The 68,646-nt window shown below is 41.3% G+C and overlaps 2 protein-coding genes across 2 annotated transcripts; both read right to left on the bottom strand.

The window, feature by feature from the left end:
- Positions 1–18,849: 18,849 nt before the first annotated feature.
- On the bottom strand, positions 18,850–30,821 carry LOC139327478 (pepsin A-like). Its single transcript, XM_070957316.1, has 8 exons — positions 30,651–30,821; positions 30,227–30,344; positions 29,684–29,802; positions 23,777–23,976; positions 21,596–21,712; positions 21,084–21,225; positions 20,082–20,180; positions 18,850–18,996 (listed from the first exon to the last, which is right to left on the bottom strand). The coding sequence occupies exons 1-8, from the start codon at positions 30,819–30,821 to the stop codon at positions 18,850–18,852; spliced, it is 1,113 nt and encodes a 370-aa protein (XP_070813417.1).
- An 18,440-nt stretch (positions 30,822–49,261) lies between these two features.
- LOC139327479 (pepsin A-like) lies at positions 49,262–62,172 on the bottom strand. The gene is made up of 8 exons (XM_070957317.1): positions 62,002–62,172; positions 61,534–61,651; positions 60,746–60,864; positions 55,548–55,747; positions 52,521–52,637; positions 52,009–52,150; positions 50,571–50,669; positions 49,262–49,405 (listed from the first exon to the last, which is right to left on the bottom strand). Exons 1-8 carry the CDS (start codon positions 62,170–62,172, stop codon positions 49,262–49,264), a joined length of 1,110 nt encoding a protein of 369 aa, XP_070813418.1.
- Positions 62,173–68,646: the final 6,474 nt, after the last annotated feature.

Below are 68,646 nucleotides of genomic sequence, written 5' to 3'. Positions count from 1 at the left end.
ATGGACAACTGCAAAACAAGTAGCTTGATTGTTTCCAAACCCAAAGTTATCACTAGTATCCTATTAAGTTTAGACCAGAGAATTTACTTTCCATTTAGGACAATTGGGAACTTGCTAAGACCCAGCAAATGCTAAGTAATGTTGATTTCTGTGTGACTCCTTGTAGTGGAAACTTCCAACATCTGAAAACAACCTTTATTAAAAGTCCTTTTGCAGTGTTATCTTCACAATCTTGTGCTGGCCATGGAAGCATATCTGCCCTCCTTTATCCTATTGTATGAATATAGCATTTCAAATAACACTCATCAGTTGCTGCTTGGCACTCTGTATTTGCTATTGGGTGGAATCCAATTTTAACTTTTTTTTCCCCCAGAGAACTTTTTTTTAACAGAGAGCCTGAATTACCAAGCACAAAAGGGCAAATCTGGGTCAGGGCTAATTTGTGCTTTTGATAGTGTTCTGAAGTGACAACTATTAACCTTCCCCTACAAAACAGCAGCATAATTTGTACATCTCACAAGTATTCAAAGACACAGAAAATTATGCACCTGATCAATTCCATCTTAGACTGCCAAAGGTTCCTGCACATACTCCTGGATTCTTCAAAAAAGACTTTTGCAAAAGAAAATGTTCATAATGTAGTCACCTTTATGATAATGCCATTTTTAAAGATGATTATATTTTAAATTTGCAATGAAGGGCAAATGATGCAGACGTTTCTCTTAATGTCAGTTGGAATGTATTAGCATACTTGTTTTTATTAACTACTCACTGTAAGTTTATGTACGTAAATTCTTACACCTCGTCAGAAAGAAATATCTTTTACTTTTGTTTATGTAATCTCTCTCAGAAGATTACCTGGAGAAATGATATTAGGAAAAATATATTTTTCTGTAATAAATGTGGCAGCTTTTCTCTTAATATCTCAAGACACCCCCTAAATGTTTGGAACCAATTTATCTTTATAGGTTATTTGAATGACTTTGCAGAACGAAAACGGTTACTATTGACCTTTGTTGTTGTTGTTCCTTCAATTTGAACAATTAATCAGTGAAACCACCTGCCTCCAGAAGTCGTGGGTGCTCCAACACTAAAGGGAGAAGTAATAAAATAATAAAAGTTGTTATAACTTTTAAGTTTATATGTTGCCTTTCTGTTTATGCATTTAGAAAAGTAAAATATATAACATCACCAATAACATCAGTGCATTTAAATCGAATTTAAAGACTAAAAAACTAAACTCATTATAACTGAAATCATGAAAAGTGAAATCATTCACTTTTTTGTCCCCAAATGGGAAACAAGTCACCAGAAAGTCCAAAATTTTCAGTTCTAACCATTCTCTTAACATCATATGTCCAGTGGTGGGTTGCCCCTGGTTCGGACTGGTTCGCAAGAACTGGTAGTAAAACCGGCGGAAGGCTCCGCCCACTGACCTGGACGTCATCATCGGTGATCTGTGTATGCGCAGAAGTGCGCACGCGCACACACGATGCGAACCAGTAGTAAAGGTAAGTAAAACCCACCCCTGCATATGTCATATGAGTCTTACATATTTCAGAGCACTCCCTAAGGGTTGGGGGTGGGGAGGAAAGGAGAGGAGAGGAGAGGGGAGGAGAGGAGAGGAGAGGAGAGGAAAAGGGGTCACCCTCATACAAAAGATTGCCTGCACCTTCATTGAAAGCTGGGTCAATAATTGTAATATATGTCAGCTGGTCCAGCATTTCAGTATCCTGAAATATATTTTTGAGCATATATGACTTGAGGGAAAGATAATGGATTTGGCATTTGCTCAATGGCATGTTTTCATTGAAAGACTTTCTCTGTACCCAGGCATACAAATACATCAGCAACAATGCTAAACCTGCAGTGTAATAATAATAATAATAATAATAATAATAATAATAATAATAATAATAATAATAATAATAATAATATAATCAAAATAATAATAATAATAATAATAATAATAATAATAATAATAATAATAATAATAATAATAATAATAATAATAATAAAAAGATCTTGAGAAACTCAAGATCTTGTGGGACTTTAGGATTCAGACTGACAGGCACTTGGTCCACAACACACCTGACATAACAATAGTTGAAAAGAAAAAAGTATGGTTCATTGACATTGCAATACCTGGTGATGCACGAATTGAAGATAAGCAGCAAGAAAAAATCATAAAGTACCGGGACTTACAAATTGAAGTTGAGCGACTGTGGAAAAAGAAATCGTGTGTTGTCCCGATTGTAATTGGAGCCCTCGGAGCAATACCCAAAGGGCTACCCCGCTATTTAGAAATTCTAAATTTGCCGGACTTGAACATTTTGACTCTACAAAAAACCACCTTACTCGGAACAGCTTACATCCTCCGACGATACCTTAACAGTTCCTAGGTCCTTGGTTAGGACTCGAGCTGCTGAGCTATTAACCAGCCTCAAAGGCTGTGAATCTCACTAAAGATTAACCAATAAATAATAATAATAATAATAATAATAATAATAATAATAATAATAATAATAATAATAATAATATCAAAATAATAATATTGAGGTTATGTTAAGGGGAAATGTGTGGTACCCTGTTTTCCCCAAAATAAGACATCCCCTGATAATAAGCCCAATTGGGCTTTTGAGCGCATGCCAATAAGGCCAAGCGCTTATTTCAGGGTTCAAAATATATAAGACAGGCTCTTATTTTCGGGGAAACATGGTAATAGGTTCAGTGTTCTAAAATGATTCAAAATGAAATCAAAAAGTAAAATGGAACTCTTCTTCAAGTCAAGCTCAACTGCTGACATCACAGACATCACAGAAGGAAAGTGATTTGTGCTGCCTTCTTCTGAAATGTTTTTTCAAGTTCTCCATCCCACCTACTACCCTGATATACCTAGCCCACCTTCTGATCACTCAGTAGTGTCCTCCTTGGGCACTTTGACTTGTGCTATCGGAGAGACTGGATGCCTGATTTCCACAGGCTACAGCACTGGCCAATCACTACATAGGTGACTTGTATGCCTGACTTTAACACTTTTTCAAAGAGAATTAAATCTATCTTTTAAAAGAATGGTTTGGCATTCTTTGCAAAAAAAAACCCCTCTAGCCCTATGTCTAATCAGCAGAACTAGTATTCTTTTTTTCTACAGGGCACAGAAGTTTGGTTTACACCAGATGGTATCCTGCCAGCTCTAAGTTGTTGGTTCTGTCCCATATGAATGCATAATAGGTTTTCCACTGATTCTGGAAAATTCCGGGGAATATACCGGGGAAGGAATGGGGGGAATGTCTTTAAATGCATTGCTGTCGTATTACCTAAGAGATGTCAACTATGATCATTTAGCCCTCCATTTTTGTCTTTTGGTGCAGATGATCTCTTCTCCTGTCTTCATATTTGATGATCCACAATATTTTTTCTGCAGATATTGATGAGTGCCTGAGTGCTTCCTGTGAGGGGCTTTGTGTGAACACAGAAGGGGGCTTTGTGTGTGAATGTGGCCTAGGGATGCAACTTGCCACTGACCGGCACAGTTGTCAAGGTGGGTCAGACTGGAATTGCAAGAAGGGAGGTCTGGATGAAGTTTAAAAAAAAAAATTGCAGAAGGAACGTTGGTAGGATAGATTGTCATGGGCCAAATGATGTTAATCATCTTTTTTTTTTTAATTCTTTTTTTTTATTATTTAAAAAGTTTTTTTATTTTATAAACAAACAAACAAACAATACATAATCAATAATTCAGTATATCTTCTAAATACATCTTTTTTCAAATACAAATTTCCCCCCCCTTTTTTCCCCCCTCTCCCTCCCCCTCCCTAACCCCCCCTCTCCACCCATCCCCCCTGTGACTTCTTCATAACAAGAAAAAAAAACCTAATTCATAACAGATTACTTACTCCCTCCTCTAAATATTGACCTTTACTTGCTAAAAATATTATTAATATTATAACATCCCCCTTTATCCATACATTTCAGAAAAGAAAAAAGAAAAAAAAAAGACATTATACTATAACATTATAGAATAACTTCTAATTTAGCATAATAGTATTATAACTCCCAATTTGGCAATAATCTGCCCTTTTTCTCCTCTCCCAAACTGTATCCATATGTTATTACAACAATTCATGACCACCTTCCACTTTAAAACTATACGATAAATCCTACTTCAGCATTTAATCTTCTGTATATATTACTATAACATTTCAAAGCGATCTTCCCCATAAAATCTAGTTTAACATTTATTCCACTCTATCCATTTCCTCCACTCCCCTAAATATATCACCTAAAAATCCCTTTTCTAAGACTAATCAATCTACTAACTAGCTTATTCACCCACTATCATACAAAATTACCATACACAACAATTCTTGATATCTTTGATTCACTGCCCACACTACTTAAGAATATATGTCTATATATTCCATTATATCTAAATAAAAAAAAAGAAAAGACAATAACTTTAAATTTATAGTCCATATAATATCTTCTTTGAGGTCTTTCCACTGGATTGGTAGAACCAACATCCATAATAGGGTAACATAGCTTGCGATGTTAATCATCTTGATAAGTGCCTAACAACACCTTGCCAGCAGCACTGCCAAAACAGTATTGTCAGCTATCAATGTTCCTGCCATCCTGGATTCCACCTTCATGGCAACCGACATTCGTGTGTGGGTGAGTGATTCTGCTTTTGTTGATGAATCCAGCAGATACCTTTCTTCTAAAACAAGTGGTTTATCCTAGCCTAAAAGTTCTGTGGCAGCTATAGCTTTCTGGAGAACAAATTGGAACTGAATCATTTGAAGGAGTTATTTTCTTTCGTTTAAAAAATGAGTTCCAGGTAGGTATGTTATCATCACTGCTTTAGTTTGGGGGAACAGCCTGTTCTGACTGAGACTCCAGGAGGCTGCAGTGTGACGCAAACTGCTCCAAATCAGAGTGACAACACTATTTGGGCTCCTAAAACTGCACATTTAAAAAGGGGATGATTAGTTTCTTTGAGTTCTTTGTTTTTTGTATCATACCTGACAGTGTCACATATTGTTCAGCAGATCTATTTTCCCAAATTGAGAAATAATGATGGAAAAGTTTTCTTGTTCAATATTGTGGTGCTGCAAGGTACATAAGCTGCATTTAGTGTCAGAGCTATGAGATGTTCCCTCATCCATATGAACTGCTTAAACAGCAACTGGACTTTCTTGATTTTTCTTGAAGATGTTCAAAAAACTCCAGTTGCTGCTTGAAAAAAGCACTTTTTGGGATAAGCATGACACTGGATGAGTGAGAACCTCTATGACATTTTCTCTAAGGATGAGTGAGAACCTCTATGACATTTTCTCTAAGGTGTCCTTATAAGAAAATCTTGATAGCAAGCTGAATTGGCCCTGAGTGATGACAAGGGAAATAATCAGTCAAGAACTTGTTTCTATTCACTGATCATATCTCTGAAATAGTACAGCTAGCATTCTGACCTAGTAGCAGGGGTGAAATGCTCCCAGTTCGGACCAGCTCAGGCAAGTAGGTAGTGGAGATTGAGGCTAGTTCGCCAAACTGGGAGCAATGGGTGGCTGGCCATGCCCCCGAACTGGTCCACGGTGAGCAGAAGCCCACGTGGAAGGCAGGCAAGCATGGCAGGGCTGCGGGGAAGGAGCTAGCACCTTACTCGCGCCCCCCTCAAGCAGCAGCTTCCCTACTCAGCCCTGACAAGCTATGCATCCATAGCAATGGGGTTGTTTTGTTCGCCACAGTGGTGCTTCGGGAGGGCAGGTGGACATATTCATTATAGTTGTCAGCTGCAGACGTCTGCCTGCCCTCCCGAAGTACCACCTTGGTGAACAAAACAACCCCATTGTGCTGTGCCTCCTTCTGCAGCAAAATGCGCCCAGCCGTGCATGCCTTTTCCTCAAATGGGCCGTGCATGGGGCACTTGGAGAAAGAGCGAGCAAGAGAGCTCTCCAACCTCTCTCTCTCTCTCTCTCTCTGTGTGTGTGTGTGTGTGTGTGTGTGTGTGTGTGAGGGAGGGAGGGAGGGAGCGATCTGAAGCCGAGGCATCCAAACTTCTGGCAGCGACGCGGGTGGCTTCTGAGCAGCCCTGAGTCAGCCAGCTCCACCTGACCTACTCCCTGAGAAGCCGCCCGTGCCGCTGCCAGAAGTTTGGGTGCCTCAGCTTCATATCACTCCTTCCCTCCCTCCCTCCCACACACACACACACACACACACAAACAGAGGTTGGACAGCTGTCTTGCTCTCTCTCTCTCCAAGTGCCCCATGCACAGCCCGTTTGAGGAAAGGGCAGAGGCAGCTGGGCACGTTTGGCTGCAGGAGGAGGCCCAGGTGGAAGGTGGCTTTTTCAGCAGCATCCCCCTCCCCTCTTTGGATCGCCCTGCAAGGGGGAGGCTCTGCCTTTTCAGAAACGGGATGGGCAGTTTGAACGGAGGATTGGTGGGGGGGAGATGCGCAGCCCTCCGGGATGGAGAGCAGAACAAGAGAAAGCTCCGAGGTTCACCTGGGCAATCAAGCCATAGGGAAATTCAAAGCGTTGGGGGCTTCAGAAAGGCAGAATGTGCTTTTGTGCAGCTCCTGCCTTCTGTGACATTCTGTGAAAGACAGAATGTGCTTCTGTGTCAGAATGTGGAGCTCCTGGCTCTTACAGTGAGTGACATGAGTGACGTCAAACTGGCCACGCCCACCCAGTCACATGACCACCAAGCCATGCCCATAGAACCGGTAGCAAAAGAATTTAGATTTCACCCCTGCCTAGTTGGAAGGGATATATAGAGACTTAGGTGACATGGCCAGTATACAAATTTGATAAAATAATAAACAAACAAATACTAAATAATAAAGTCACTCAGATGGGTTTATAAAAATATTTATCAATGTCATGCTGCAATTTCTACTGTGTCTGACTTTTATTTGCAATGTAGTAGGCCTACAGTATATACCATATTTTTCGGAGTATAAGACACACTTTCCCCCCCATAAAAGAGAGTGAAAATTTGGGGGTGTTTTATACATTGAATGTAGCCCCACCCACCTGCCAGCCCCCACCCTTTGGCCTCTCAAACAGCCACCAAGCTGTAGCAGCAGCTATCCACAATTTTTTTAACATTATTTCATCCCGACCCACGTGGCCCAGTATGGTGTTAAAAGTTAACATTTCAAAAACGTTACTGTAGCTGCGAATGTCTTCGTGTGCAATGCTCTGCCGCAGCTGCGGGAGAAACCTCTCCCTTCCCTGCATAGGATTGCAAGACATGGAGGGAGCGTTTTTGGCTGTCCATTTGTGCAAGGCTCCTCTTTGAAAGAACGATCAGCAGGTGGTGGTAGTGGTGGTGGGAGATTTTCCTGCATAGTCCTTTCCTCCGCAGCTATGGTAACATTTCTGAAAGGTTAACACCATACTGGGCCACATGGGTCATGACGAAATAACAGCAAAAAAAATCTGGATACCAGTAGCTGCTGCTACAGTACCCTTCGGAAGGCCAGCATGGGGCAGGAGTCACGAGGGGCACATCTCCTGCTGCAGAAGTGACCATGCCTGAGGAGAGGTTTTGGGAGAGAAAGCAAAAGGGAAGTGATCAGCTTCACCTCGCCCCTTGCCCTCAGCCCCCCTTCAGCTCTCCAAGGGTCTCTCCCAGAACCAAGCTCTTGCAGAGCTCAACCAGAGAAGTGGCCCGCAGGCTTTCAAGAGCAAAATTGAGGCTGAGAGTAGCCAGGGTGGGGGGAAAATCCAGCACCGCCCCAGCACTCTCCTTTCTTTGGAAATGGAGTCTTGGGAGGGGAAAACTGCAGCCACAGGCAGGGTGGGTATGTCTGTATGTATATAAAAAGCACAAAGCGAAGGAGCCAGAAGCCACGGATTAAGGAGCTTTGTGAAACTTCATGCCTCCATGCCAAGTTTGGCAAGGGGGGGGGAAGAGATACTTGCCTCTCTCCGCAGTGTTTTGCTTGAAAATATTTGAGAATCTGACCAGAGAGAAGGTGTACAGATTTCTATGCCTTCTTTACGGGAGGTCACTTTACACCTGCAACATCGGAAGGAGTCCTGTGAGGAGATGGATTCTCAAATATTTCACAAGAAGCAGCAGAGATCCTGGTCTTTCTTTCTCTCCCCCAAACTCTGCCAGAAATGAGTCTTTGTGAGACTCGTCGTGCAGGATGCCACCAGCACCAGTGTGATGAAGCTTGTGGTGGTGCTGCCGTTCATGGGTGTAATGCCACAACAAGCTTTGTGGGGTTCTGCGCCAAGAAGCTGTGCAAGTATGACAAACCTCACAGTGGTGTCGTCACTCCCACATGGAATTTGTGGGAGAGAAGCAAGTCAGAGTTTCTGCTGCTTCTGCTTTCCTTGCATGCAGCCAAAAGTTCACAAAAGGCAGGAAGGTGAAATGCCAAGCTCAACCCGTACCCACACTTCATGTATGGGCTGCGCCAGGTCTGGAGAGGCCATTGGAAGAGCCCCACATGGCCCCTGCCTGATTCCGCTTTGCCTTTGTCAGGGCAGTGGGTGCTAGAAGGGCAGTATCATGAAGCCTCTCAGCCACTTGGTTTGGGGAGGAAGGTGCCCGGCAGTGGCTGCATAGCTCGCTCGAGTTGCGAACAACCCGGGGATTTGGGCAACATTTACATGGCTGGGATGCCTACAGGATCCCTGGCTTCTGAGGCAGGTGAAGCCCAGAGAGGAGGTGCTGTGAGGGAGCCCATTTCTCATGTTGGCCTTGGCTGCAAGGTTGCCTGGTGCCGTGGGCAGGACTGGGGCTAGTAAGAGTGCACTGGAATCATCTCCAGGCACCCGGGAAGACAGAACTTACCAGCCCTTGCTGGATAAGCTGATCCGCGGGCCGCGGTTAAGGGGGCAAGTAACCGTGAGGTGACAGGGAAGGGAAGGGGTGCCTCCTGTGCTGGCCACACCCGACCCATTCACTAGGGCTTATTTTGGGGTAGAGCGTATATTAGGCCCACCCCAAAAATCAGGATAGGATTTATTTTTGGAGTAGTTCGTATTTTCAGGGAAACATGGTAGTGCTTTGCTGGAAGCCTGTTTTATTGTTTGCATGCTAATAAAATGATCTTGTACCTTCAGAGTGACTTTGGTTGCTTTAGGTAACCCAGGTTTTGGCTACCACAATGTGGTTGAGCAGTTTTGCCTGGCAGCCTATTTTTTTCCCTTCTCTTATGCTGTTCCTGGCTATGTCTGAAGCTGATTTTAAATATTCCGGGTTGGATTTCAGTGGGTGGGCCATAGGGCTGCCTTACTGCTGGGCTAAGGTTAATGCAGGAGCAGTTTGGTTCTTTGTGGGCCAGCTTTCCAATGGCTGCCTTTTCCTTTTAGAATTTGCTCCCCCCTCTTATCCCTGATCTTTTCCTTTTCTTTCCAAGCATTTGCACAAATGCATGTCTTCAGTCCACGCTCTCTCCTTTGATATCAACACAGACCTTTTCTCTCTCCTCCCCCTACCACATTTATTGAACCTTTTTTTGTTCTGCCTCTACAGTGATTTAAGCAAATTTATTGTAAGTTCACAGAAGATTAACTTCCCATTCCTGAGGAAGAATTAAGAAAATTAAAAGAGAGCCACAGTTATTCCTTATGCATATGCTATCTGTTGCATAGTTTGTATGTATATACTATACTTTCTGGCCCTTTATGGCTAAGCAACAAAATCTACACAGCTACAAGCTTGAGCTGACCTAGCTGTGCTGTAAGCCTCTAGCGCCCTGTCTGTCTGGTGCAGATATGAATGAATGCCACCGACCCAGTGAGAAGCGAGCCTGCCAGCACTCCTGTCACAATACACTGGGGAGTTTTATGTGCAGCTGTCATCCAGGCTACCGACTTAGTGTGGACAGATTGTCTTGTGAAGGTAAGGACTGTGATATAGTTCATCCTACAAGAAAGCCTTCTTGATCCTTTGCATTGCATCAATTATTTGTTTATTGTGATAAAAACTGATCAACTAGAAAAGTCCTGAGACTATGGGAATATGTATGTGAGCAGTGGGAGAACAAGGAGATGTTGGAAAATGTGTAAATCTAGTCCACATCTGTTTAGTAAGCCAAAGTGATTCAGCCCAGCAGAGACCGGCTTGCTGCTGTAAACTGCCTAGGATGGTGACTACATTTGTTCCTCTAGAAATCTCAGTTAGCCTGCTGTTTCCACTTTCTTGCTCATCTCATCTATGTTGGTAAATGTTCTGTCATGTTTCACCAACGATAGTGCTTTTGCCAAATGTATTGTTCCTATGGAACAGAACTATGACAACTATCAATCAAAATCCCTCTCATTTCGTTACTGAGATCCCCAATGGTCGTAGTTATGCCTACTGGTTTTTGCCGAACTTAAAAAATCAAAATCAATTCAAAGAGGCTATTGAAACAGCGATCTCAGTCTGTTGGATTAAGTTATCTCCCCTCAGTATGTGGAGCTCACCCGATCAACTTTTTGGGGCAGAGATTTATTTCTCTAAATAGGCAGGTTTTTTTCTAAATTTTTCTAAATTAACAAGGTTTTCATCTTCCAGGATTTTTAAATGTGCTTTAAAAGATCTGTAAAATAACATGCAGCAGTTTTAAACAGTATATTTTGTCATGTAGAGTGTTGTATGCAATCACCCTTGGTTCATATTACATTGATAATCATTTCCAAGAAACATTTTAGTACAAATGACCTTGTTTCTTACATAATTTTCCCTGAAGCATAATTTTGCAATACATATTTTTCACTCTATGTGCTTGATTTTTTAAAATAAAAATAAACTTTTTTGTTTGCATCTTTCAAAAACACCTTTTTCCTTGAGTGTCTCTTAAATGATGTTTTTTAATGTGAACCTTTTAGCAGATAAACAGAAATTAGTAATCTCTACTCAAAATTCTACCTGCCCCATAATCAGTTTGTTTTGACAGATGCTCTCAATTTTTTCAAAATGGGATTTTGTTTACTGTAGAGATACAGAATTTAGCAACCCTTTTGGGTTCCTTTAACAAGGTTTTTCAAAAGTCTCTGTTATTGTAATCAGATAAGACTGGAATCAAAAGCTGGGTAAAAGGCACAATTGAGAGCACAGTGTAAAAGCTCTTATTGATGGAGTAGAAATATCTTCCCAACAGTGATTTGGAAGCTGTGCATTTTGAGCAAAGTGGGTGGGGGAGGTGAGGTGGGGAGGATTTCTGAATATAATTGGCCTTTTCTGTAATGGAGTGTGTGAATGACCTTGGGGAATGAAGGGAAAAGATGCTGCTTAGAAGCAATCAGACAAGTGAGGAAGGATCCCGCTATGGATTAACAGTCAGAAGAAGTAATTTAGGAAGGAATCTAGTGGATTAACTTGGATTTGGATTATTAATGTTATCCAACAGAACATTCTGCGAGACAAAAGAAGAAAGGTGATAGAAGAAAAGACAAAAGAAGGAAAGTTAAATAAGACTAAAATTTGGACAATTGAGAAGATATATAATTGAAAAACTATAAAAATATACTGAGTAATTTTTATTAAATTGTTATAAAATGGATTTACAGGGGATAATAGAGATAATTTGGCTTTATTAGTAATTCTACACATTTGGAATATGGGAGTTATGGTGGAATAATGAGTAATTCTTAAAATATTAAATATTAGTAATTTAGTAGGGGATAACAAATACATGGTGCAAAGAAATGTTATCTATGTTGAAATGAATTAATGGGGAAAATGATAAAGAATTATGAAGAGAGAATAGTATTGTTGAAGTTGGAAGACTAGGAGTACACATACTTAATTGTATTATTATTGTTAGCGCTGTTTAAAAAAGATTTGACCCAGTCAATACACTGTCCACAAAATATGTATGGTATGAATAGAAAACTGTAAATAAAACATGTTTAAAAAAACAAAAAGAAGTAATTTATGAAGGATCTGCCCTAATTCTTTGAGCAGTTAAAAGTGGTGGCAAGAAGTCTGTACTTCAGAATCAGCAAGATTCTGTTTATGTAGCCTTACAATAAAGTAGAATTAGTATATCTAGTTGTGTTTCCTGTCTGGTTTAGCAGCAAGAGCTGACAATTTCTCTCTCTGACTGACTCTCTTCCCTGTTCCTCCCTCCTACCTCACAGGTTTCTCAATGTCCAGCCTGACCCCTTCTCCCATTTTGCAGTCTCTTCAGCAGCTGCAGACTCTGCTACGCCTTTCTCCAGAATCCATAGGGCCTGTCTTGCCCCCCAGGAGTTCCCCAGCACTTGCTCCCTTGAGTGTACTTGAAACCCCATTTCCTTTTCTGCTCATTTCCATTCTCTCTGTGCTTCAATCAACAGCTTCTCCCCCCTCCTCATCTCCTCCCCGTAGCTCATCTTTTGGCACCTCTTGGAGGGGTTCTTCATGCTCCTGGACAGAGCCACCATGTCTGAATTGCTCCTGTGAGGTATATGACATATTTTGAGTTCTTATCATACTCTCCAACTTCAAGTGTTACGTTGGTACTATCAGTATTGTCTTATTTCTGGGTGGACAAGATTTGCCATGTCAAAATAAATAAAGGCTTGTTTTTTTTTTTTTTTTTTTTATTGCAAAAGTTTTACAATTACATTTTCACCCCTTTTTTCACCCCCCCACCACCCTCCCCAAACTTCCCATCCTCCCTAACCCTCCCTAACCCTCCCCCCCCAGACTTCCCTATTACATACTCATAACTAATAACACTAATAAATAAACCTGAACCCATCCCTCCCCCTATATAATTTTTCCTCTTTGTCTCTTTACATTAAAATATTTCTAATACATTATTTTCAAATAAAAGCTATTTGATACTTTCTAGTTTGGTATTTGTTCTGAACATATTCTATCCACCTTTTCCATTCCCATTCATAAGTCTCTTGTGAGCAATCTTTTAAATACGCTGAAATCTTCGCCATCTCTGCAAAACTGGCCATCTTCAAAGTCCATTCCTCGATAGTAGGCAAAGCTTCATTCTTCCAGTATTTACCTATCAACAATCTTGCTGCTGTTATCATATACAATATTAGTTTTATTTCACCCCGTGTAAAACCCTTAACTATACCCAATAAAAACAATTGTGGAGAAAATTGAATTTTTTTCTTCAAAACATTCTGCATGACCCACCAAATTTTTATCCAAAAAGCCTTAACTTTCCTACAGGTCCACCATACATGATAATACGTAGCATCCAAACATTCGCATCTCCAACATTTTGGCTGAACATTAGGGTACATACATGACAACTTTTTAGGATCTAAATGCCATCTATAAAACATTTTATAAAAATTTTCTCTCAGGTTTTGCGACTGTGTAAATTTAACATTCTGAACCCAAATTTTTTCCCAAGTTTCCAGCATCACTGATTCTTCAAAATTCTGTGCCCACTTAATCATACAATCTTTAACTAATTCCGTTTCTGAATCTCTTTCTAACAAAACATTATAAAGCCTTTTAATATGCATTGGACCTTTCTCTCTTATATGTCTAACCAATTCTTCCTCATGCAACATAATACCAGTTTTTTGGTCCTCTTTCCATCTCATTTGTAATTGATTATATTGTAACCAGGTTAAATTAATCCCTTCGTCCAACAGTGTCTGCAATGTCTTCAGCTGCCATCTGCCCGCATCTGTAAAAAGAACCTCTTTATATAAAAACCCCCCGAGTGACATTATATTTGTATTCCACAAGGTATGACCAAGATCCAGCCATAGCGGTATTTTATAATCCCATTTGAGTCGGTGCTTCTTCCAAACTTTCATCAAGGAGTCTCTAAGTATATGACTTTTAAATACTTTATCCACTTTATTTTCATAGAATAAGTAAGCATGCCATCCAAATTCAAGATCAAAACTTTCTGCATTCAATATTCCAGCCTTTTTATTTCCAAACCAGTCACTTGTTAAAGTTAAAGCTGCTGCATCATAATATAACTGTAGGTTTGGGAGTTTAAGGCCTCCTCTTTCTGGAACATCTTGCATAATTTTCAATTTCACTCTCGGCTTTTTCTCGTTCCAGACAAACTTATTCACACCAGACTGCCAGACTTTCAGTTGTTTGTCACTTTTAAGCACCGGAATCATTTGGAACAAAAACAGAAATCTTGGCAAAATATTCATCTTAACTGCTGCTATTCTTCCAAGTAAAGACAGTTGCAGCTTTTTCCAAGTCTCCATGTCTTTCTGAACCTCTCGCCACAACACCTCATAATTATTTTGAAACAATTTCATATTTGATTCTGCAACCTGAATTCCAAGATATTTTACCTTAGGTACAATTTCAAAACCTGCCCTCCTTTCAAGCTCGTGTTTACGATCTTGTGTCATATTCTTAACTATCATTTTAGTCTTTTTTGAGTTCAGTTTAAAACCTGAAACTCTACCATAGTCTTGTATAATGTCGTTCATCAGGATTATTGATTCCATTGGTTGTGATAGGGTAACAACCAGATCATCTGCAAATGCCTTTATTCTATAATCCTCTTGCCTTATCACTATACCTTTCAAAATTTTTGAGTCCCGTATTGTATTTAGCAAGACTTCCAATGTTAATATAAATAAAAGTGGGGACAACGGACATCCCTGTCTTGTTCCTTTTTCAATTTTAAACTCTGTCGTCAAACTTCCATTAATAATAATCTGTGCTTTTTGCTCTTGATAAATTGCTGAGATCGACTGTATAAATTGGTCCCCAAAGCCCATCTTTTTTAAAGTCTTTAGTAGAAAGTTCCAATCCACTCTATCAAAGGCTTTCTCCGCATCCAAAAAAACCAGCACTGCAGAAATCTGTTTATTCTTATCAAGATATTCCAATAAGTCTATTACTTGCCTTACATTATCCTTCATATATCTGCCCTCAATAAATCCCGCTTGGTCCTCATGAATTACTTTTTGGATTACTGGCATCAACCTGTTGGCTAATACCTTCGCATAAATTTTGTAGTCTGTGTTCAAAAGAGATATTGGTCTGTAGTTCTCTGGTTTTTTAGGACCAACTTGTTCCTTTGGTATCAGAGATATATAAGCAGTTGTCCAAGATGGGGGTATTTTACCCCCTTGTTGAATATTGCAAAATAAGTCTCTAAGTTGTTCCACCATTTCAGCTTGTAAAGTTTTGTAATACACTGCAGTCAAACCATCCGTGCCAGGAGCTTTGGCTGTTTTTAGCTGCTTAATTGCTGCTATTATCTCCTCCTCTGTTATAGGATAATTCATTCTTTCCTTTTGTTGATCAGTAATTTTTGTAACTCTCTTATCCTTTAAATATTTTTCTATAAGTCCATTCTGCACCTCTTCTTTGGCATATAATTTAGTATAATAATCCACAAAAGCTTCTTTAATTAATTTTTGTTGAAAAATTTCTTTCCCTCCAATGTTAATACTATCAATAGTCCGTATACTTTGTTTTTTCCTCAGTGTGTAAGCCAACCATCTGCCCGGTTTATTGGCATTGCAAAATGTATTATGCTTCGCGTATTGTAAACTTGTTGCAACTTGTTCCGCCATAAGCATTTGAAATTGGTCTTTCAAAAGTTTTATAGCACTTCGTATTCTTTCATCTGTTGGGTTTTTAATAAGTAATTGTTCCTTATTCTTTATTTCCATTTCCAACTCAGATCTTTTCTTTTGTCGGAACAGTCTATGTTTAGAATTCATGTAGATAAGTACCCCTCTCATATAAGCTTTACTAGCGTCCCAAACAATTTCAATTGGGGTACCTTTATTCAAATTTATCTCAAAAAATTCTTTCAAATGCTTTTTAAGTTCTATTGTATTTTTTTCATATCTAAACAAATTCTCATTTAATCTCCAAGAACGTCTCTCAACCTTATCCATCTCAATTTCTATCCATACAGGGCTATGGTCAGTCAAAGTTCTTGGAAAAATCTTTGTTCTTTTTGTCTTAATAAGTAGATCATTTGACAACAGGATAAAATCAATCCTAGAAAAGGATCTATGTCTATCGGAAAAGAAAGTGTAATCCAATTCATTTGGATTATGTATTCTCCAAACATCTTTTAGTTCCATATCTTCTTTCAAATCAAAAAAAGTCTGCGGTAGTCTAATTCTAGACTTTGCCAAGCTCTTTTTGTCTAATTTAGAATCAATTACTCCATTCCAATCTCCCATAAATAAAATAGATCTATAGTCCCATTGCACTATTTTAGTATGTAACATCTTGTAAAAACAATCCTGTTGTTGGTTGGGAGCATAAATTCCAATCAAAAGAATTTGACCATTTGCTGTAAGCAATTCAATTGCTACAAACCTACCATCTTGATCTACTTCTATAACTTTTGCTGTTAATTTTTTATTTACATAAATAACCACACCATTCTTTTTCTGCGAAGTTGAAGATATATAATGTACTCCTAATTTTGAATTTATCAGATATTTCTGATCTTGAGTTGTAATATGCGTTTCTTGTAAACATATTATATCATTATTAAATTGTTTCAAATATGTAAATAGTTTCTTCCTTTTCTGTGCTGAATTCAACCCATTAACATTCCAAGATAAACACTTAAGGGTCATCGGCCTGTTTCTGGAGCGCAGAGCAAAATATTTGAAGTTCATCCAAGAGCTTCGATCTTGCTCCTCCCATAGCTCCACTCTCTTGTGGGGTACTCTTTGCTGCCTTCTTGTCTTGTCTTTCCTGTTGTTGTTGTTGCTTTTGTTTAAGTAATTTGGATTGAGCTCTAGTTATACGTTGATCTTTAACTTCAGTCAACTGAATCAAATCCAAAATTGGAGAAGAATCCAGCAAGGGCTCACTCAGAAAACCTCCTTCTGCACCTTGCACATTTTCTAATTCCTGCTTAGGCTGTTCTTCCAATTGCCTCTCTTCACTCTCCTTAATCTCCAAAACTGTAGATGTACGTGGAGATGGTGTTCTTTCCTTAAGAATAGTACTATAAAAATGTTGTGCCTTCTCCACAGTATTCAATCGATATCCTTCTCCCTTATATCTAAAAATTATCCCAGCTGGCGCGTCCCACCGGAAGGGTATCTGTAAGTCTTTCAATTCCTTAACAAGAAAACCAAATTCTTTTCTAGCTTTCAGCATTTTAGGAGGTAATTCTTTAAAAATTACAAGTCGTGAGCCCCCCACTTGTACAGAGGTGTGAAAAGATTTTTGGAGGATTTCATTTCTAATTTCTCTCTCAGTAAAATATATGACCACATCTCTAGGCAGTTGTCTTTGTCTGGCCACCCAAGAGTTCACTCTGTAAATTTTATCTATTTTGTGAAATACCAGATCAGGGTTAACTTGTAAGATCTTAGCCAAGGCTTCAGAGCAAACTTGTCTCAAGTCCTGTCTCTCCTCCTCTCGAATTCCCCGAAGCCGTATGGCAAATTCCATCGCCCGGAATTGTATCATGACAATCTCATCTTCAATTCTCTGCATTTTATTATCAGCTTCTTCAATTTTATAGTCATTATCTTTCATCCTAACATTAACTTCTAGTTTGAGTTCTTCAACTTTAAAATCAACTTTCCCAATAAAATTTGCCAGGCCAGACGCCACTTCTGATATTTTTTTGGTCACCATATTTTGATTCTGCTTCACCATATCTTTAACTTCATTAATTTCCTGCAGAAATTCCTCATGTGATTTTTGAAGTTTATGATCTATTTCCTGTTGAGATTCTTGAAATTTTTCATCCAAAGTTTTAGAAATAAAATCTTTTAAATCTCCCACATCTATTTCTTTTTTCTGAGTTTGTAACTGTTGAGCAGGGGGAAGTTGCGTTTGATGTTTATGTGTGGGGGATCCCCCCCCTGATGCCTTCCCTTCCTGCTTCTTTGAAGCCATTGTGCCACGTAAGCTAATTTTTCTAAAGAGGGAAGTTCTTTTTCCTTTCCCTCTTCCACAAAAGCTTCTAAAAAAGTCCCCCAGATTTAATCAAGTGAAGCTGAAGTAAAACAAAGTCAAATTTTAGAAAAAGAAATTTTTTCTTTAGATAAAGCAACTTTGTAGCAGCTTTATAACTTTGTAACAAAGCAGGAAGGCTTCACAAATCCACTTTCATTAGCTCGTTAACTCAAATGCTGGGCGCCATTTTTTTTCAAATCACTTTCACTCACTCACTTTCTCTTTTAAATTAGAAAGTCAACAAAGCACTGATACTTGCAGTTTTCAAGTTTCTGGATTCAAGTTGATATTTCCGTTGTTTGTTAAAATTAGTTCCTTTCGCTTTAAGAGTTTGCTGCTGCCGGCTTGTTCTGCTAATTAGCAGAAACGTCCCACGCCGCCCGGAGTTTCAGCAGGTTGGAAGGGAGCCACGCCTGTTTCCTCCCCAGAAACAGTTCCCTGGGGGGTTACAGGGGCTCAACCTGTACCCTGCTATCTCTTCTCCTTCAATCTTCAAGATTTTGGAGTTTTCGAGCCGCTCCTCGATCGCGGGGCGGCTCTACAGGCGGCGGGGCTGGCGGTCTTTAAAGAAACACCGCCGTCGCCGAGGCTCGCAAACCGGAAGCCCAATAAAGGCTTGTTTTGTATATAGACAAATATAAACCTTGGAAAATATATTTATTGACGTCTTCTTTACTAATTGCAGGAAAGTTAAATGTTTGTTGAATGCTGGAAAAAACTTCCTAAAATTAAGAATAGTTTGACAGTGATATCCATTATTCACAAAGTTGGTGGGTTCCCCTTGGTTGGATGTATTCACTTGGGAAATTTCACTTGGAGTGAATTAACTTCAGTTCGTTAGTTGACATGCATTCAGCGTGCAGTGAATACAAAGCCATTTATTTTTATATTTATTTATTGTTGCTGACATAGAAGCATGGGGATCAGGAGCATAATTACCACACTTAATTCCAAAGAGTCAAGACCATCCTTAGGCTATAATATGACCAATAAGATGTTGCTATTACTTTGCCACAGGAGCCAGGCCAATCTGGTTGTTTGCTCGGTCAAAGACAGAATAGTATTGACGAAGGAAGATATCACCAAGGGTCCAAAGATCAGAATGGAAGAACATATTCTCGAAGCCACTCGCACAATAACTGGAACTGAACTGAAAGAGAAGTTCAAATATATGATGAATTTGAATGGCGTAACTAGAGGGCCTTTGCAAAGCATCAGGAAGCTGACGTTCCCCTCCCCTTCCTGTTGAGTTTTCCTTATCCATGTTGGAGTAGCAGAAAATCATATTTGCATTGAATAGGCTATCTCCATTGTCTACCTCTAACTTCCTCTAACTCTAACCTCCTTTTTAAATCTGGAGTCATCTGATTTCCCTCGAAGGTGATGGGTGACATACCTTAAGCCTGCTGTTGGGTTATATTGAAGTAAGGGAAAATGCTATGTTCATCCCAGTACAGCTACTGTAACACTGACTAAAACATGGCCTGGGGAGAAAATGAAGGCAATGCCATGGAAGAAAGACCAGGTTGTTGAGAACCATGTTCGGACCCTGTATGAAACTTTCTGAAGAGCCCCATGGATAATATATAGCAGTGAATCATACATGTTTAACAGTGCTTGCTCTTTAACCGTGTTTTCCTAGAACATTTGTATAATCCAAGAATTTGGATTATGGCATAATGAAATAATAATGCCATAAGGAAAGAATCACTTTACGTGTATCTTCCATACTATGAATATTAGGTTAATATTGCAATATTTGTGATTAAACATAGTGGTTATTCTTGAGTCCAAAATGATAAGCTGATAGAATGCTCTTTCTTTCAAATAATCTCCTATAGTTTTCCTCCTTCTGTGTTGGATTTTTATTCTGATAATCCCCCAGATAGCCCAAACACTGGGAATTGAAGTCTAAAATATTAAGGATGGTCTATTATGGAGAAATGAGATTTACTAGAAATGAATATGATCTACATGAGAATAATCTTATCACTAAATGTGTTGAATTTCATGTTCAGAGTTGCAGAGTTCAATTCTTAATACATAATGAAAATACTGCTATGCTAAAAATTATCAAAAACATTTCAAATGTTAGAAATTTCTCCCACTTGAATATAAGTGACTGAGATTGTCTTGCTATAATTCTTTCATGGGTCAGGTTTTTTCTCTCTCTCAGGGTTTATTGTATGACCTAAATTATTTGAGACAATTTTTTGGATAAACCACAGATCTTACCTGGCGAATGTAGGCACTGGCGGGCACAGGGTATTGAATGCCATTGATGGTGAAGACAATGTCAGGCAGTTTGTTGATAGCATTGCAGTTGACTATATACTGATGTGAAGTAGGATGAACAGAAAACATATATTAGCAGCCCCATAAGATTTGAGAAACAAACAAACAAACAAAAAAAGCTGGGCTAGAAATTGTCCAGAAAAAAATGCATTAGAAAACCTGGGCATTTTACACACACACACGGGCAAAAGCCACCTCTGACCCTTTGGCCCTCCCTATCTAGGCCAAACCAAGAATCTTGCATAAGAATTGGAATAGAGGGAGAAAATGGATTGTACATAACAATAGCAAAAAAACTAGAAATTAACCTGAAAAACCTCTTAAGCTTCACAAAATCATTGAACCATAGATCTCTAAAGATCTCCTAGCACAATGTGCTTGGTCTGTTTTCCTGTCTCAACCTTTAAGAAGAATTATATACACAATAATGTGGAAATCACAGCTGCCAGTTCCTTAGCTGGTATTGGCTTTCATGCGCATTGACTTCTTCTCAAGAACCTAGGCTGCCATAATGAATCAGTGTAACATATGGGTGGATCCAAGTAGTGTGGCCTTTTGACAAATTTTATCAATGAACAAATTTTCTAAATGTCATCCAAGATTTTTTGGTATAGCATCCAGTGTTCTGATAACCACTGGAAACACCACAGCTGCTTTATGCTATAACCTTTCCATTTTGATTTTCAGATCTTCTTTGTCTTCTCCTATCTCCTGATACTACTGCATATACAGTATTATCTATGCTTTCTTTTTTTCAACAACAGTTAAATCTGGTGGGTTGTGAGTCAAGACTTTATCAGTTTGTATTTGGAAATCCAAGATTTTAACCTACTCACTTTTTTACTACTTTTTCAATACACTACCAGCAATTTTTCATTACTGGTAATGATTACTTATTTATGTATATTAATTATAATCGCATATTGTTATTATCAAGCTCACCTGACCATTGGAATATTGTCCACCAATGAAGTTCTGAATGTTAGCAATGGCATTGGGGGGACCTGCCAGGAGGGAGGTACCAGTGTCCACAATAGCTTGGCAGCCACCGGAACAAGCAATGGCTTGACCATTGAAGGTGATACTGAAAGGAAATATTTAGGTAAAGATGAGAGAAAGAAAACTACTATAACCTTTTGCCCGCAGGTCTTTTGAAATTATAAAACAACTTGGGCCATGGGGAAGGAAGAAGAATGAGAAAGGTTCAAAATAATCCACCTTGACTTTTTTTCCCCTATAAGAGGAAGCAGAAGGAAATTTTGGCAAGTTTTCAAGAGTCTATTTTATCACAATGCTAAACTATATTCCTATAGTTGTTAAAGTGTCTATTTCCTAATCTGTCCTACTTCGTAGAATTGATGGGCATCTTCTTTTGCCATTATTCTGCATTTGGTTTTTGATTGCATCTTTGTGAAGTAGAGATGTGAAGGCTGAAGGTGTAGGAGTTGGGTTACCTGTCCACAGTGATCTGCCAATAGTATTCAACAGAAACAGGCACCCAGTTGAGACTTCCAGTATAGTAGGAGTCGTCAATGCCACCAAACATAATAAAACTTCCTCTCTGGCCATCTCTGAAAAATGAACATACAAGAACATGACAATTAGAGGAATTGCAAATATTTTTTCATTTCCTTTTTGTTTCTTATTATATTGTTGACCCATTGCAAACTTTTAAAAATAATACCCTTAAAACAATGGGTTAATTAGTTGATTGTTTCACTTATAAGCTACTGGTAGTAGCAAAGAGTTAGAGAGTTGTGTCTCTTGGCTGCTATCTAGTGATTATATGGACAAAGGGTAAATGCCGTTGAAGAAATGGAATTTAGCTCTGGGAATTAGTGTATGAACGGTTTCAGTCCCTTCCCTTCCCTATATATTCAGCATATACCCTAACCTTTTAATAAATAAGAGGGTGTACTGTTTATCTGAATCACTCACTGATCTGGCACCAATCTGTTCCACTATGTTCCCTCTGGACTACTGATTTCTGTCCCACGTATAAGTTTCATGTAAGGAGTTAAGATGCTCTGTGGTTCCAAATTTCTCAAGGACATTCTTCACATGGTCAACACAGTCAGTGGGCTTTCTATAATCTACAGAAGCTCATATAAACTCTTTCTATGTTTTTCTCAATTATCCAGCATGCATCAGCAATAGCATTTAGGAATTAATATTCCTAAATCTTTTCTAAAGCCAGCTTGAACATTTGGCATTTCCTCTTCCAAATAACCTGCCTTGGTTGATCCTAAATTTAATTGTGTTAGCATGTGAAATTATGGATATGGTATTTTATAATTTCCATTCTGTGCTAAACTTTCTTTCTTTGGGTTGGTATGATCTGGGTTATATTGCAGATTTGCTGGCAGGTTTTATTTTCCTGCCTGGCAAGATCAGCAGCTAGAAATCCTTGCGTTTTTAATCTAGTGTCATAAATATTAGCTGTAGTCTGAAAGATCCTGAGCTTTTCCTCAGTAGCATATTGAGCTTAATCCAACCTAAAAGGTTTATTATCGGGCACTATATTGTCAGACCCTTTCCACTGTCTACTCATGAGTTTACTTTGTAAAATACAGGAGAGGTTTATCATTTCCTTTTTCCATACAGTAGTATGAAATGATGCCTTAGCCATTGTCACTAAAGTGATCATCTGCTTCCAGCATTTTTCTATATTGCCACCCACTATAGGAGCTTAATGATTGTAGCCAGGCGGCTTTGATACCCATTATATGCCTTGGGCGACCTGCTGGAATACAGGTCATCCACAATTTATAACAGCAATTGGGACTATCTATTGCTAAGTGATGCAGTCGTTAAGCAAGTCATGCTTGTGGACTTTTTTTGCTGCTATCCTTAAGTGAATCACTGCAGTTAAACAAATGGTAAGGTTGTTAAGTGATCAGAAGTCTCCTGGGAAGATCACTGATGGCAATCACATGGCTCTAGGATGCTGCAACCATCATAAATACCTGCCAGTTGCCAAACGCCTGGATTTTGATCATGGGACCATGGGGACGCAGCAATAGTTGTAAGTCATAAATCACTCTTTTTGGCCCCTCAAAACTTGTTGTTAAACTAATGGTTGTAAGTGGAGGACTACCTGTAGTGTACAGACTCCTGGAATATACGCCTAGTATTCTTCACTCATCCCTCTCACGAATATCCCTGCTGCTACGATGACGCAATCTAGCAGAACTCAAAGGGATAAAAGTAATTTACCATTGACTTGTTCCAGGAATTTTGTTTTAAATAGTTCCTATTCTAGCCAACAGTCCTGGAATTTTTTATAGTTCCCCATCCAAATACTAAACAGGTCTAACCCTGCTTAGTCTTTTGGGGATCAATCACAGTCACCTACATGCCGCCACCTGCTATTCATGGTGAAGAGTTATATGCATACTACTTTATAGGGATATTGTTATTGAATGTGCATGCTTTTTAAAAAAACCCTCACTGGGGATTTTTCATAATATTTATTAATCTTGCAGTAATGCACTGAAAACTTGTAAAACTGGAAAGGATTGTCTATTGCTGAGCTTCTCCAGGAATAATATGGTTGGCATCCATGCCCTCTCCCTTCTAGCAACAGATAGTAATTAGTCCCTTCAGACAAACGTGCACAAATCATTGTTACTTACGGACTCAGGAAGACGGAAAAGAGATCCTGAGATACCAAATTTTCACTCATCATGTTGTCAAAAACAGGAGTGGCGCCAGAGTAAGACAGCCTAGGGTAAGCCAGACCCAGGATTCCATCAAAGGGGGCATAATAAAGGAAGCTGCCTGGCTCGGTCTGACTCAGACCAAAGATTTGGTTGCTAACCTGAATATTTCCAACCTGTGCAGAAGAACAGGGAGAAATAGTTATAAAATTCCTTTTTAATTTCAAGAAGTACTACTACATTTGCATCGGAAGTACATACCAAGGCATTTTAATTTCAATTTCAAGCAGAGTTATACATAGCTACATACATGTGTGTTTGCAAACAGACCTTGAATGATTCATATAATTCACTTGATTCTAGTTGATTCACCGCTTTTAAATAAACAGCTTTGCAGTTTAATGTCTATCTCATAAAATAGCCTCAAAGGAAATCTCTCTGTATGTCCTATTAGTTTACCATCTGCAACATCATAATGGACGATCTGCGCATGTGCAGAAGCATGCATGCACAATCCTGTTGCAAACCGGTAGTAAAGGTAAGTAGAACCCACCCTTGCTGCCCTAGTATACATGCTGTGTGCTGTCACACATAATTACATCTAGGTCTGTTGAAATGAAATGCATAGTGCCCATATATCCTCATATTTGAAAATATAAAATCTATTATTATCTTGTGAAAATGATGTTTTTATTTATTTTATTTTTTTATTGAATTTCTATACCGCCCTACTCCTGAAGGACTCAGGGCGGTGAACAGCCTTGAAATAAAACACATACATATACAAAATTTAAAATCGAATAAAATGAATTAAATAAATTTGGCTGAATTGATACCCATAATTTAAAATACCCATATTTTAAAATACAGTAAAAATTTAAAATTTACACTTAAAAGGGAGAAGATTTAGGCGAGGGCAGCTTGATGAAATAAAAGAGTCTTCAGCTCGCGGCGGAAGGTGCGCAGATCCGGAATCCTCCATATCTCTGGGGGGAGCTCATTCCAGATCGTCGGTGCCCCCACAGAGAAGGCTCTCCCCCTAGGGGCCGACAGCCGACATTGTTTGGCCGACGGCACCTGGAGGAGCCCCTCTCTGTGGGAGCGTACTGGTCGGTGGGAGGCTATTGATGGTAGTAGGCGGTCCCGTAAGTAACCAGGTCCTAAGCCATGGAGCGCTTTAAAGGTGGTAACCAGAACCTTGAAGCGCACCCGGAAGACCACCGGGAGCCAGTCCAGCTCGTGCAGGAGAGGTGTTACATGGGAGCTCCACGCTGCTCCCATAACCACCCGCGCGGCCGCACTCTGCGCCAGTTGGAGCCTCCGGGTGCACCTCAAGGGGAGCCCCATGTAGAGAGCGTTACAATAGTCCAGACGAGAGGTGACGAGGGCATGAGTGACTGTGCGTAACGAGTCCCGATCTAGAAAGGGACGCAACTGGCGAATCAGGCGAACCTGATGAAAAATCCTCCCGGTCCCGGCCGTCAAGTGCTCTTCTAAAGACAGCCGTGAATCCAGGAGGACGCCCAAGTTACGAGCCCTTTCCGTGGGGGCCAGTGATTCGCCCTCAATAGCCAGCGATGGCGCCAGCTGACTATATCAGGACGTCAGAAACCACAGCCACTCGGTCTTGGATGGGTTGAGCCTGAGCCCGTTTCTCCCCATCCAGATCCGTACGGCCTCCAGGCACTGGGACATCACTTCAAGGGCATCGTTGGGGTGGTCCGGGGTGGAGATGTACAGCTGGGTGTCGTCAGCGTACAGATGGTACTTCACCCTGAAACCACGGATGATCTCGCCCAGTGGCTTTACATAAATGTTGAACAAAAGGGGCGAGAGAACCGATCCCTGCGGCACCCCACATATAAGGGGCCTCGGGGTCGATCTCTGCCCCCCTGTCAACACAGACTGCGACCGGTCAGAGAGAAAGGAGGAGAACCACCATAAAACGGTGCCTCCCATCCCCACCCCTTCCAGCCGGTGCAGCATGATACCATGGTCGATGGTATCAAAAGCTGCTGAGAGATCTAACAGGACCAGGACAGAGGAACAACCCCTGTCCCGAGCCCTCCAGAGATCATCAACCAATGCGACCAATGCCGTTTCCGTGCTGTACCCAGGCCTGAAGCCCGACTGGAACGGATCTAGATACGACGCTTCATCCAGGTACTGGGGAAGCTGTCGCGCAACCACACTCTCAACAACCTTCGCAACGAAGCAAAGGTTGGAGACTGGACGGTAATTAGCCAATACTGCCGGGTCCAGGGAAGGCTTCTTGAGGAGGGGCCTTACCACTGCCTCTTTCAGGGCAGCGGGGAAGACACCCTCACCCAACAAAGCATTTATAATCCCCTGGAGCCAGCCTCGCGTCACCTCCCAGGAAGCCAGCACTAACCAGGAGGGGCACGGGTCCAACAAACATGTGGTCGCGTTCAATCTACCCAGAATTCTGTCTACGTCATCTGGGGTCACAGGATCAAACTCATCCCAGATAACACTCTCAAGACCTGCCTCCGTCACCCTCGCTGGATCTATCCAGTCAGAGTCCAGACCTGCCCGAATCTGAGTGATTTTGTCATGCAGATACTGAACAAAATCCTTGGCTCTTCCCTCCAAGGGGTCCTCCCGCGCTTCCTGGTGGAGCAGGGAGCGGGTCACCCTAAACAGGACGGCCAGGCGATTATCTGATGACGCAATAAGAGCAGTAAAATGGGTACATTTTGCTGCTTTTATCGCCACTAGGTAACTCCTAATATGAGATCTTACCAGTGTTCGGTCAGATTCAGAAAGACTAGCCCTCCAACAGCTCTCTAGGCATCTTTTCCGGTGCTTCATCTCCCTCAGCTCCTCGGTAAACCAAGGAGCCAGGCGAGATCGGCGCCGGGTCAGAGGCCACAAAGGCACGACTCAGTCCAGGGCTCTATCCCAGGCGGCCACTGGGTCCCCAGACGAGGCGTGAGCCAGAACCTCCGGGATTGGCCCAAGCTCCATCTGGAACCTATCAGGTTCCATCAGGCGCCTGGGGTGGTACCATCTTATCGGTTCCGCCTCCCTGCAGCGGGGTGCCGCGGTTCGAAGGTCAAGGCGAAGGAGCGAGCGATCTGACCATGACAAGGGCTCGATGACTATATCCCCTATCTCGAGATCACTCAACCACTGTCCAGAGACAAAAACCAAGTCCAGTGTGTTTCCCCCAGTGTGCGTAAGGCCATGAATTAGTTGGGTAAGGTCCATGGCCGTCATGGAAGCCATGAACTCCCAAGCCACCTCAGACGCCTCACCCACGGATGGCAGGTTGAAATCCCCCATGACCATAAGTCTGGGGGTATCAACCACCACCGCGGCAATAACGTTGAGTAGCTCGGGCAGGGCTGCCGCCACGTGGCAGGGAGCCAGGTACATGATCAGCAAACCCATCTGAACCCCGTGGCCCCATTTCACAAGGAGGGACTCACAACCAGCTGTCTGAGGTACAGTGGTCTCCCTCGGCCTAAGGCCTTCTCTAATAATAACCGCTACTCCCCCGCCCCTCCCCTGTGACCTTGGCTGATGGAATGCATGGAAACCTGGTGGGCACATTTCTACCAGAGGGACCCCTCCCTCTGGGCCCAACCAGGTCTCCGTAATACCCGCCAGGTCCGCTCCCCCCTCGTAAACAAGATCACAGATGAGGGGGGCTTTATTTACTATGGACCTGGCGTTGCACAGCATCAGGCGAAGGCCCGGGCCCTGAAGGTCTGTACTACCTGGAGAACGGGTGGAGCCTTGGGGGCCGGAGTACCCTACCGCTTGAAGACAGCGGGTGTGTGCTCCCTTAACATATGGCCCCCTGCTCCCGCCATATCTACCTCTCCCATACACAGTACCGATGGTAAAAACACAGTCTGGACCAGCTCGACCCCCTCCGGATCCCCCCCCCGCCGAATGTCCTGGCCAAGCCCCACTCTCCCCCTAGTGGGTTATCCCCCAAACCCACAACCCTAATTCCAATCCCACCCCCCTCCCCCCTCCCCAAACCCCTTAAAAGTTTAAACAAGGACAATTTTAAAAAACCCCACAGCCCCCTCTTTGCGGCATGCCACCTCTCGGGGCTCCAAAGCCCGTCATTGAGGTAGGCCCTCGATAGAATGGAGGGCCAAGCCTGCAAGAGGGGGCAATCTCGCAGACCAAGAAGCTCCGCTGCTGAGTACATTGATCATAATGGGTGACACGACCATATCCTGAGGGTGTATATAAAGGACCGAGGAGAAGACAAAGGAATGGGGGATCTCAGAGACATATTCGCAGGACCAAGTCCCCTGTCCCCTCACAACAGAGGACATAGTCCAAAGCCAAGACGACCACAGTTCCAAGGGGGAAATAGATCCAACCACCCTCTCACGGTGGTTAGGTCAGCTGGACAGCCCCCTCTTGTGGTGAGGTGGTAGCAATGAACTGATGCATATAGACAGCGTCCGGGGGTCAGGTCCAAAAATCGCCCTCTCACGGCAGTTTGTCCGATGGTAAAGACCGATGGTAAAGTCCCCTCGCTGGTAAAGTGCATATATGTAGAAAGCCTCCCGGTTCAGCCCCCAGGGGCTCCGACACCTGGCCACCCTCTCACGGTGGTCAGGCAAATGTCTAGCCCCCTCAGCCGACGGGATGCAGCCATGTTGTGTCACTACAGTACTGTGGTTCCCCCCCCAATTTGTTCTATGAATATTTTGAATAGAGAGCCAGTTTAGAGTTGTGGTTATTGCATCATGCTAAAAACAGGGAGACCGTGAGTTCTAATCCTATTTTAGAAGCAAAATCAGGTGGATGACTTTGGACCAGTCATTTTCTTTCAGCCCTAGAAAAGAGGAAATGGCAAACCATTTCTGAACAACCTTACCAAGAAAACGGCAAGACTTCTCCAGTCAGCCTCTGAATATTGGCCATGAGTAAATAGAAAAAATGTTCAAATCATAAATAAAGAACAATTAGGCACAACTTTCCAAGAGAAATGCTTATTGATAATTTGAATTTCTTAGATCTTCTAGAACAGTGGTGTCAAACTCAAGACCAGGGGGCCAGATCTGGCCCGCGGGGTGCTCTGCAGTGCCTCTGCCAGTGAAATTGGAGCTTGTGAGGGCCCTGGGCAGCCCTCGGGAGCCCGTTTTCGCTGGCATATTGTTCAGGCCACCACGGAAGAGGTGGGTTTTAGCAGGTTCTGACCAGTTCTGGAGAACTGGTAGCAGAAATTTTGAGTAGTTTGGAGAACCGGTAGTAAAAATTCTGACTGGCCCCATGCCATCTATTCTCTGCCTCCTAAATCCCAGCTGATCGGGAGGAAATGGGGATTTTGCAGTAACCTTCCCCTCAATTGGGTTGGAAATGGAGATTTTAAAGTATCCTTCCCCTGGAGTGGGGTGGGAATGGAGATTTTACAGTATCCTTCCCCTGCCATGCCCACCAAGCCACACCTACAGAACCAGTAGTAAAAAATTTTGAAACCCACCACTGCACCACAGGTGCTCCCGACATGAGTGACTCAAACTGGTCACACACCCCCCATGCCCCCTGAGGTCAACACAACCCTGATGCGGCCCTCAATGAAATCGAGTTTGACTCCCCTGTTCTAGGATATTACTGAGTTTCTTAATTATTTAGTCATGAGCACATAACATAACAAGGCTTGTTAAAGTCCCTTGTTCTTCTTGACTATGAAAATTCCCAAAACAAACACCATAGTCTTGGCTGCCTCTGAGATGAACAAGGATCAGAAGTTGGAAAGAGCTAAAAAGCTTTTGCCATAAGTAAGATCTATACAGAATTCAATTAGGTCTTCCCTGTTTGTCCACCCAGAACCAGGCTGACTCCATTTCCCAAGGATAGCTTCTCAGTCTATTTTCTTTGGCAGTTTACCTGGACAGTATCATAGCCTAGGATTCCAGTCATGCTTCCGGTGCCATAGGTGATGGATAGGGTCTGGCTGGTGGATCGGAAAGTGGAAGACTGTTGTGGACTGAATTTATGATGGTCAGCTGCAAAGATAAGTAATTGTAGTATGATGTGGGCATATTGAATATGTAACAGAACAGAAAGAGCGATAGAGAGTAATAGAGATCTTGGCATTAAACTCATTCCAGTGCAATATTCTCTAATATGTGAACGCTGTCCTCAGTCATAGCTAACCTGAAAGCTGGTTTATAATTTGGGGGAAAATAGTTACATTTCCCCTTTATCTCATGTGGAAAATAAAATATGTAATAGTTCTATTGTTAGACATTTTACTGTATCTGGCTTTATGGCTGTAATAAAATGATCTGATTATACCTTACATTACATCCCACACTTCTATATCCAAGCTCGTGCCTAAACATTTGCTATGTGGGAGCATGTTCTGTTATTCCATAATAAACCCTTTGAGTAGCAGCTCAGAAGGCATCAGTTATGGAGACTACTTACAACAAGCTCCACTGGAGCAGTACACAGAAGGGACCCACAAGTTGGAAGAACCAGTGTCAAAGATGACTGTGAACTCTTGTGGTGGAGTGCCAACGGAGATAGTGCCAAAGTACTCGATCTGTGGAGGCAGAAAAAAGAACATAATAAAGAAAATCCATCCCTGATATCTCCATAACATTTTTGAAGCAAGAGAATTGATCACTTCTTTGTAGACAAAAGCAAGTTTGACAAGCTTTTTAAACAATACAAATCTGCTCAATTTGTTGCTTTCAAATATTCAAAAGTATAACTTCCTAAATCCGTATGTCTCTTTTATTGCTCTCCAGAGCCAGGGGTTATTGATTTAAATCAACAGGTGTTGAGATTCTCTATTCTTGTCTATAGGCTAAATGCTGAGCATCTCCTCTTAATATGGAATACTTACATCCATATAATTTTGCATGGGTTCAGAATCAGTGGCAAATGTATTTTGCAGCCCAGGGAAATATTTTGTGCCATGATTATAAGGATGCTTCTTCAGAAAATCATCTAGCAGCCCATGCTCTTGAAGGATTTGTCTCACAGATTTTGTTTTCTTTAGGTGAACCCTAAACATTGAATAATGGAAAGGAAAAGATTAATAAGTGAGAGATAGTGCTCGTAGCATTAAAGATTTTTTAAAAAGCATTTTGGACATTCTCTGATTCAACACTCTTAAGAGGGCTACAAACTTCAGAATTCCCAGCTAGAATGAAAGGTAATTGCAACATATCTGGAGGCCCTCAGGATGGGAAAAGTTAGGTTCAGATTTATTTCTCCTGAGGAAGAAGGACTTGAAATCTAGGTATACTCTTTAGAGAAAGAAGCATGTTCTACTTGATGAACACACAGTGCATTAGCAGATATTTGCAAATAAAATATTACTGTCAGTGGAAAACCTAGGCAAATTACGGCTTTGTGGCTTGCCCACCAATCACAATAGAAAGTTGCTGGATGAGTTTGTGGAACATAATTTAGAAAGAAAATTAGATTTTTCTGAAGAAAATGGTACATGATGTTTTCTTTGAAGAAAGCACCATGCTCAATACTTACTTTGATGTCAGACACTGGGAAAGTGCCACCAGGCTCAGAAGTAAGAGGCACTTCATGATTACTCCTGAATCCCCAAGTTGTTGATTTAAATGAAGTGTGGGTCCCAGCTTCTAAGCCACACGCTTAGGTTTGCTACACACACATATATATAGCTCCAAGACTCTCTTATCATATTTGCATATTATACAAAAAGCCAGACATTCCTGATATTATTATCTTTTTTAAAAATGTCCTTAAGAAGAACTTTCCATGTTATTCTTTTCATTTGCATTAAGTTCTTGACCTAAAAAAAAAGGCTGAGGTGTAGGTGACATTGGCAACCATTTCAAAGACTTTGGTACATCCCAAGAGCACTAAAGCAATGTTTTCCATAACTTTTCAACATGTGAACCAATGGTAAAAATGTACATTTTCTTTTTAAAGTAATCTGGATGGAATTTTATTTTTTAGAAAATAAACCATATAATGAATTAAATATAAATTTAATGTTTACAATTGAGAGCTTCAGATATAGTATACCAGGGTGGGTTCTAAAATTTTTTACTACCGGTTTTGCGGGCGTGGCTTATTTTGCGGGTGTGGCTTGGCGGGTAATGTGACTGGGTGGGCGTGGCCAACTTTTTTTTTTAACTTTTAAAAGCATTTTTTCTACAACCTTAAGAGGTTTCAGAAAAAAATGCTTTTAGAAGCCTCTGACTAATAGGCAACTCATCTGGGATCGCTAGAGGCTTTTAAAGGCATTTTTTTCCCTACAACCTCTTCGGCTGAAGAGGTTGCAGAAAAAAATACTTTTAGAAACCTCTGACGATCAGGCAACTGAGCTGGGATCGCTAGAGGCTTTTAAAGGCATTTTTCCCCCCAACAACCTCTTTGCCCGAAGAGATTGTAGAAAAAATGCTTTTAAAAGTAAAAAAAAAAGTCTCTGATGAGGAGGGTGGGGTAAGCGAGCAGCAACTGGGCCAGGACCGGTTCAGGGGTGTGGCCAGCCAATGTTATTACCGGTTCTGCGAACTACTACAAATTTTTACTACTGGTTCTTGCGAACCGGTGCGAACTGGGAGCAACTCACCACTGCAATATACCCAGCATCGTTGAATTTCTGGAAAGATATTTTAGACAGGTTGGTAGCCTTTGCAACACTGCAACATTCTGCAAAATCCAGAAGTTGCAGCTGGTGCAAAATTCAGAGGTGTGAGCTGATCAATGTATGTTACACCTGTCCTCTACAAGCTGCTCCATCAGTTTGCTTCTGATTTCAATTCAAAATGCTGGTAATTACCTGCAAAGCCCTACATGACAGGGGACTGGGTTAGTTGAGGGATCACCTCTACTCAGGTACATCTGCCTATCAGGTAGAGGCATGTTTTGGGTCCCATCTACTCAGGAGCCTCATCTGAGGGGAGGAACCTTTTCTGCCATGGCACCCACCTTTTGGGGCATCATTCCTTGGAGATGAGATGGGCCATGACTCTATTGGCCTCTCAGAAGATTCTGAAAGCATGACTTTATTTAGGGATTAGGTGTGATGACCTGCCCAGTGGTTCTCCTGAATGTTATGACTGGTTTGTACTCAACTACTAATTATACGTGTGTTTTAACAAGGTGTTCAATAATGATTTTTACTTAGATTTTTACGTTATTTTTTGAGAGTTGATTGATATAGATATGACTTACCGTTCTCACTTCTCCCCATGATACCAATTTCCACAATTAGAGAACTTTTCCAATGGAGGGTTTCTAGTACTAACACTACCAGGGAAAAGATTTGGTGCAGCTTATTCTGTCTTTTTCACCAGAACAGATATTTGGAAAGAAAAATGCCACAGGAAATGGCTGGAATAGATAGTTACTGCACAAAGTTTCAGTCCTGGTTTTGAGAAGAGATGAATCCTCTGGGGATCCAGAATCTTATGTCTGAAGCCAATAATTTTCTCTAAAACCCACAATTTGTTTTCTTTATAGCCTGCTCAGGAAAATGAAACCAAACCAGAAAGGTTCTGGTCAAATTCACTTAGGCTTACGTTTCCCCGATAAACCTTTGCTTGGGAAAAGTAGAAAGGAAAGTAAGGTGAGGAATGGATGAAAATAGCACAAATCAGTCCTAGATGCATTTTATTTTGGGATAAAAAGAATTGGAAGACATAGGGGCTGGGTGTCTGAAAATTCCTAAAGCCATTTGAGGTAGGAAATAAAAAAGAGGTTGCAATCGTCTATCCTTGGTAAAATGTTGTACAATACAAGTTTTCTTTCAAAAAGCACAAGCCTAATATTCTCAGCTTCCCTCTGGTCCATTTTAAATTCTGTCTAAGAAGAAGTAGCTCACCCTCAATGTTTTGTTAAGACGTTCTTTCACTAGAACATCTTGTGAAATACAATGATAGTTGCATGAGGAGTGGCCCAGATTCCCAATACGCTTGAAATTTGATGTGCATAACTATTAAAACCCAGTTGCAGAGGTAATCAGAGCAGTCAGACTGTGGGTTACAGTCAAGATGCTATTGAATCTGGATGGACAACTGCAAAACAAGTAGCTTGATTGTATCCAAACCCAAAGTTATCACTAGTATCCTATTAAGTTTAGACCAGATAATTTACTTTCCATTTAGGACAATTGGGAACTTGCTAAGACCCAGCAAATGCTAAGTAATGTCGATTTCTGTGTGACTCCTTGTATTGGAAACTTCCAACATCTGAAAACAACCTTTATTAAAAGTTCTTTTGCAGTGTTATCTTCACAATCTTGTGCTGGCCATGGAAGCATATCTGCCCTCCTTTATCCTATTGTATGAAAGTAGCATTTCAAATAACACTCATCAGTTGCTGCTTGGCACTCTGTATTTGCTATTGGGTGGAATCCAATTTTAACTTTTTTTTCCCCCAGAGAGCTTTTTTTTAACAGAGAGCCTGAATTACCAAGCACAAAAGGGCAAATCTGGGTCAGGGCTAATTTTTGCTTTTGGTAGTGTTCTGAAGTGACAACTATTAACCTTCCCCTACAAAACAGCAGCATAAGCTGTGCATCTCACAAGTATTCAAAGACACAGAAAATTATGCACCTGAATTAGGGGTGAAATGAAAAATTTGTTATTACCGGTTCTGTGGGTGTGGCTTGGAGGTGGTGGTAATGTAATTGTGGATAATGTGACTGGGTGGGCATGGCCAACTTTTTTTTTTAAACTTTTCAAAGCATTTTTTCTACAACCTCTTCTGCCGAAAAGGTTGCAAAAAATTGCTTTGAAAAGCCTCTGCCGATCAGGCAACACAGCTGGGATCGTCAGAGGCTTTTCAAAGCATTTTTTTTACCACCTCTTCGGCTGAAGAGGTTGCAGAAAAAAAATGCTTTGAAAAGCCTCTCTGACGATCCCAGTTGAGTTGACTGATCGTCAGATAGGCTTTTTAAAATTTGCAATGAAGGGCAAATGATGCAGATGTTTCTCTTAATGTCAGTTGGAATATATTAGCGTACTTGTTTTTATTAACTACTCACTGTAAGTTTATGTACGTAAATTCTTACACCTCGTCAGAAAGAAATATCTTTTACTTTTGTTTATGTAATCTCTCTCAGAAGATTAACTGGAGAAATGATATTAGGAAAAGTATATTTTTCTGTAATAAATGTGGCAGCTTTTCTCTTAATATCTCAAGACACCCCCTAAATGTTTGGAACCAATTTATCTTTATAGGTTATTTGAATGACTTTGCAGAATGAAAACGGTTACTATTGACCTTTTTTGTTGTTGTTCCTTCAATCTGAACAATTAATCAGTGAAACCACCTGCCTCCAGAAGTCGTGGGTGCTTCAACACTAAAGGGAGAAATATATTAGGCAAAGTCAAAGATGACAGAACTGAAAAACTGGGAAATGAGGAACAGTTTTCTGAGATAGGATGAGATCATCTGTAGTACAAAATGACTGGGAAAAAGTTCTGCTCTATATATGTAGGCACATTTATCTAGCTTGCCATGATATAGGATTACCAAGGATCCTGTACTTCTTCTACACCTCAGTATATATGGCTCATATGGCTTTTTGGACACTTTAGACAGGAGGGAAAAACTTGTGCTTGTCCAGATACTGTTAAGCTATAATCATCATCAATCTTAGTTAAATGATTAATAATTGTGGATGTACTTTATTTTATTGGTTAATATTATTATTATATCTTATTATAATAAAAGTTGTTATAAGTTTTAACTTTATATCTTGCCTTTCTGTTTATGTGTTTAGAAAAGTAAAATACATAAAATGTACAGATAACATCAGTGCATTTAAAACAAATTTAAAGACTAAAAAACTAAACTCATTATAACTGAAATCATGAAAAGTGTAATCATTCACTTTTTTGCCCCCAAATGAGAAACAAGTCACCAGAAGGTCCAAAATTTTCAGTTCCAACCATTCTCTTAACATCATATGTCCAGTGGTGGGTTGCCCCCGGTTCGGACTGCTTCGCAAGAAACGGGAGTAAAACTGGTGGGAGGCTCCGCCCACTGACCTGGACGTCATCATAGGTGATCTGTGCATGCGCAGAAGTGCGCACACGCATACACGATGCGAACCAGTAATAAAGGTAGGTAGAACTCACCCCTGCATATGTCATATGAGTTTTACATATTTCAGAGCGCTCCCTAAGGTGTGGGGGTGGAGAGGAAAGGAGGGGTGAGTAGAGGAGAGGAAAAGGGGTCACCCTCATACAAAAGATTGCCTGCACCTTCATTAAAAGCTGGGTCAATAATTGTAATACATGTTGGCTGGTCCAGCATTTCAGTATCCTGAAATATATTTTTGAGCATAAGACTTGTGACTTGAGGGAAAGATAATGGATTTGGCATTTGCTGAGTGGCATGTTTTCATTGAAAGACTTTCTCTGTACCCAGACACACAAATACATCAGCAACAACGCTAAACCTGCACTGACCAAAATAATAATATTGAGTTTATGTTAAGGGGAAAATGTGTGGTACCCTGTTTTCCCCAAAATAAGACATCCCCTGATAATAAGCCCAATCAGGCTTTTGAGCGCATGCCAATAAGGCCAAGCGCTTATTTCAGGGTTCAAAATATATAAGACAGGGTCTTATTTTTGGGGAAACATGGTAATAGGTTCAGTGTTCTAAAATGATTCAAAATGAAATCAAAAAGTAAAAGGGATCTCTTCTTCAAGTCAAGCTCAACTGCTGACATCACAGACATCACAGAAGGAAAGTGATTTGTGCTGCCTTCTTCTGAAATGTTTTTTCAAGTTCTCCATCCCACCCACTACCCTGTTATATCTAGCCCACCTTCTGATCACTCAGTAGTGTCCTCCTTGGGCACTTTGACTTGTGCTATCGGAGAGACTGGATGCCTGATTTCCACAGGCTACAGCACTGGCCAATCACTACATAGGTGACTTGTATGCATGACTATAACACTTTTTCAAAGAGCATTAAATCTATCTTTTAAAATAATGGTTTGGCATTCTTTGCAAAAAAACAAACAAACAAACACAACCCTCTAGCCCTATGTCTAATCAGCAGAACTCTTTTTCTACATGGTACAGAAGTTTGGTTTACACCAGATGGTATCCTGCCAGCTCTACGTCTCATATGAATGCATAATAGGTTTTCCACTGATTCTGGAAAATTCCGGGGAATTTTCCTCCTCAATCAGCTCACTGATGAGGGGAGCTTTGTTAACCATGGACCTGGTGTAAAGTAAATCAGCTTGAGCCCAGAGGCCCTATCTCTCAAACCCCCAGGAAGGCAGGCAGAACCAGGAGGGTCGGAGCAGGCCACCACTCAACAATAGTGGGGGGCACTCCCAACCTCCGATACGGCCCTCAGTTCCTCCATCCGTGGCCATTCCTCATTGCAACAGGGATCCGTGCCCCTCCCCCCTCCCTCGGAGTCCCAGGGGACCCCAACCCCGCTCCAACCTCACCGTGACCCTTCCCTGACCTGGACTGCCAACAACCTGGGGGGGGGACAGCCACCCGCCGGGTATCATAACCCCTCCCTCTCCCTAATCCCCTTAAAAACCTAATTAAAAAAGAGTGTAAGGAACTCCTTTTAAAAACTCCAAGACCCTTATGCCACCTCTCGGGATCCCAAGATCCGTCATTAAGATACTTCTTGGCTAGGCCGGTGGGCCACCTCCAGGAATGGGGGGCATTCCTCAGAGCATACAAGTCTGATTCTGCTTTTGTTGAGAATCCAGCAGATACCTTTCTTCTCAAACAAGTGGTTTATCCTAGCCTAAAAGCTCTGTGGCAGCTATAGCTTTCTGGAGAACAAATTGGAACTGAATCATTTGAAGGAGTTATTTTCTTTTGTTTAAAAAATGAGGTCCAGGTAGGTATGTTATCATCACTGCTTTAGTTTGGGGGAAGAGCCTGTTCTGACTGAGACTCCTGTGAGGGGCTTTGTGTGAACACAGAAGGGGGCTTTGTGTGTGAATGTGGCCCAGGGATGCAACTTGCCACTGACCGGCACTGTTGTCAAGGTGGGTCAGACTGGAATTGCAAGAAGGGAGGTCTGGATGAAGTTTTAAAAAAAAAATTGCAGAAGAAACGTTGGTAGGATAGATTGTCATGGGCCAATGATGTTAATCATCTTGATCCCAGATATTGATGAGTGCCTAACAACACCTTGCCAGCAGCACTGCCAAAACAGTATTGGCAGCTATCAATGTTCCTGCCATCCTTGATTCCCCCTTCATGGCAAGCGACATTCGTGTGTGGGTGAGTGATTATTTATTTATTTATTTATTTATTTATTTATTTATTTATTTATTTATTTATTTAGACTTATATGCCGTCCTTTCTCCGAGAGGACTCGGGGCGGCTCACAAAATAAAACAGAAAAATAAAACAAAAACTCCAGGTTAAAAGTTACATTTAAAATCCCTAAAATCAATTAAAATCCATTTTAAAAACCCCCATCAGTCCAGGCCGGCCAGGCAAAATAGCCACATTTTTAGTTCGCAGCGGAAAGAGCAAAGGTCGGGGGCCATTCGGAGCTCTAGGGAGAGCTGATTCCAGAGGGTAGGTGCGCCCACAAAGAAGGCCCACTCCCTAGGGTTGCCAGCCAACACTGTCTGGCCGATGGCACCCCGAGTAGGCCCTCTCTGTGGGAACACACCGGTCAATGGGGAGCTGTTGCTGGCCACAGAAGGTCCGCCAAATAACCCGGTCCTAAGCCATGTAGGGCTTTATAGGTAATCACCAGCACCTTGAATCTCACATGGAGGGCAACCGGTAATCAATGCAGGTTGCGCAGGAGTGGTGTAACATTAGAGCGTTGGGACACTCCTGTCACTACCCGCGCGGCCGCATTCTGCACCAGTGGAAGCCTCTGAGGGGTCTTCAGGGGCAGCCCCATGTAGAGAGCGTTGCAGTAGTCAATCCGGGAGGTGACCAGCGCATGAGTGACCCTGCGTATGGCATCTCGGTCCAGGTAGGGGCGCAACTGGCGCACCAGACGAATCTGGGTAAATGCCCCCCTGGTCAAGGTCGTAACATGATCTTCCAGAGACAACCGTGAATCCAGGAGGACGCCTAAGTTACGCACCCTGTCAACAGGGGGCAACACCTTACCCCCTATAACCAGTGGTGGAGCATCCCATGGAACCGAGATGCCGGTACCCACAGCCACTCCATCTTGGCAGGGTTGAGCCGAAGCCTGTTCCTCCCCATCCAGAGCTGCACCGCTTCCAGGCACCGGGACATCACGTCGAGGGCATCGCTGGGCTGATTCGGGGTGGATAGAAAACGTTGGGTATCATCAGCATACTGATGATATCCCAACCCAAAACCATGGATGATCTCCCCCAGCGGCTTCATATAGATGTTGAACAAAAGGGGAGAGAGGACCAACCCCTGGGGCACCCCACATGTAAGAGGCCTCGGGGCCGACCTCTGTCCCCCCGCCAACACCGCTTGCAAACGATCCGTGAGGTAGGATGAGAACCACCGTAAAACAGTGCCTCCCACCCCTAACCCCTTGAGACATCGCAGTAGGATACCATGGTCGATGGTATCAAAAGCTGCAGTGAGATCTAACAGGATCAGGACAGAGGAATGTCCCCTGTCCCGAGCCCTCCAAAGATCATCAACCAGTGCGACCAATGCCGTCTCCGTGCTGTACCCAGGCCTGAAACCCGACTGGTATGGGTCCAGGTATACTGCTTCCTCCAGGGCCAACGGGAGCTGATGTGCCACCACGCTCTCAATAACCTTCGCAATAAAGCGAAGGCTGGAGACAGGATGAAAGTTGTTCAAGATAGCTGGATCCAAGGCAGGTTTCTTGAGGAGGGGTCTCACCACCCCTCCTTCAAGGCAGCAGGGAAGTTCCCCTCACCCAAGGAAGCAGTAATCATTGCCTCGATCCAGTCACGTGTAACCTCCTGAGCCGAATAAACAAGCCAGGAGGGACATGGGTCCAACAAACACATGGTGGTACTCAGCTTCCCCATGATCCTGTCCACTTCCTTGGGAGTAACAGGATCAAACTTGTCCCAGATAACCAGACCCGTTGTCACCCCCTCAACCGACCCTGCCCAGTCAGAGTCCAGCCCGTGCGGAATCTGAGCGATCTTGTCCAGCAGATGTTGGCTATATTCCTTGGCCCACCCCTGCATAGGGTAATCCCCCACTCCCTGATTCAAAAGGGAGCGGGACACCCTAAACAGGGCGGCCAGGCGATTATCTGCGGACGTGATGAGGGCAGAGAAGTAAAGATGCTTTGCTGTCTCCATCTCCACTAGATAAGATCGTGTAAAGGATCTTAACTGTGCTCGGTCAGACTTGGAACGGCTGGATCTCCAACAGCTCTCTAGGCCTCTCCTCCACCGTTTCATCTCCCGGAGCTCCTCAGTAAACCAAGGGGCCAACCGGGATCTGCATCGGGTCAGGCTGCAAAGGCACGACCTGGTCAAGAGCCCTGGCGGCCGCCTTTTCCCAGGCATCCACCAGAGTCTCGACCGGAGCGTGGGAAAGAGAGACAGGTATAGTCCCAAGCTCCGTCTGGAACCACTCAGGGTCCATCAGGCGCCTGGGGCGGAACCAGGTGGGCGGTCCCACCTCCCAGCAGCGGGGGGCGGCATAATGGAAGTCCAGCCGAAGGAGATAATGATCGGCCCATGACAGGGGGTACATAATTGGTATACCACCACCGAACTCACTACTCCACTGCTCCGAGATAAAAATGAGATCAGGCATGTGTCCCCTCACATGAGTCAGGCCCTGAATTACCTGAGTCAGGTCCATGTCTGCCATGGAAGCCATGAACTCCTGGGCCGCCCCCGACGCCCCACCCAGGGAAGGCAGGTTAAAGTCCCCCCGAACAATGAGTCTGGGAAACTCAACCACCAGCCCCGATAGGGCATCCAGCGGCCCGCGCAGGGCCGTTGATATGCAGCTGGGAGATAGGTACGTAATCAACAGGACCCACTGCCCTCGAGGACCCCATCTCATGAGTAGGGACTCACACCCATCCATCTGGGGAGCAGTGACCTCCTGTGGACTGTGGGCCTCCCTAATAACAACTCCCACCCCCCACCCCTCCCCTGGGTCCTCAGCTGGTGTAGCACCCGAAAACCTGGCGGGCAAAGTTCAGTCAGGGGGACACCTCCCTCCGAGCCCAGACAGGTCTCTGTAATGCAAGCCAAGTCCGCATTTTCCTCCTCAATCAGCTCACTGATGAGGGGAGCTTTGTTAACCACGGACCTGGTGTAAAGTAAATCAGCTTGAGCCCAGAGGCCCTATCTCTCAAACCCCCAGGAAGGCAGGCAGAACCAGGAGGGTCGGAGCAGGCCACCACTCAACAATAGTGGGGGGCGCTCCCAACCTCCGATACGGCCCTCAGTTCCTCCATCCGTGGCCATTCCTCATTGCAACAGGGATCCGTGCCCTTCCCCCCTTCCTCGGAGTCCCAGGGGACCCCAACCCCGCTCCAACCTCACCGTGACCCTTCCCTGACCTGGACTGCCAACAACCTGGGAGGGGGACAGCCACCCGCCGGGTATCATAACCCCTCCCTCTCCCTAATCCCCTTAAAAACCTAATTAAAAAAGAGTGTAAGGAACTCCTTTTAAAAACTCCAAGACCCTTATGCCACCTCTCGGGATCCCAAGATCTGTCATTAAGATACTTCTTGGCTAGGCCGGTGGGCCACCTCCAGGAATGGGGGGCATTCCTCAGAGCATACAAGTCTGATTCTGCTTTTGTTGAGAATCCAGCAGATACCTTTCTTCTCAAACAAGTGGTTTATCCTAGCCTAAAAGCTCTGTGGCAGCTATAGCTTTCTGGAGAACAAATTGGAACTGAATCATTTGAAGGAGTTATTTTCTTTTGTTTAAAAAATGAGGTCCAGTTCTGACTGAGACTCCTGTGAGGGGCTTTGTGTGAACACAGAAGGGTGTGAATGTGGCCCAGGGATGCAACTTGCCACTGACTGGCACAATTGTCAAGGTGGGTCAGACTGGAATTGCAGGAGGGGAGGTCTGGATGAATTGTTTTTTAAAAAAAATTGCAGATGGAACGTTGGTAGGATAGATTGTCATGGGCCAATGATGTTAATCATCTTGATCCCAGATATTGATGAGTGCCTAACAACACCTTGCCAGCAGCATTGCCAAAACAGTATTGGCAGCTATCAATGTTCCTGCCATCCTGGATTCCACCTTCATGGCAACCGACATTCGTGTGTGGGTGAGTGATTCTGCTTTTGTTGGAGAATCCAGCAGATACCTTTCTTCCACCTTTCTTCTAAAACAAGTGGTTTATCCTAGCCTAAAAGCTCTATGGCAGCTATAGCTTTCTGGAGAACAAATTGGAACTGAATATTTGAAGGATTTATTTTCTTTCGTTTAAAAAATGAGGTCCATGTAGGTATGTTATCATCACTGCTTTAGTTTGGGGGAAGAGCCTGTTCTGACTGAGACTCCAGGAGGCTGCAGTGTGGTTTGCTGCTGCAAATCAGAGTGACAACACTATTTGGGCTCCTAAAACTGCACATTTAAAAAGGGGCTGATTAGTTTCTGTTATAAAAGTTTTTAGTTTAAGTTGTAGAGGTCAATAAAATCTTGGAATGTCCCAGCAGCTACAATTAATCCAGATTTCTTTTATCAAGAAAAACTTTGTTTATTTAAAATCAATAAACTATTTACATTTTAAATCACAGAACATTGTCTCTTGGTCTTTATTTATTTCTTAGGTAAATGTGCCTAGAGCATAATGCCTTCTTCTCTCTCTCTCTCTCCTTTTCTCCTGTGTGTGTGAGTAAAGAGGGTCATATTTATAGAGTGGCTAAGCCATTTCCCCTTCAGTCCCTTAGACAAAATGGAGGGAAAGTATAAACACAAAACCATCCTTCCAGTATAGACAGTGTAGTTCAGTGGCACTATTTTAGATTATTATCTGACAGTTTCTTTGAGTTCTTTGTTCTTTGTATCATACCTGACAGTGTCACATATCTAAGTTCAGCAGATCTATTTTCCCAAATTGAGAAATATTGATGGAAAAGTTTTCTTGTTCAATATTGTGGTGCTGCAAGGTACATAAGCTGCATTTAGTGTCAGAGCTATGAGATGTCCCCTCATGCATATGAACTGCTTAAACAGCAACTGGACTTTCTTGATTTTTCTTGAAGATGTTCAAAAAACTCCAGTTGCTGCTTGAAAAAAGCACTTTTTGGGATAAGCATGACCTGGATGAATGAGAACCTCTATGGCATTTTCTTTAAGGTGTCCTTATAAGAAAATCTTAATAGCAAGCTGAATTGGCCCTGAGTGATGACAAGGGAAATAATCAGTCAAGAACTTGTTTCTATTCACTGATTGTATCTCTGAAATAGTACAGCTAGCATTCTGACCTAGTAGGAAGAGATACATAGAGACTTAGGTGACCCGGCCAGTATAGAACCTTGATAAAATAATAAACAAACAAATACTAAATAATAAGGTCACTCAGATAGGCTTATAAAAATATTTATCAATGTCATGCTGCAATTTCTACTGTGTCTGACTTTTATTTGCAATGTAGTACACCTAGAGTATATACCATATTTTTCAGAGTATAAGGCACATCTTTTTCCCCCCTAAAAGAGAGTGAAAATTTGGGGGCGCCTTATACATTGAATGTATCCCCACCCACCCGCTGGCCCCCACCCTTCGGCCTCCCTGCGTCCTCTCAAACTGAGCTTTTGGAGCTTTTGGAGGCAGCAAATGCAGCCTCTCAAATGGAGAGCCTGTCAAACAGCCACCAAAAGCTCCGTTTGAACGGGTACTGTAGCAGCAGCTATCCACAATTTTTTAACCGTTATTTCATCCTGAACCACGTGGCCCAGTATGGTGTTAAAAGTTAACATTTCAAAAATGTTACTGTAGCTGCAAATGTCTTCGTGTGCAATGCTCTGCCGCAGCTGCGGGAGAAACCTCTCCCTTCCCTGCACAGGATTGCAAGACATGGAGGGAGCGTTTTTGGCTGTCCATTTGTGCAAGGCTCCTCTTTGAAAGAACGATCAGCAGGTGGGGGGGTAGATTTTCCTGCACATAGTCCTCTCCTCCGCAGCTATGGTAACATTTCTGCAATGTTAACACCATACTGGGCCACATGGGTCATGACGAAATAATGGCAAAAAAAATGTGGATACCGGTAGCTGCTGCTACAGTACCCTTCGGAAGGCCAGCATGGGGCAGGAGTCACGAGGGGTGCATCTCCTGCTGCAGAAGTGGCCATGCCTGAGGAGCGCTTTTGGGAGAGAAAGCAAAGGGGAAGTGATCAGCTTCACCTCGCCTCTTGCCCTCAGCCCCCCTTCAGCTCTCCAAGGGTCTCCCCCAGAACCAAGCTCTGGCGGAGTTCAACCAGAGAAGTGGCCTGCAGGCTTTCAGGAGCAAAGTTGAGGCTGAGAGGAGCCAAGGTGGGGGAGGAAATCCAGTGCCGCCCCAGTGTAGTGGAATGGAAGGACTAAAAAACATTCCCAGGCCAGTCAGAGACAGCTTTATTGTGCAAGGTTTAGAGCCAGATTTGTACCTGAAGCTTTGAACCAAGAAAGAACTCTGATACAATGGTTTTTATACATTTCTAAGACAAAGGATTCAGTGAGATCATACATTTTCCATATATGGTTAATCATGAGATCATACATCCGATTTTCCTTCTATGGTTACATACACTGTTAATAAGTTCATCTAATTACTTAAAGCATTAATCTTAGTTTACAAAATTATCTTAGCCACACAACTTTTCTTAAGTGCTCAGAGTTGCTAATGGGAGAGTTACTACTATCCTTGGGTAAATTCATTGGATTAAGTAACTCTTTGTAACATATAGGTCTTTGTGTTATTCACAGTCAGGTCACTCAGATGTTTTTCCATATAGCAGTCCTTTCCGTGACATCTAGGTCTCAGAAGATATATTACCACTTAAAGGGGTTTAACTGTTTGTTAATGTAATTTCCAACAAGCACTTTCCTCTCTTATAATAATGTGAATAGATAGAGTCTCTCAGAGTTCATGTATCCAAGCATGTCTTCCCCTTATAATAATGTGAATAGAGAGGGTCCCCCAGAGCCCATATATCTGACTCTGTATGATTCCTATTTTATTCACATTATTTCTTTTATCTACATTATTCTTTATTTGCTATTTACCTCACCAGCACTCTCCTTTCCTTGGAAATGGAGTCTTGGGAGGGGAAAACTGCAGACACAGGCAGAGTGGGTATGTCCCATAGGGCTGCCTTACTGCTGGGCTAAGGTTAATGCAGGAGCAGTTTGGTTCTTTGTGGGCCAGCTTTCCAATGGCTGCCTTTTCCTTTTAGAATTTGCTCCCCCCTCTTATCCCTGATCTTTTCTTTTGCTTTCCAAGCATTTGCACAAATGCATGTCTTCAGTCCACGCTCTCTCCTTTGATATCAACACAGACCTTTTCTCTCTCCTCCCCCACCACATTTATTGAACCTTTTTTTGTTCTGCCTCTACAGTGATTTAAGCAAATTTACTGTAAATTCACAGAAGATTAACTTCCCATTCCTAAGGAAGAATTAAGAAAATTAAAAGAGAGCCACAGTTATTCCTTATGCATATGCTATCTGTTGCATAGTTTGTATGTATATACTATACTTTCTGGCCCTTTATGGCTAAGCAACAAAATCTACACAGCTACAAGCTTGAGCTGACCTAGCTGTGCTGTAAGCCTCTAGCGCCCTGTCTGTCTGGTGCAGATATGAATGAATGCCGCCGACCCAGTGAGAAGCGAGCCTGCCAGCACTCCTGTCACAATACACTGGGGAGTTTTATGTGCAGCTGTCATCCAGGCTACCGACTTAGTGTGGACAGATTGTCTTGTGAAGGTAAGGACTGTGATATAGTTCATCCTACAAGAAAGCCTTCTTGATCCTTTGCATTGCATCAATTATTTGTTTATTGTGATAAAAACTGATCAACTAGAAAAGTCCTGAGACTATGGGAATATGTATCTGAGCAGTGGGAAAACAAGGAGATGTTGGAAAATGTGTAAATCTAGTCCACATCTGTTTAGTAAGCCAAAGTGATTCAGCCCAGCAGAGACCGGCTTGCTGTTGTAAAATGCCTAGGATGGTGACTACATTTGTTCCTCTAGAAATCTCAGTTAGCATGCTGTTTCTTGCTCATCTCATCTATGTTGGTAAATGTCCTGTCATGTTTCACCAACGATAGTGCTTTTGCCAAATGTATTGTTCCTATGGAACAGAACTATGACAACTATCAATCAAAATCCCTCTCATTTCGTTACTGAGATCCCCAATGGCCGTAGTTATGCCTACTGGTTCTTGCCGAACTTAAAAAATCAAGATCAATTCAAAGATGGGGAGAAACAGGCTCAAGCCCAACCCTTCCAAGACTGAGTGGCTGTGGTTCCCGGCATCCCGATATAGTCAGTTGACTCCATCACTGACTATTGGGTGCGAGTCTTTGGCCCCCTCGGAGAGGGCTCGCAATCTGGGAATCCTCCTGGATACGCAGCTGTCCTTGGAGGAACATCTGACGGCTGTTGCCAGGAGGACTTTTTGTCAGGTCCGCCTGATCCACCAGTTGCGGCCCTTTCTTGATCGGGATTCCCTATGCACAGTCACTCACGCCCTCGTCACCTCTCGCCTGGACTACTGCAATGCTCTCTACATGGGGCTCCCCTTGAAGGGCACCCGGAGGCTCCAATTGGTCCAGAATGCGGCCGCACAGGTAGTTACGGGAGCTCCCATACAACATCTGTCCTGCGTGAGCTGCACTGGCTCCCAGTGGTGCGCTTCAAGGTTTTGGTTATCACCTTTAAAGCGCTCCATGGCATAGGACCTAGTTATCTTCGAGACCACCTGCTGCTACCGACGGCCTCCCATCGACCTGTGCGCTCCCACAAAGAGGGCCTCCTTGGGGTGCCATCAGCCAAACAATGTAGGCTGGTGACCCCCAGGGGGAGGGCCTTCTCTGTGGGGGCACCTACCCTCTGGAATCAGCTGCCCCCAGAGATAAGGAGAATCCAAGACCTCGGTGCCTTCCACTGCGCCCTTAAAACCTTCTTTTTCCAGCAAGCCGGGCTGGCCAAACACTTTTTAAAATGTTTTTAATTGGTTTGTTATTGTTTTTAACTATGGGGCCAAATTTATATATATCTTTTTAATTGTATTTTAATGTTTGTAGTTTATGTTTTTACTTGGCTGTACACCGCCCTGAGTCCTCAGGGAGAAGGGCGGTATACACATTTGAATATAAATAAAAAAAAAAGAGGCTATTGAAACACGGCCCTCAGTCTGTTGGATTAAGTTATCTCAGTACCTCAGTATGTGGAGCTCACCAGATCAGCTTTCTGGGGCAGAGATTCATTTTTCTAAATAGGCAGGCAGGCAGACACATTTCATCTTTTTTAAATGTGCTTTAAAAGATCTGTAAAATAACTTGCAGCAGTTTTAAACAGTATATTTTGTCATGTAGAGTGTTGTATGCAATCACCCTTGGTTCATATTACATTGATAATCATTTTCAAGAAACATTTTAATACAAATTTATCTGACCTTGTTTCTTACATAATTTTCCCTGAAGCATAATTTTGCAATACATATTTTTCACTCTATGTGCTTGATTTTTTTTAAAATAAATGATGTTTTTTAATGTGAACCTTCATGGCATGGGCCTGGGGTACTTGCAGGACCACCTCCTACCGGACTCCCACCGTCCAGTGCGCTCACATAGGACTGCCCTTCTCCGGGTCCCTTCGGCCAGACAGTGTCGGCTGGTGGCCCCTAGGATGAGGGCGTTCTCTGTGGCCGCACTGACCCTCTGGAATGGTTTACCCACTGGGCTCCGGACAGCCCCCAACCTCTGCACCTTCCGCGCCAACCTAAAGACATGGCTTTTTCAGCAAATTCCCTGATCTGCCGTGTATTTTAATCTGGGGATTTGGGGTTTTAAATTGGATTGTACCATTTTAATTCTATTTATTGTTGGATTGCTTATTTTGTGAGCTGCCCCGAGTCCTTCGGGAGAAGGGCGGCATATAAATATGACAATAAAATAAAAATTTATTCATTTATTTATTTATTTATTTAAATTTATATACCGCCCTTCTCCCGAAGGACTCAGGGCGGTGAACAGCCAAAGGTAAACACATAGAGTACAAAAATTTAAGAACAGTTTAAAAACATATTAAACAATTTTGGCCCAACAATTAAAATACCCCTTTTAAAATTAAAATTAAAATTAAGCAATTGGAGAAGTTAGGCCAGCCTGGCTTGTTGAAATAAAAAAGTCTTGAGGGCCTGGAGGAAAGTATGTAAATCCGGGATCCTCCGTATCTCCGGGGGGAGCTCGTTCCAGAGGGCAGGTGCTCCTACAGAGAAAGCTCTCCCCCGGGGGCCGCCAATCAACATTATTTGACCGATGGCACCCCGAGGAGCCCCTCTCTGTGGGAGCGTACTGGCTGGTGGGAGGCTCTCGGAGGCAGAAGAAATAAAATAAATAAGGAGTTTGTTTTGAGAGTTGCTCTCATTTTTTTCAAAATGGGATTTCGTTTACTGTAGTCTGTCGTTTACTGTACGAAAGTCTCTGTTATTGCAATCAGATAAGACTGGAGTCAAAAGCTGGGTAAAAGGCACAATTGAGAGCACAGTGTAAAAGCTCTTATTGATGGAGTAGAAATATCTTCCCAACAGTGATTTGGAAGCTGTGCATTTTGGGCAAAGTGGTGGGGGGGGTGAGGTGGGGAGGATTTCTAAATATAACTGGTCATTATTGTAATGGAGTGTGTGAATGGCCTTGGGGAATGAAAGGAAAAGATGCTGCTTAGAAGCAATCAGACAAGCGAGGAAGGATCTTGCTATGGATTAACAGTCAGAAGAAGTAATTTAGGAAGGAATCTAGTGGATTAACTTGGATTTGGACTATTAATGTTATCCAACAGAACATTCTGTGAGACAAAAGAAGAAAGGTGATAGAAGAAAAAACAAAAGAAGGTGGTCGTTTTAAAAACTAAAGTATATATTATAATAAAAATTATGGCAAATAAGTTTAAATAAACTGGATTTTTTTAATAACTGAATTCGATACAGTTCATCTTTAAAAGGCTTGTTTTGTCTATAGACAAATAAAAGCTTTGGAAAGTATGTTTATTGACGTCTTCTTTACTAATTGCAGGAAAGTTAAATGTTTTTTGAATGCTGGAAAAAACTTCCTATAATTAAGAGTAGTTTGACAGTGATATCCATTATGCACAAAGTTGGTGGGTTCCCCTTGGTTGGATGTATTCACTTGGGAAATTTCACTTGGAGTGAATTAACTTCAGTTCGTTAGTTGACATGCATTCAGTGTTCAGTGAATACAAAGCCATTTATTTTTATATTCATTTGTTGTTGCTGACATAGAAGCATGGGGATCAGGAGCATAATTACCAAATTTAATTCCAAAGAGTCAAGACCATCCTTAGGTTATAATATGACCAATAAGATGTTGCTATTACTGTGCCACAGGAGCCAGGCCAATCTGGTTGTTTGCTCGGTCAAAGACAACATAGTATTGACGAATGAAGATATCACCAAGGATCCAAAGATCAGAATGGAAGAACATATTCTCGAAGCCACTCGTGCAATAACTTTGGAACTGAAAGAGAAGTTCAAATATATGATGAATTTGAATGGTGTAACTAGAGGGCCTTTGCAAAGCATCAGGAAGCTGACATTCCCCCCCTCCTGTTGAGTGTTCCTTATCCATGTTGGAGTAGCAGAAAATCATATTTGCATTGAATAGGCTATCTCCATTGTCTACTTCTAACTTGCCTCTTGTTTAAATCTGGAGTCATCTGATTTCCCTCGAAGGTGATGGGTGACAAACCCTTACAGATTTTGCATACCTTAAGCCTGCTGTTCGGTTATGTTGGAGTAATGAAAATGCTATGTTCCTCCTAGTACAGCTACCGTAACACTGACTAAAAAATGGGAATAAATGTCCCCATTTATTCGTATCCATTTCATGTATTCATAATCATATTTATACGTATATCTGTTATGTTATACATGCTTGACAAAAAATGAATGAATGAATGAATGAATGAATGAATGAATGGCCTGGGGAGAAAATGAAGGCAATGCCATAGAGGAAAGACCAGGATGCTGAGAATCATGTTCAGACCCTGTATGAAACTTTCTGAAGAGCCCCATGGATAATATATAACAGTGAATCATACATGTTTAACAGTGCTTGCTCTTTAATCGTGTTTTCCTAGAACATTTATACAATCCAACAATTTGGATTATGGCATAATGAAATAATAATGCCATAAGGAAAGAATCACTTTACCTGTATCTTCCATACCAGGAACATTAGGTTAATATTGCAATATTTGTGATTAAACATAGTTGTTATTCTTGAGTCCAAAATGATAAACTGATAGAATAATCCCCTATAGCTTTCCTCATTCTGGCCCAAACACTGGGAATTAAAGTCTAACATATTAAGGATGGTCTATTATGGGAAATGAGATCTACTAGAAATGAATATGATCTACATGAGAATAATCTTATCACTAAATGTGTTGGATTTCATGTTTAGAGTTGCAGTGTTCAATTCTTAATGCATAATGAAAATACTGCTATGCTAAAAATTATCAAAAACATTTCAAATGTTAGAAATTTCTCCCACTTGAATATAAGTGACTGAGATTGTCTTGCTATAATTCTTTCATGGGTCAGGTTTTTTCTCTCTCTCAGGGTTTATTGTATGACCTAAATTATTTGAGACAATTTTTTGGATAAACCACAGATCTTACCTGGCGAATGTAGGCACTGGCAGGCACTGGGTATTGAATGCCATTGATGGTGAAGACGATGTCAGGCAGTTCATTGATAGCATTGCAGTTGACTATATACTGATGTGAAGTAGGATGAACAGAAAACATATATTAGCAGCCCCATAAGATTTGAGAAACAAACAAACAAACAAACAAAAAAGCTTGCCTATAAATTGTCCAGAAAAAAATGCATTGGAACAAACCTGGGCATTTTACACACACACCCGGGCAAAAGCCACCTCTGACCCTTTGGCCCTCCCTATGTGTCCCATGTGGATTGCTTTTATTTTGAAGGTGGCTGCTATTTTTTTTCCCCAATTTAGGTATGTGCGTGTGTGCATGCTTTTGCACCTTCACAGCCCTACTGGTTCAGCCCTTCTCATGTAGCTCCTTGAGAAAATTAATTGCTCAGTCCTGCATTAGAATGATGCTTCCTGAAACAAGAATCAGCAATGATGACTTGAGATCAGAATTATATTCCAAGTGATAGCTGTTTGCAGTGTGGAAGGCATACCACATGTCAGCAGAACAATATTGGGAGGGGAAGAATGAAGTCTGGCTAGTAATAGCCAATTTGTATCTTTGTGGGTTTCGTTTTCTTTCATTTTTATGCATAATTTTGGTCTAGTAGAGGAATCTAAGGAACTTGGAAGTGAGGGCTTGGTGGAGGATACATGGTCCATGATGAAGGTCTGGTGTAATGATCTTTGCAATCATTGATCTGACCAGCACTGTTTTCCATAATGCGCCACTCTATTCTGCATGGCAATTATATGACACTGCTGATTAACTAGGACTGAAAATGGCATTTCCTTAGCTAAATCACATTAGGAAGCTAGGGCAAAGCAAGAATCTTGCATAAGAATTGGAATAGAGGGAGAAAATGGATTGTACATAACAATAGCAAAAAACACTAGAAATTAACCTGAAAAACCTCTTATTAAGATTCACAAAATCATTGAACCATAAATCTCTAAAGATCTCCTAGCACAATGCGCTTGGTCTGTTTTCCTGTCTCAACCTTTAAGAAGAATTATATACACAATAATGTGGAAATCACAGCTGCCAGCTGTCATCCAAGATTTTTTGGTATAGCATCCAGTGTTCTGATAACCACTGGAAACACCACAGCTGCTTTATGCTATAAACTTTCCATTTTGAGTTTCAGATCTTCTTTGTCTTCTCCTATCTCCTGATACTACTGCATAAATTATCCATGCTTTCTTTTTTTCAACAACAGTTAAATCTGGTGTGTTGTGAGTGAAGACTTTATCAGTTTGTATTTGGAAATCTGACATTTTAACCTGCTCTCTTACTACTTTTTCAACACTATGTTCCCAGCAATTTTTCATTACTGGTAATGATTACTTATTTATGTATATTAATTATAGTCACATATCATTATTATCAAGCTCACCTGACCATTGGAATTTTGGCCACCAATGAAGTTCTGAATGTTAGCAATGGCATTGGGAGGACCTGCCAGGAGGGAGGTACCAGTGTCAACAACAGCTTGGCAGCCACCGGAACAAGCAATGGTTTGACCATTGAAGGTGATACTGAAAGGAAATATTTAGGTAAAGATGAGAGAAAGAAAACTACTATAACCTTTTGCCTGCAGGTCTTTTGAAATTATAAAACAACTTGGGCCATGGGAAAGGAAGAAGAATGAGAAAGATTCAAAATAATTCACCTTGACTTTTTTCCCCCGATAAGAGGGAGCAGAAGGAAATTTTGGCAAGTTTTCAAGAATCTATTATATCACAATGCTAAACTATATTCCTATAGTTGTTAAAGTATCTATTTCCTAATCTGTCCTACTTCGTAGAATTGATGGGCATCTTCTTTTGCCATTATTCTGCATTCGGTTTTTGATTGCATCTTTGTGAAGCAGGGATGTGAAGGCTGAAGGTGTAGGAGTTGGGTTACCTGTCCACAGTGATTTGCCAATAGGATTCAACAGAAACGGGCACCCAGTTGAGACTTCCAGTATAGTAGGAGGAGTCAATGCCACCAAACATAACAAAACTCCCTTTCTGGCCATCTCTGAAAAATGAACATACAAGAACATGCCAATTAGAGGAATTGCAAATATTTTTTCATTTCCTTTTTGTTTCCTATTATATTGTTGACCCATTGCAAACTTTTAAAAATAATACCCTTAAAACAATGGGTTAATTAGTTGATTGTTTCACTTATAAGCTACTGGTAGTAGCAAAGAGTTAGAGAGCTGCGTCTCTTGGTTGCTATCTAGTGATTATATGGACAAGGGGTAAATGCTGTTGAAGAAATGGAATTTAGCTCTGGGAATTGATACATGAGCTATAAAACTAGAGATTCTTTCAGTCCATTCTCTTCTTTCTATATATTCAGCATATACCCTAACCCTTTAATAAAAAAGAGGGTGTATGGCTTATTTGAATCACTCACTGACCTGGCACCAATCTGTTCCACTATGTTCCTTCTGGACTACTGATTTTTGTCTCATTTATAAATTTCATGTAAGGAGATAAGATGCTCTGTGGTTCCAGATTTTTCGAGGACATTCTTCTCGAAAAGAAGCCCAGTTAGTGGGCTTTCTATAATCTATAGAAGCTCATATAAACCCTTTTCTGCGTTTTTGTTAATTATCCAGCATGCATCAGCAATAGCATTTCTTATTCTAAGAAATAAGATCTGCAACATCTGTCAGCAACATCTGACAGCTGTGGCTAGTGGGATCTTTGCACAAGTTTGCCTGGTGCACCAATTGCGACCCTACTTGGATCGGGAGGCTCTCCTCACAGTCACTCATGCCATTGTCACCTCACGGTTAGATTATTGCAACACGCTCTATGTGGGGCTACCCTTGAAAAGTGTTCGGAGACTACAGTTGATCCAGAATGCAACCGCACAAGCTGGGTGCACCTAGTTACACCCACATTACACCAATTCCCTGCGAGCTGCACTGGCTCCCTATTGGTCTCCGGGCACAATTCAAGGTGTTGGTTATTACCTTTAAAGCCTTACATGGCTCAGGGCCAGGTTATCTTTGAGAGTGCCTTCTACCACATAGCTCCCAGCGACCGGTAAGATTCCCACAGAGTTGGTCTCCTCCGGGTCCCGTCAGCTAAACAATGCCGGCTGGCGGCCCACGGGAGAAGGCCTTCTCTGTGGCTGCCCCAGCTCTCTGGAACCAGTTACCTCCTGAGGTCCGGACCACCCCCACCCTATTGGCCTTCCGAAAAGTGGTGAAGACCTGGCTATTCCGGCAGGCCTGGGGCCGTTGATCTTGCTTTTGCGATCTTGTGAGATCCGGCCATGAATGGTGTGAATGGGTTTTAATGTTTTAATTTTTAAATGTTTTTATAATGGTTTTTTTAAAATGCATTGTAAGCCCCCCTGAGTCTCCGGAGAAGGGCGGCATATAAATGGAATAAATAAATAAATAAATAAATAAATAAATAAATAAATAAATAAATAAATAAATAATAAATGGAATTAATATTCCTAAATCTTTTCTAAAGCCAGCTTGAACATCTAGCATTTCCTCTTCCAAATAACCTGCCTTGGTTGATCCTAAATTTAATTTTGCTAGGATGTGAAATTATGGATATGGTATTATAATTTCCATTCTGTGCTAAACTTTCTTTTTTTGGGTTGGTATGATCTGGGTTATATTGCAGATTTGCTGGCAGATTTTATTTTCCTGCCTGGCAAGATCAGCAGCTAAACATCCCTGCATTTTTAATCTAGTTGTGTCATAAATATTACCTGTACTCTGAAAGATCCTGAGCTTTTCCTCAGTAGCATATTGAGCTTAATCCAACCTAAAAGGTTTATTATCGGGCACTATATTGTCAGACCCTTTCCACTGTCTACTCATGAGTTTACTTTGTAAAATACAGGAGAGGTTTATCATTTCCTTTTTCCATACAGTAATATGAAATGATGCCTTAGCCATTGTCACTAAAGTGATCATCTGCTTCCAGCATCTTTCTATATTGCCACCCAATATAGGAGCTTAATGATTGTAGCCCGGCGGCTCTGATACCCATTATATGCCTTGGGTGACCTGCTGGAATACAGGTCATCCACAATTTATAACAGCAATTGGGGCCAGCATATCTATTGCTAAGTGATGCAGTCGTTAAGCAAGTCATGCTTGTGGACTTTTTTTGCTGCTATCCTTAAGTGAATCACTGCAGTTAAACAAATGGTATGGTTGTTAAGTGATCAGAAGTCTCCTGGGAAGGTCACTGATGGCAATCACATGGCTCTAGGATGCTGCAACCATCATAAATACCTGCCAGTTGCCAAACGCCTGGATTTTGATCATGGGACCATGGGGACGCAGCAATAGTTGTAAGTCATAAATCACTCTTTTTGGCCCCTCAAAACTTGTTGTTAAACTAATGGTTGTAAGTGGAGGACTACCTGTAGTGTACAGACTCCTGGAATATACGCCTAGTATTCTTCACTCATCCCTCTCACGAATATCCCTGCTGCTACGATGACGCAATCTAGCAGAACTCAAAGGGATAAAAGTAATTTACCATTGACTTGTTCCAGGAATTTTGTTTTAAAAAGTTCCTATTCTAGCCAATAGTCCTGGAATTTTTTTATAGTTCCCCATCCAAATACTAAAGAGGTCTAACCCTGCTTAGTCTTTTGGGGATCAATCACAGTCACCTACATGCCGCCACCTGCTATTCATGGTGAAGAGTTATATGCATACTACTTTATAGGGATATTGTTATTGAATGTGCATGCTTTTTAAAAAAACCCTCACTGGGGATTTTTCATAATATTTTATTAATCTTGCAGTAATGCACTGAAAACTTGTAAAACTGGAAAGGATTGTCTATTGCTGAGCTTCTCCAGGAATAATATGGTTGGCATCCATGCCCTCTCCCTTCTAGCAACAGATAGTAATTAGTCCCTTCAGAAAAACGTGCACAAATCATTGTTACTTACGAACTCAGGAAGACGGAAAAGAGATCCTGAGATACCAAATTTTCACTCATCATGTTGTCAAAGACAGGAGTGGCACCAGAGGAAGATAGTCTAGGGTAAGCCAGACCCAGGATTCCATCAAAGGGGGCATAATAAAGGAAGCTGCCTGGCTCGGTCTGACTCAGACCAAAGATTTGGTTGCTGACCTGAATATTTGCAACCTATGCAGAAGAACAGGGAGAAATGGTTATAAAATTTCTTTTTAATTTCAAAAAGTACTACTACATTTGTGTCGGAAGCACATACCGAGGCATTTTAATTTCAATTTCAAGCAGATTTATGCAAAGATACATACATGTGTGTTTGCAAACAGACCTTGAATGATTCCTATAATTCACTTGATTCTAGTTGATTCACCGCTTTTAAATAAACTGCTTTGCAGTTTAATGTCTATCTCATAAAATAGCCTCAAAGGAAATCTCTGTGTATGTCCTATTAGTTTACCATCTGCAACTATTTCTCTCTGCCCAATCTAAATTTTGAAAGGAGTGTAATTGACACAGAATCGAGATTAATCTCCTTGCGAAGAATTGGCAATGATTCTCAAAAAAGACATTGTTGAATATAGATTGAGCTATAATCCAATAAATGACTGGATCTTATTCCTTAAAATTAGTGGATACCCATTGATATCAACATTATATATCAGTATATTCATCTCCTACAGATTCAATAGCGGACATGGTGGAATTCTATGGATAATACAAGAAGTGCTAAATGTAGCATCAGGAAAGGACATAAATATTACAAATGGGTGTTTGGAATGCAAAAATGTGAAGAAGCCTGGAAATATAGAAAAATCGGCCTGGCTAAATTAACACAATAAAGCAAAAAATAGAATTTGGTAAAGATAATTTTTGTTCATTTACAAAAATTACTTCAAATACAGATACTATACTTGGATTTCACTTGAGATATCAGCCTTGAATCCAGTCAATTACACAACAGGAAGAAACAATTGAAAAATAAAATCCCGTAAACCAGGATAATTCCAGCTGCAGATTATGGAGCAGAGACCATGAATTAGAGCCTTGATAGTACAGTGGTTACGCACCCTGTTATTAACACAGCTGCCTGCAATTTACTGCTGGTTCGAATCTCTCCAGGGCTCAAGGTTGACTCAGCCTTCCATCCTTTCTAAGGTAGGTAAAATGAGGACCCAGTTTGTGGGGGCAATAAGCTGACTTTGTATAAATATACAAAAGTATGAAGGCTATTGCTTAACGCATTGTAAGCCGCCCTGAGTCTCCGGAGAAGGGAGGCATATAAATCAAATTAAAAAAAAATATATTGTTGTTTAATATATGGGTTAAACTCAGAAAAACGAAGAGAGCAGGTATGCCAACAAGATCTGATCAGAAGAACAAAGAAACAGAATCTGGGGCCAATATGAGGCATTTATTTAATACTTTTAACTTAAATGACAGGCAACCTGAGGTGTTCTAAGAAGGAGACCAGAAACAACGGAAGACTGAAGGAAAACCAATACAAAGATGAAAAAAATCCTCATAGTTTTCAAAACAAGCCAGAGAAAGATAGATAAATTAAAACTTTGAGCAACATAAGATGACTGAAATTGACATTATTGTTAAGCAAAAAAGTACAGGGAAAACTCTCTAAACAGAGGAAAATAACTAGAAAAACAAGTAGATATATATATGAAAAAAAAAAATTAAGAGCACTCAAAGGATATTTTATATCCTAACGGAAGGATGCCCAACAGTAATTGTGGAAGAGATCTAATAGAAAAAAATAGATTGAAGGAAGTTGCCAATGTTATAACGAAACCTTTTACAATGGGATTATAGAGTAACAGGAACATTTGTAGAGAAGGGAATATATTCAGAAACCAACTCAAATAGCATTTGAGATAGAAGAGGCAGTTGTCAGATAGGAAAGCACCAGGGACAGATGAAAAATCCACTGAATTGTTCAAAACTGCAAGACGAGAAGCAAATCTAATTTTATTTACAGCTTTATTGTCAGGAAATATTATGTGAAAAACATAAGTGTTTATGCCCAAGAAGGGAGAGCCAAGACAATATGCAATTATCAAACCACTGGATTAATTTATCACACAAGCAGTGTTATTTAATATCTCACAAAAAAAGCCAGAGCATGCAGAAAGAAAGAAATGCCAAATGAATATGTAAATGACAGTAAAGGCAAATTTGTGGTGGTGGTGGTGGGGTGTAGCTAGCTGACATCAGAAGAATAATGAAGAGCACAAGAAAACAGAAAGAGATACAGCTTCACTGATTTCAGCAAAGCCTTTACTTTACGGGTCATGCCAGAATGTGGTATATATTACTAATGGGTCATTATTCTTTTGATAAGCCTTTATAGTGAAGAAGTTACTATAGGAAGTGAATCTGGACAGCCAGAATGATTCAAAACAGTGAATCATGCACAATGAACACCAAATGTGTGTTTTGCACGGAAAAAGGAGGCCTAACAAGGTAAGTAGAACAGCGAGGGGGGGGAACAGCTGTGCTGCTCGATTTAGATTCACTAGAAAGCAGGATTTCCTGGTCGTCAGAAACACTGGTTCCGTTGAACCTGTAGCTTTTTTTTACTACCAGTTCGCGTGAACTGTTGCAAACTGGTAGTATTTCACCCCCGATTCAGAACTAAAAAGAGAATGTGACAGAATACATTTTTATCAGATGTGCTTTCACTGCAATCTACGCTGGAAATAGTCCATGCAACTAGAATCTAAGAAAGCTCAGATTCATACTATATATTAGATGAAAAATTAATCTTATGTCATAAGAATTTCAAGAAATATTCTACTTTCAATATAGGCAATTTCAGGCTGCAAATGTTGCATCTGTTTCCTTCTGCTTTTTTTGTAGGAGGTGAACATTTGCCTCTTTTATGAAGACAAAACAGAAAGCACCTCTTGTCTCTTGTCACAACTGTCAGCCCTGTTCTTAGTTTTCACAATAGTGTGAAATGAACCTCCCACAGTATTGACCCTGTACCCATTTAACTTTTACAGCAATATGTTAACAGAATAGTAGGATGGAATGAGATGACAGCTGGAATCAAAATAAGTAGTGCTGCTTCTGAAATATGCTAATGACCCTGTTTTGCTAGTTCATAGTAAAAGAAATCTCGTTATAAAAGTAAAAATAGAAAGTGAAACATCTGTGCTAATTTGTTAAAGTTAGCTTTTGTTAAAGTTCCAAATTTGTTAAAGTTCAATATTAAGAAAACAAACATAAGCTCAATCAGCAAGTTTCATGAACTTACAACTGATGGCAAAGAAAAGAAAAGGATACATGGTTTTGTTTTCTTGGGCTCCAGAATAGATAAAAGTAGACAGAATGCTATTATTTCCAGGGAAAATAGTTGTAAGCATTATTAAAAAGAAAACAAGTTGATTGGGGGAAAAAAAAGTTTTGGTGAAAACAAACCAAGATGATTTCTCTAAGTTTCCAAACTTTTTCGAAGGTGTTAATGAGCATGTAAGCCAGGTGGCTCAATAGAGGCTGTATTCTTGGACTCGGAAAAAAATCCTCAAAAAAGTCTCCCTGTTAAAGCCAGTTGACATGGCATCAGGAGCCCCATTGGACTGGCAAATGGCTAAAAGATAGGAATAAATGAGCAATTCTTGCATTAGCAAGATGTGCACAATTGGGTCTCCAAAGATCAGCCACTAGTGGTTTTCACCTGGAACTAGTGGTTTTCACCTGGTTATGAATGATCTGACATAAGAGTTGAACAATGAGATGACCCTATTTGCTGTTGAGAGTGATAAAAGCAAAAAGGGACTATGAAGGATCTCTGCCAATTGAATGATATTTATGTACATGTCAAAAATATTAGGTTGCCTGTCCTACAGTGGTGGGTTGCTCCCAGTTCTGTCTGGTTCTTGTGAACCGGTAGTAAAAGAGGCAGGAGGCTCAGCCCACGCACGTGGACATCATAATGGATGATCTGTGCATGTGCAGAAGCGTGCACGCACACTCCCGTTGCAAACCGGTAGTAAAGGTAAATAGAACCCACCCCTGCTGCCCTAGTATATATGCTGTGTGCTGTCACACATAATTACATCTAGGTCTGTTGAAATGAAATGCATAGTGCCCATATATCCTCATATTTGAAAATATAAAATCTATTATTATCTTGTGAAAACGATGTTGTGTCACTACAGTACTGTGGCTTCCCCCCCCCCAATTTGTTCTATGAATATTTTGAACAGAGAGCCAGTTTAGAGTTGTGGTTATTGCATCATGCTAAAAACAGGGAGACCGTGAGTTCTAATCCTATTTTAGAAGCAAAGTCAGGTGGATGACTTTGGACCAGTCATTTTCTTTCAGCCCTAGAAAAGAGGAAATGGCAAACCATTTCTGAACAACCTTACCAAGAAGACTTGTCCACTCAGCCTTTGAAAATTGGCCATGAATAAATGGAAAAAACGTCCAAATCATAAATAAAGAACAATTATGGCACAACTTTCCAAGAGAAGTGGTTATTGATAATTTGAATTTCTTAGATCTTCTAGAACAGTGGTGTCAAACTCAAGACCAGGGGCCAGATCTGGTCCACGGGGTGCTTAGATCTGGCCCACGGGGCCACCCTGGAAACAGCAGAGGCACTGGCCTGCAGTGCTTCTGCTAGCGAAAACAGAGCTCAGGAGGGCCCTGGGCAGCCTTCATGAGCTTCATTTTCACTTGCAGAAGGTTGTAGGAGATCGTTGCAGCCAAAAACAGAGCTCAGGAGCCTGTTTTCTTTGGCAGATTGCTCGGGCCACCACAGGTGCCCCTGACATGAGTGACGTCAAACTGGTCACATCCCCCTAGCCCCCCCAAGGTCAAACACAACCCTGGTGCTGCCCTCAATGAAATCGAGTTTGACACCCCTGTTCTAGGATATTACTGAATTTCTTAATTATTTAGTCATGAGTGCATACATAACAAGGCTTGTTAAAGTTCCTTGTTCTTCTTGACTATGAAAATTCCCAAAATAAACACCATAGTCTTGGCTGCCTCTGAGATGAACAAGGATCAGAAGTTGGGAAAGAGCTAAAAAGCTTTTGCCATAAGTAAGATCTATACAGAATTCAATTAGGTCTTCCCTGTTTGTCCACCCAGAACCAGGCTGACTCCATTTCCCAAGGATAGCTTCTCAGTCTATTTTCTTTGGCAGTTTACCTGGACAGTATCATAGCCTAGGATTCCAGTCATGCTTCCGGTGCCATAGACGATGGATAGGGTCTGGCTGGTGGACTGGAAAGTGGAAGACTGTTGTGGATTGAATTTATGATGGTCAGCTGCAAAGATAAGTAATTGTAGTATGATGTGGGCATACTGAATATGTAACAGAACAGAAGAGCAATAGAGAGTAATAGAGATCTTGGCATTTAACTCATTCCAGTGCAATATTCTCTAATATGTGAACTCTGTCCTCAGTCATAGCTAACCTGAAAGCTGGTTTATAATTTGGGGGATAATAGTTACATTTCCCCTTTATCTCATGTGGGAAACAAAATATGTAATAGTTCTATTGTTAGACATTTTACTGTATCTGGCTTTATGGCTGTAATAAAATGATCTGATTATCCCTTACATTACATCCCACACTTCTATATCCAAGCTCGTGCCTAAACATTTGCTATGTGGGAGCATGTTCTGTTATTCCATAATAATCCCCTTGAGTAGCAGCTCCCCAAAGCTGTCTCTAGCAGTCAATATACCTGATATTAGTATGATCCATGTTGAACACATTGGAAAAATAGATGGACACGAGAATACAGAATTCTCCCTGATTTGGTCCTTTTCAAATGTGTTGGGATTGGAGTTCTGAGGATTCCAAGTCAACATGCCAACACAGATACTGTGGTGGGACTTGTGGTCTATTACATTTGGAAGGTACTAGCTTGAGGATGGCTTGAATAAAGAGTAGCCTCTTTCTGAAGGCATCAATTATGGAGACTACTTACAACAAGCTCCACTGGAGCAGTACACAGAAGGGACCCACAAGTTGGAAGAACCAGTGTCAAAGATGACTGTGAACTCTTGTGGTGGAGTACCAATGGAGATAGTGCCGACGTACTCGAGCTGTGAAGGCAGAAAATAGAACATAATAAAAAAAATCCATCCTTGATATTTCCATAACATTTTTGAAGCAAATGAACACTTCTTTGTAGACAAAAGCAAGTTTGACAAGCTTTTTAAACAATAGAAATCTGCTCAATTTGTTACAGTAGAATATTGTTTATGTTCCATGATCTCAAATTGCTTTCAAACATTTAAAAGTATAACTTCCTAAATCCATATGTCTCTTTTATTGCTCTCCAGAGCAGGGGCTATTGATTTAAATGTTGAGATTTAATACTTAGGTGTTGAGATTCTCTATTCTTGTCCATAGGCTAAATGCTGAGTATCTCCTCCTAATATGGAATACTTACATCCATATAATTTTGCATGGGTTCAGAATCAGTGGCAAATGTATTTTGCAGCCCGGGGAAATATTTTGTGCCAGGGTTATAAGGATGCTTCTTCAGAAAATCATCTAGCAGCCCATGCTCTTGAAGGATTTGCCTCACGGATTTTGTTTTCTTTAGGTGAACCCTAAGCATTGAATAATGGAAAGGAAAAATTAATAAGTGAGAGATAGTGCTTGTAGCATTAAAGATTAAAAAAAAAGCATTTTGGACATTCTCTGATTCAACACTCTTAAGAGGGCTACAAGTTCAGAATTCCCAGCTAGAATGAAAGATAATTGCAACATATCTGAAGGCCCTCAGAATGGGAAAAGTTAGATTCAGATTTATTTCTGCTGAGGAAGAAGGACTTGAAATCTAGGTATACTCTTTAGAGAAAGAAGTGTTGTGGCTCTGACCCCGGAGCCCATTTTATCGGAGGGAGAAGGCTCCGAACATGAAGGAGAGGAGCCGGCCAGGCCTCCCTCTCCAGGCCCCTCCTCTCTGGCTATGCCTCAGGTGTCTGCCAAGGGAGAGGAGATTGGCCAGGAGCCAGTTGTCTCCGATGACAGAGATGACGGTGATACGTCGTTCCTGGATCCACGCCAACAAAGGCGAGATAAACGTTTGCAGCAGATGAGGAGGCATGCCAGGGATTAAGATGAGTCACTGGACCACACCCCACAGGCTATATAAGAGAGTGTGGTGGCCATTTAGACTCTGTGACGGACAAAGCTAACTTCTGGCTAGTCATTTTGTACAACGCCTGAATCTGCTGAAGGTTTCTGTTTGAGCTGGACTGTTTTGAAAACTGTGTGTATTTGTTGGTGTTTACCTGATGGAGGAAAACTCCCTCTTCTTGAAGTAAAGCACTTGGCAGACGGTTATCGTATTGCTGCCAAGTTCCTGATAACGAACCTTGTGTGTGCCAAGTAATTCTTTAACCCCCGGCTGGCTGTTTGTGTGTGTGTGGGGATGGGGATAGAACAAGAAGCATGTTCTACTTGATGAACACACAGTGCATTAGCAGATATTTGCAAATAAAATATTACTGTCAGTGGAAAACCTAGGCAAATTACGGCTTTGTGGCTTGCCCACCAATCACAATAGAAAGTTTGCTGGAAGAGTTTGTGGAATGTAATTTAGAAAGAAAATGAGATTCTTATGAAGAAAATGGTACATGATGTTTTCTTTGAAGAAAGCACAATGCTCAATACTTACTTTGATGTCAGACACTGGGAAAGTGCCACCAGGCTAAGAAGTAAGAGGCACTTCATGATTACTCCTTTATCACCAAGTTGTTGATTCAAATGAAGTGTGGGTCTCAGCTTCTAAGCCACACGCTTAGGTTTGCTACACACACATATATATAGCTCCAAGACTCTCTTATCATATTTGCATATCATACAAAAAGCCAGACATTCCTGATATGATTATCTTTTTAAAAAATGTCCTTAAGAAGAACTTTCTATGTTATTCTTTTCATTTGCATTAAGTTCTTGACGTAAAAAAAAAGGCAGAGGTGTAGGTGACATTGGCAACCATTTCAAAGACTTTAATACATCCCAAGAGCACTAAAGCTATGTTTTCCATAACTTTTCAACATGTGAACCAGCGGTAAAAATGTACATTTTCTTTTTAAAGTAATCTGGATGGAATTTTATTTTTTAGAAAATAAACTATATAATGAATTAAATATAAATTTAATGTTTACAATTGAGAGCTTCAGATATAGTATACCCAGCATCGTTCAATTTTTGGAAAGATATTTTAGACTAGTTGGTAGCCTTTGCAAAACTGCAACGTTCTGCAAAATCCAGAAGTTGAAGCTGGTGCAAAATGCAGAGGTGTGGGCTGATCAATGTATGTTACACCTGTCCTCTACAAGCTGCTCCATCAGTTTGCTTCTAATTTCAATTCAAAATGCTGGTAATTACCTATAAAGCCCTACATGACAGGGGACTGGGTTATTTGAGGGATCACCTCTACTCAGGTACATCTACCTATCCCAGGGGTCTGCAACCTTAAACACTCAAAGAGCCATTTGGACCTGTTTCCCACAGAAAAGAAAACACTTCCCGTTCCTGACTATTTCTTGAGCGGTCACAAAACTAGCATACCCACAATTTGTTTTCTTTATAGCCTGCTCAGGAAAATGAAACCAAACCAGAAAAGTTCTGGTCAAATTCACTTAGGCTTACGTTTCCCTGATAAAAGTTTGCTTGGGAAAAGTAGAAAGGAAAGTAAGGTGAGGAATGTATGAAAATAGCACAAATCAGTCCTAGATGCATTTTATTTTGGGATCAAATGAGTTGGAAGACATAGGGGCTGGGTGTCTGAAAATTCCTGAAGCCATTTGGAGTAGGAAATAAAAAAGAGGTTGCAATCGTCTATCCTTTGTACAATACAAGTTTTCTTTCAAAAAGCACAAGCCTAATATTCTCAGCTTCCCTCTGGTCCATTTTAAATTCTGTCTAAGAAGAAGTAGCTCACCCTCAATGTTTTGTTAAGACGTTCTTTCACTAGAACATCTTGTGAAACACAATGATAGTTGCATGAGGAGTGGCCCAGATATACAATATGCTTGAAATTTGATGTGCATAAGTATTAAAACCCAGTTGCAGAGGTAATCAGAGCAGTCAGACTGTGGGTTACAGTCAAGATGCTATTGAATCTGGATGGACAACTGCAAAACAAGTAGCTTGATTGTATCCAAACCCAAAGTTATCACTAGTATCCTATTAAGTTTAGACCAGAGAATTTACTTTCCATTTAGGACAATTGGGAACTTGCTAAGACCCAGCAAATGCTAAGTAATGTCGATTTCTGTGTGACTCCTGGTAGTGGAAATTTCCAACATCTGAAAACAACCTTTATTAAAAGTCCTTTTGCAGTGTTATCTTCACATTCTTGTGCTGGCCATGGAAGCATATCTGCCCTCCTTTATCCTATTGTATGAGTATAGCATTTCAAATAACACTCATCAGTTGCTGCTTGGCACTCTGTATTTGCTATTGGGTGGAATCCAATTTTAACTTTTTTTTTTCCCTCAGAGAACTTTTTTTTTGACCCTGAATTACCAAGCATAAAAGGGCAAATCTGGGTCAGGGTTAATTTGTGCTTTTGAAGTGACAACTATTAACCTTCCCCTACAAAACAGCAGCATAAGCTGTGCATCTCACAAGTATTCAAAGACACAGAAAATTATGCACCTGAATCAATTCCATCTTAGACTGCCAAAGGTTCCTGCACATACTCCTGGATTCTTCAAAAAAGACTTTTGCAAAAGAAAATGTTCATAATGTAGTCACCTTTATGATAATGCCATTTTTAAAGATGATTATATTTTAAATTTGCAATGAAGGGAAAATGATGCAGACGTTTCTCTTAATGTCAGTTGGAATATATTAGCGGTCTTGTTTTTATTAATTACTCACTGCACGTTTCCGCCGTGCCCTTAAAACTTTCTTTTTCCAGCAAGCCGGGCTGGCTTAACATATTTTTAAATATTTTTAATTGGTTTGTCATTTTAAACTGGGGTCAAATTAATATATATTCTTTTAATTGTTTTTAATGTTTGTATTGTATGTTTTTATTTGGCTGTACACCGCCCTGAGTCCCTCGGGAGAAGGTGCGGTATATAAATTCAAAATAAAATAAATAAAAATAAAATAAAATGTATGTAAATTCTTACACCTCGTCAGAAAGAAATATCTTTTACTTTTGTTTATGTAATCTCTCTCAGAAGATTACCTGGAGAAATGATATTAGGAAAAATATATTTTTCTGTAATAAATGTGGCGGCTTTTCTCTTAATATTTCAAAACACGCCCTAAATGTTTGGAACCAATTTATCTTTATAGGTTATTTGAATGACTTTGCAGAACAAAAACGGTTACTATTGACCTTTGTTGTAGTTGTTCCTTCAATTTGAACAATTAATCAGTGAAACCACCTGCCTCCAGAAGTCGTGGGTGCTCCAACACTAAAGGGAGAACTATATTAGTCAAAGTCAAAGATGACAGAACTGAAAAACTGGGAAATGGGGAACAGTTTTCTGAGATAGGATGAGATCATCTGTAGTACAAAACGACTGGGAAAAAGTTCTGCTCTATATGTGTAGGAACATTTATCTATCTTGCCATGGTGTCGGATTACCAAGGATCCTGTACTTCTTCTACACCTCAGTATATATGGCTCATATGGCCTCTTGGACAACTTTAGACAGGAGGGAAAAACTTGTGCTTGTCCAGATACTGTTAAGCTATAATCATCATCAATCTTAGTTAAATGATTAATAATTGTGGACGTACTTTATTTTATTGGTTAATATTGTGATTATATTTTATTATAATAAAAGTTGTTCTAACTTTTAAGTTTATATCTTGCCTTTCTGTTTATGTGTTTAGAAAAGTAAAATACATAAAATGTACCAATAACATCAGTGCATTTAAATCGAACTGAAAGACTAAAAAACTAAACTCATTATAACTGAAATCATGTAATTGATTCCTTGATTATGGGAACCACAATTCATAAACTTGTGGATGGCCAGATATTCCTAGACTAGAGCCAGTGCTATAATGATCCCAGCAAGGGACACATATTCTTAGAATCAAATTTCCACCCTGTCCATTTTCAATGCTTAACATCAGTGATCCAGTTTCATTCATCCTTTAATATGACAATACATGTAAACCATCCCTGGGAAAGCAATAGACTAATTTGCATGTCCTTACCAGTGGGGAGTTTTCTATTGTTCACCATTGATCAAGTTGGTGTTGATTCTGGGATGTGTATTGCTTTTTTTCGTTTGGGTAATCTACGTTAACAGTGTAACAGCCAAATAGTGCTTGTTGTTTTCACTAAAAGCAGACCCAAGAACAGCTGAATGAAAATAATGCTGGAGCTCTTGGACTTGGGGGTTTCTCCTTTCTGTGGGCTCTGCCAGTGGATTGAGTCTTTTCCGTAAGATCTTTTCCAGGACTGCCGGTTCTGGGCTGCCAAACTCCAGAGGACCAAAGGATATCAGCAAAAGGGTAACAGAAAATCCTCTTGATGGGCTCCTTGGTGCCCTTTGAATTTGCTTTTTTTCCCTCCAGACATTTCATCACCAAACTAGGTAACATTGTCAATTAGTGCATCATCATCACTGATGATGTTTCTTAGTTTGGTAATGAAATGTCTGCCAGAAAACAACCAAGTTTAGAGAGCACCAAGGACCCCATAACCTTGAGCTACAAAGGTTAACTTCTGTTAAAACCCTCCTTGCTACCATTCTAGTCATTCCAGATTTTGCAGCCCTATTCGTCCTGAAGTTGCTGGAACAAACATTTCTGTTCATGCAGCAGTGAAATGGGGGATGTTTTCCTCTGCCTTGTCCCTTCTCACAGTCCTTGCATTCTTATTACCTTACGGATTTCCCCTAATTGAAATCTCTCTGTGAAACACTCCCATCTTATTTTTTTACAGACCCACCTGGAGCCTGTGGGGAGTATGGCTGCGACCTCACTTGCAATCATGGGGGCTGCCAGGAGGTGGCAAGAGTGTGCCCTCTGGGATTCTCTATGACCGAAACAGCTAATGGTGTACGTTGTGTGGGTAAGCCAGAAAATGGGGTAACTCCCTCCCTGGGAGTCAGGAGAAATGGACCTTTAACACAAGAGTCATAGGGAATTTTTACACTTTTACACTGAGTAAGTCATTGCTCCTTAGCTATAGCAAAATTGGTCAACATTTGGCCACTCAGCTATGGCTCCAGAACATCCCCAGATCCTGCTGCTGAAATCTGGTATGAGCAATCATTTTCACTTTTTTGCCCCCAAATGAGAAACAAGTCACCAGAAGGTCCAAAATTTTCAGTTCTAACCATTCTCTTAACATCATATGTCCAGTGGTGGGTTGCTCCTGGTTCGGACCGGTTCGCAAGAAGCGGTAGTAAAACTGGCGGGAGGCTCCACCCACTGACCTGGACGTCATCATAGGTGATCTGCGTATGCGCAGAAATGCGCACACGTATACACGATGCAAACCAGTAATAAAGGTAAGTAGAACCCACCCCTGCATATGTCATATGAGTCTTACATATTTCAGAGCACTCCCTAAGGTGTGGGGGTGGAGAGGAAGGGGGGGGTGAGTAGAGGAGAGGAAAAGGGATCACCCTCATACAAAAGATTGCCTGCACCTTCATTAAAAGCTGGGTCAATAATTGTAATACATGTTGGCTGGTCCAGCATTTCAGTATCCTGAAATATATTTTTGAGCATAAGACTTGTGACTTGAGGGAAAGATAATGGATTTGGCATTTGCTGAGTGGCATGTTTTCATTGAAAGACTTTCTCTGTACCCAGACACACAAATACATCAGCAACAATGCTAAACCTGCACTGACCAAAATAATAATATTGAGGTTATGTTAAGGGGAAAATGTGTGGTACCCTGTTTTCCCCAAAATAAGACATCCCCTGATAATAAGCCCAATCAGGCTTTTGAGCGCATGCCAATAAGGCCAAGCGCTTATTTCAGGGTTCAAAATATATAAGACAGGGTCTTATTTTTTGGGAAACATGGTAATAGGTTCAGTGTTCTAAAATGATTCAAAATGAAATCAAAAAGTAAAATGGAACTCTT

This window comes from Pituophis catenifer, unplaced genomic scaffold (genome assembly GCF_029215685.1).
Source record: "Pituophis catenifer annectens isolate HBS135680 unplaced genomic scaffold, rPitCat1.0.hap2 SCAF_1, whole genome shotgun sequence".
NCBI lineage: Eukaryota > Metazoa > Chordata > Lepidosauria > Squamata > Colubridae > Pituophis > Pituophis catenifer.
This window is presented reverse-complemented; position numbering and strand designations above follow the sequence as displayed.

Bases quoted from the DNA above. Each gene is read 5' to 3' on its own strand.
- LOC139327478 (XM_070957316.1), bottom strand. From the start codon at position 30,821: ATGTTTAGGGTTCACCTAAAGAAAACAAAATCTGTGAGACAAATCCTT. The intron at 21,713-23,776 runs GTAAGTAACAAT...TTCATTTTTCAG, and splicing joins TTTTCCGTCTTCCTGAGTCC to AGATGGCCAGAGAGGAAGTT. The intron at 20,181-21,083 runs GTGAGCTTGATA...ACTTCACATCAG, and splicing joins GACAATATTCCAATGGTCAG to TATATAGTCAACTGCAATGC.
- LOC139327479 (XM_070957317.1), bottom strand. From the start codon at position 62,172: ATGCTTAGGGTTCACCTAAAGAAAACAAAATCCGTGAGGCAAATCCTT. The intron at 61,652-62,001 runs GTAAGTATTCCA...CTGCCTTCACAG, and splicing joins CCATGCAAAATTATATGGAT to CTCGAGTACGTCGGCACTAT. The intron at 55,748-60,745 runs GTAAACTGCCAA...TCTTCTGCATAG, and splicing joins TAGGCTATGATACTGTCCAG to GTTGCAAATATTCAGGTCAG.